This window comes from Sphaeramia orbicularis, chromosome 24, assembly GCF_902148855.1.
Source record: "Sphaeramia orbicularis chromosome 24, fSphaOr1.1, whole genome shotgun sequence".
In the NCBI taxonomy this organism is placed as follows: Eukaryota; Metazoa; Chordata; class Actinopteri; order Kurtiformes; family Apogonidae; genus Sphaeramia; species Sphaeramia orbicularis.
Genome location: NC_043979.1, coordinates 34,078,319 through 34,150,407, shown reverse-complemented (window position 1 = coordinate 34,150,407; position 72,089 = coordinate 34,078,319). Strand labels below are relative to the sequence as shown.

The 72,089-nt window shown below is 35.4% G+C and overlaps 3 protein-coding genes across 5 annotated transcripts; 2 read left to right on the top strand and 1 right to left on the bottom strand.

Moving 5' to 3' along the window:
* Positions 1-34,084: 34,084 nt before the first annotated feature.
* Positions 34,085-44,967, top strand: rhag (Rh associated glycoprotein). 3 transcript variants are annotated; one of them, XM_030128181.1, is made up of 10 exons: positions 34,085-34,358; positions 37,669-37,852; positions 38,689-38,839; positions 38,937-39,084; positions 40,020-40,186; positions 40,285-40,422; positions 40,702-40,828; positions 41,647-41,718; positions 41,867-41,940; positions 43,569-44,967. In XM_030128181.1, the coding sequence occupies exons 1-10, from the start codon at positions 34,166-34,168 to the stop codon at positions 43,641-43,643; spliced, it is 1,329 nt and encodes a 442-aa protein (XP_029984041.1). In that variant the 5' UTR covers positions 34,085-34,165; the 3' UTR covers positions 43,644-44,967. The 3 variants fall into 3 exon arrangements, 2 of the variants coding, with proteins under 2 accessions (XP_029984041.1, XP_029984042.1); XM_030128182.1 differs by having other exon boundaries at positions 34,166-34,358; positions 40,702-40,820; positions 41,645-41,718; XR_003934723.1 differs by lacking the exon at positions 43,569-44,967 and having other exon boundaries at positions 34,166-34,358; positions 40,702-40,821; positions 41,645-41,718; positions 41,867-41,930.
* An 890-nt stretch (positions 44,968-45,857) lies between these two features.
* On the top strand, positions 45,858-52,016 carry LOC115414836 (protein FAM133). The gene is made up of 7 exons (XM_030128185.1): positions 45,858-46,017; positions 46,334-46,406; positions 49,672-49,833; positions 49,958-50,019; positions 50,102-50,188; positions 50,804-50,896; positions 51,003-52,016. The coding sequence occupies exons 1-7, from the start codon at positions 46,015-46,017 to the stop codon at positions 51,051-51,053; spliced, it is 531 nt and encodes a 176-aa protein (XP_029984045.1). The 5' UTR covers positions 45,858-46,014; the 3' UTR covers positions 51,054-52,016.
* Positions 52,017-54,063: 2,047 nt separating this feature from the next.
* rd3 (retinal degeneration 3, GUCY2D regulator) lies at positions 54,064-70,963 on the bottom strand. The gene is made up of 3 exons (XM_030128184.1): positions 70,647-70,963; positions 63,254-63,548; positions 54,064-54,784 (listed from the first exon to the last, which is right to left on the bottom strand). The coding sequence occupies exons 2-3, from the start codon at positions 63,541-63,543 to the stop codon at positions 54,418-54,420; spliced, it is 657 nt and encodes a 218-aa protein (XP_029984044.1). The 5' UTR covers positions 63,544-63,548; positions 70,647-70,963; the 3' UTR covers positions 54,064-54,417.
* Positions 70,964-72,089: the final 1,126 nt, after the last annotated feature.

Here is a 72,089-nt window from a genome sequence, read left to right as displayed (position 1 = left end):
ACAAAGCTGGTGTTCAAAAAAATATAAAGACAGATGGATACGCCCGGATCCTGGAACAGCTTCTAAACAAACTAAAGAAGGACTACAGGGACCAGAAAAGACATCTTGGACACAGCGGATGGCCGAAAAGAACCCAGTATTTGGGCCTGCTGGACTGGGTTTTAGGGGACCGGTGAATCCGACTACTGGTGCACTGAACTCAGACACAGCAGACACAGACTGGTGGCTTTCGATTGTGGACGAGGCTGTTGTTCAAACAGTGGAACATGATACTGGTAAGTTTTGTTACTCAAATACATGGTTAATAGCCCACAAAAAGTTGACTTTAGAGATTAAAGCAAGCTACAAACATTAGACGTTAAAATGCTAGCCACTGGTATGCTAACAACAAGCTAACAATAATATTTCTGTGTTGTCAGCAATGTTTTCTTGGTGGGGTTCATGAAAGGCAGAACTGAACCGAGTAGTTAACTGAACTGTGTTCCAGTAGACAGGGTTTTTGTCCACATTGGGGAGAACATGTCAAATTACAGCATGGTTTCTTTGTTTTGTTCTTTACAGTTGTTGTCCATGGACGAGGAGGCAGATTCACAGCAACAGCACCTGGATTTTTCTTCCCTTTTTTGTAAAGTTTTTAAAGCATTTTTTATTTGAGCCTTTTTTTTTTTGTTTTTTTTGTTTTTTTACTTTAGTGTGAATAAACCCATTTGAAATGCATAAAATTCATTTTGTCCGTGTTTTCGTATGCCTCACAGAAACTTGGGTAACAATACTGTTTTGCTGACCTCATTATCTGTGAACAGACTGTCCATGCATAATGTATGTATGTATGTAATGTAGAAACCCACATTTATGTTTATCACAAATGCCACAGAGTGAATATGTTTTTCACCTGTGGATTGCAATATAGGTTTGTAAACACAAGAGCAGCACTTGCTTCTGGGCGAGTGTCTCCCTCACCCGAGTCAGTCACGTGATCATGTTTTACGATGATGTAATGATGTGGCTCTGCTTGGCTCTTGGCCTATGGAAAAGCAGACCGATTGTTTGGAGGCACCAGGTTGGAACCAGTTAAGCATTGGCTCTAGCACCGGCACTGAACTAGCACCAGGTTCTTTTTGGTGGAAAATGGGTATATGTGAAGCGGTCGCTGAGTTTTTGACCTCGCCAACCCCGAGCATCGACTGAGACCTGCGCTGTTTTTTTGGGGTTACGTACAGTGTACAGTGTTGTTTTTGAGTATTGAATGTTGTGTTTGCTAAAGATACTGTGGATGTTACTGGAAAAATCTGTGAATATTATGAATCAGTTATAACAGTTATAAGTGGGTCTATTGCCTTTAATAAATGATACTCATCATTTAAAGTTAATACACTGAATATATTTTTAATGTACTGTGTCTGAGTGGTAATTAGAATTCATTATGAATATTAATTGGTTTAAAATAACAATCATTACTAACTCAGATTTAAAATATATTGAGTGAAACAAAGAAAGGGACCAGCCCACATCAAACTATTTAAATTCGTAATTATTCTTAGTAGGATTCATCATGTTTTGTTTCATGTTCTACTAAGTGGAGGCACTAAACAATTATTTAACTTGCCTTGTTTATGAAGGCTAAAAGTATATCATCTGTTGCAACTGTTATTTTAAGTTGATACGGCACCACAAAACAAAACTAAAGAACCCAAAGCCCGCCCAGAGTGATAAATTGACATAAATCATTGTAACTATTCGTAGTCACATGGGTAGGGTGCTACATATACACCATATTGTCCTAACCTAAAAATCTATAGGAGGAGGATCTTAACTTTTTTCTATGGAGCTGTCCAACTACCATAACCAAAAAGTAGCATTTGAGCAGTGTTGTTGCGAGTTGTAAGACCTGAAATATACATCTTGGCAAGTATTTTGCAGGTCGTATTCATGTTATAGGCCCTTGACTCTATGTATAAACCACTGTTTATTCAGACTATAGAACAAAACACTCATTTTAATAAGTGCAGCAACTGACAGACTTGACAAAAGCCCATCTGTAATGACAAAAACAGCTCAGTTGTGTGTGACATCATGCAACCTGTGCTCAGTGAGCTCGCAACTACAATGTGCTGCATAAACATTTAGAAAAGCCTTTTTTTAAAGCAGCTTCCTTCCTTTCACTGATTGAGCTACAGGACACCATGAACGCGCTAACGGTCTCCTCAGCTCGCCTCTGAAGCTTTCATCACGCACATGCGGACATCGTAAAAACACATTGAAAGCGGTGCCCACTGAAAGCAGAGCTCCTGTGTCACATGCCAAGCAACTGACGGATCATTTTCATTGATAAAAGCTTCAAGGAAGGACGGCTGTAGCCACGGGGAACACTTTATTTAATCTGTAGGTGGTAGCTGCTTCTATAGAAACTTCCCCATATTGTCCTGACTGAGTTTACCTACACACAGTCAGGGGCTTTTGTATGTCCACTGCTTCCTAAAGTGCAGGTTAATGTGACCGTGGTTATTGTTTTATGAGTGAGCGTGATGGCTATGAGTTCAACCGGTGGCCAAACACTGATCTCTCCCAGCGTATCCAAGTAAAACAGGTCTGTTTCACGTCAAACGGGTGGTGTTCTTTTTCTAAGCCCGGTGCCTGTTTGATAGCTATTCTCACCCAATGGTCCTCCAGTAAATGCTCATAAAACAAACATTTGTAGAGGGGTCCCGGTCTAAAGCGCAGGAAATGGTTAATGTGGGTTGTAGGCGTATCCCAAACAATGTATGGAAACAACATTCATTCACACAGAATCACAACTGTGAAGAAAATAAAAAGAAATGTCAACTCTGACAGCAGGGCCATTTAGTTTTAGTTAACAGAATCAGGATAACAATGTAATAAAAATGAATTAATACCTAAATAGTACCTTAAAAGATAGTGGTACTGTGAATTTATCTGGCTTAACCCGTAAAGACCCTGTGTTAACTTTTGTAGCACTTCCTAAATTAATTTTTCTCTCTATTTAATCTTTCTTAAGTGATTTATCACCATTAATTATTATATTATCATCTGTATTTTGTGCTTTATCAGTGAAAATCAAGTATTTTCCTGTATTTAATTCACTGATCATGTAGATTAACCCTTTATAGGGCACTCATAGAAATACTCTGAAATTCAAAATGTCAACCTTAGTGTGTTATTGGAGGACATAACAAGAATTTATTACTTTTGTGAAATTTTCCAAAATGTTTTATTATGTGGAAAATCAAGGTAAATGAAGTTACGATATTTGGTTCCTTACCTGTAAGTGGCAAAAAAAAATCCGAGAAGAAAATATAGTAAAAACACATGAAAAACACATGTAAAATGAAAGGAACATGTATTTTAGAACATTAGACCAACATAAGTGCTGATGCAGACATCTGTCCACATCCACATTATCCCTTTGAACATCATTCCTTCCATTAGTACCATTACTTCATGGTACCTAACAAAGCAGGTACACTCACTGTTCATGCAGAGGTGGACCTGTAGACCACATTGGACCTGAGATTGTTGACTCACTGTCCTCACTGTAACTGTTGATGTCACTGTCTTGTAATCTGTGTGGAAATTACCAAAAATAGTCACATGCCTGATATAGTGTTAAAGCTCAGATTTCAAAGTTCGGGCTTATTATGTCAAGAATGGAGAAAACTGAAGAAAAAGTGACTTTTTTCAGTTAAATCTATCATTAACTGAACATAAACCAAGTGTCTCCATCCACTGTCATTAATCCAACTCCATGGGTTTTACTGGTGAATCAATGTTGTAGAAGATGACAGTGTTTCCATGTTCACTATGGAGTCTCTGAACATCCAAATGGGTCATATCTGATGACCATGAAAAGATGACAAACTGTACTTTACGTCAATTATTTACATGGATTGATGGGATTAGTGGATCAACAGGTGTTAAACAGTTTACATCAGTAGATAGTTTCGGTCGACGATAGATGTTTGGGTCTTTATGGGTTAATAACAACCCTCATAGCCTGTAACAACAAACTGATATGATAAAGTGAAGCAGCAGTTTTACAAGCAGATCCGTATCTACACAAACCAAACTTTAGATAAAATTGTCTAAACAAGAATTGCTAATGAAATATTATCCAAACACAGTGACCTCTGACAGCGAACACTGCAAAATATGTAGTTGCCCTTTGGAGGGTGAAGCGTAATGAACTCACGCTGTGCAGCCAAACAATACTTATAACCATAAAACTTTATTTAAAGTCTGGGAACTAAAGGTAGGCACGACATGTGCAGTAATTAAATATAATGGAAGACTAGACAATAGAAAACATTATGTATTGAAGTGAACTCAGAAGTCAAGTTTTCATCCAAATGTATACTCTGTTTATATGGGTTTTTTTTTTTTTTACCCATTTTGTCTTTTATACCATTTTTATTTTGTTCCATCCTTCATGTCATTTCATCTTATTTTATCTTTTGCGTCGCTGATCATCATCTTGTTTCACCTTGAACATAATTTTCATCTTTGATGCAGTTTTCATCTTGTTTTTTCTGTTTTCATGTAATTTTCATCTTTTATATTCTTTTCCTCTTGTTGCATCTTTTATATTCATTTCATGGTATTTTGACTTGGTTTATCTTTTATTCTCATCTTGTCTAGTCTTGTCTTTTTACATAATTAATAGTTTCCACATAGTTGTTTCACTTTATCTTTAACATTTTTTTTTTACTCTACTCATCTTAAATAGTTTTGACCCTGGAACTGCTGCTCTTGTACTGTACTCTTGTAATGCTGCAATTTCCCCATTGTGGCACAAAAAAAGATTTTCTTACCTTATCTTATACATGAGAATTTTAACAACATTTAACTGTCCATCAACTTTTTCTTTTGCAGAGTTGATGGCTATTCAATTTAAAAAGATTAATAAAGTTCCTTTGTATCTGTATCTGGAATATGTACCCTTCAAGCAACTCAGGAAACCAGAATAAAAGTGTTTGTTGGTATTATTGTTGGCTCTCAAAGAAAATGATCATTTTGTTCATGCACTGCTGAACTGTTTTGTAGAGCTTTTATTCCGTGCAACAATATATTGAAGTATCACTGCCCACTTTGAAGCACCATTATCTGTCACTATATCATATTTCTTCTAATTTCAGAGGCATTTTCATTTTTCCAAAGGACTGCAAAATGCTTCGATGCCTTATGCAAGTGCACATGTCATCTTTCATAATCTGAGTGCCCTGAAATTTATTTCCTGATGAAATTCTTGAAAATTGGTGTCTGGGAAAAATTCATGAACTGTGTATCTGTCCTGGTGCATTATGGCTTGAAGGAGGCCCTTACAAAAATTGCATGAGAGCGTGATATTTTCTCCCGAGTGCTGTTCTCACTGCAGTTCCCCGGCTATTTTCTCCACTCTTTGCCTTAATAATAAATAAGCCCCACGGGTCTTTACATCTGCTTATCGCTGCTGCCACAGTAATCTGACACAGACGTTTGCCGTGCCTGACATTTACGCAGAAGGAGGGGAGCACATTCCTTTTTCTCATCCTGGTAAATCTGTTAGCCATTAGCCGGTGTCAGACAGATGCAGGGACCAAATCCATAAGCTTCACTCAGGAATGGCTTGGTCATGCAAGGGTCAATCACTCACGGTCCATTATTTCAGCGGCGGCAGATGCATTCCTGCTACAGTGGTCAAATGACGTGAGAGGAGATGGTTTGAAAGGTCAAGTCTTCCTGAGAAGAAGCTTGAGGAATTCAAAGTGGATTTCACAATTGTTCCTTAGTAACAATTGAGGTGTTCTGTCTAATTTCATTGTTCTACAGTTGAACTTATGTAACATATGGTGCCACTGTAGCAATAAAAATGAAACATAACTGAGATTTAATGTACATTCATTCATTCATTCATAACCTTCATTTAAACTCAGAGATATATTGAGGACCCAACCTCATTTACAGTTTAGCCGAGACAAAACAAAACATTTGAAACATACAATGGACATATCAGAAATACCGAAAAGTAAAAGTGACAGACGATTTAAAAACACAGAAGTTAACTTAAAAACAGGAACAGCTGGAGGTGAAATAAGATGGAGTTATGGCTTTAAAACACAAAATATTTTAAACATACAATGCCTTATCTGAAGTGCCAAAAAGTAAAAGTGATAAAGATGAACTAAAAGCAAAGACATGTTCTTAAAAACAGGAGCAGCTGGAGGTAAAATAAGAAGTGATTAAGGATTTAAATTGCCCTAATGATAAAAGTGTGGTAAATTTCAGATGGTTTTGGAGATTGTTTCAGGTGCACAGTAGCAAAAACTGGAACTGAAGGAACCTGCAGTGTGAGCCAATCTTTTGATCGAGTGTGATATTGACTTGCATTAAAAGACACTAAAAAATAATTATATAAGATGGTAAAAGACCAGTGTGGGCTTTAAAAACAAATCAAATCCAATGTCTATAATGCCTGTTGGATAGAGAGGGCCATTCAACTTTAGAATAAAGGTTGCAGTGGTGAGTGTTGTAACTGTCATTTGAAATATCTCAAGTATTTAAATTAACTGCAAATGCATTTCTCTAAATGAGAAAATGCATTCACTTCTCAAAGCCGCAAATGTTTTGCATAACGTACTGTGAGATACAGTAGATTTATATAGAAAATTGACTGTAAATTTTCTTACACAATGACAGGCCAAACTTTCCAAGGGAACATAAATGACAATGGTAAAGAAAGATTTGTAGTTGTTGAAGATGACATTCTTGGTTTCCTAATTATAGGTTTCAGCTCATCATGGAATGTGGAATGTGTGAGGATTGAGTTTGGTAAACAACTTTTATGTATATGTTTTAATTTATGGTTTTGGAGCAGCTATATGTTTATATTGCACTGCTGAAATGATGAATTATCACTGTTTTCTGTAGAAGGATATAGGTTAAGTAAGTATAAGTGATTTAAATGTTTGGTACACCCAAATTAAAGATATACATATTTTTATATTTACAGTATATTGTCTTGTTGTCTCCAGTAATACAGACCTGTGGATGCAATTTAAAGGTTATTTTTAACACTGTTGATATTCATTTCCATTATATAGAGCTGCAAAGTGCAACATAGAAACACAGGAGTGTGAAGTAAATGAGGATTACAATAAACATGCTGAACAGAGCCTAAGTCCCACCCCCTTTGGAAAAAATGAGAGTAGAGGTCAATGGTAAAGCATAAGATTTATTTATTTTTTTGATCCTATCTAAACGGTGCCACCCTTTACACATTTGATTTTTGTCAATTTAAAATGTAATTGTACAGTTTTGTGGCAAAGGTAGTAAAGAAATCTAGTTTGGTGTCGCACATAATGCACGATAACAAAATGGCTGCTGCCTTGGCACATTTTTTCACAAGAGGTAAAAATCACTCTAGTCTGGTCATGTTGATGCTGCAGAGACATGTACAGACTGTGGAAAGAGGCAGATGACTGTACCATGACTTTTGGACATGTAGTCATTCCATTTACATCTTTTCACAGTCTGTTGCGTTAACAATTCCACAACAGGTTTGGAACACTTGATGTTGCTCAATATCAGTCATTGAACCTTTAATGGAAAAAATGTGTAGAAATGTTACTTTCTGAACCAGTGATCTCTGAAATAGTCTTCATAGCTTCACATCTCTGTTTGGTTATAAGGATGAACAAACATTTTCTCTCCATGTTTGAGCTTCTCACCTACATTTAAACAAGATTTTAGCTCCATAAAACTGCTTCAACAACTTTTGAGATCTATTGTGTGTAAGTTTAAGAATGAACAAATGACAACAACAATGGCAGATATATTTCTTCGCATGTGGGAATCCCTAAACCTTTTATTTTTTAACTTTCCTCTTCTTTCGGTGTACTTCCTGCAGTAGATCACCATCAGCATAGATACATTTGCAAGTTGCATCTTTGTGTATTTGTGATGATGCAAAATATAATATTTAAAATCCATTTTACGAAAATTTGAGCCAACACTCTTTGGTTAGCTTGAATTTCTAATTTATCTCACTATTGTTGTTCAACTTTAAAAACTGGCACATTAGACCCTTATAGACCCACATGGTGCTATTTCCATGTAAAATGTGAATTGAGTAAATCATATTGTGTTGTTTTGTATTGTAATATGTAGTTTTATCACCTTCTAAGAGACTACAAATGCGCTAGCTAAATTAGCTGCCTGCTAACTTTACTGCATTTACGCTTGTATTTTATGCTAGTGTCGATTAATGTGCATTGTCCATTTCAAATAAACACAAAATACACAAAAGAAGTAAATATCTGAGCTAGGGATGCACCGATACCACTTTTTTTCCAGACAGAGTATGAGTACTTACATTTGAGTACTTGCCAATACCAAGTACCGATACGAGTACTTAATAATCCTATTCCAGTTCTTAGTTCCTTTTGTTAATATGCTTTATTGTTGTTGTCATTAGTCTGACTGGAACAAAGTGCTGCTACTGACATTTAATGTGTTGGAATGAGCGTTTCTCAATTAATCCACCAGGGGGCGCAGCTCTTAATTAACCATACTGGACAAATACCATGAAGAGTAAAGTTTTTTGAGAAGAAGAAGAAAGTTAGTGATAATAAACATGGAGATGACAGAGGCAACACTAATGTGATACTAAGATTGCAGCGTTTTCGCTGGTAAGGCTTAAAAGCTTTGCTTCAGCAGGTAGAGAAAAGATAAATGAGTGATAAGTTTCATTTTTACTTGCACTGGCGGCGGTCCACACTGCTCTGAACTCCCGGTGGTATTCGCTATCTGGGTACTCATCCACCAGCACCTGGAAAACAGATAGAATGTACGCAGAGGACGGACAGAACGCTGCGTCCGTATCTGTCTGTGTCTTTAACGTTACTTGCAGTCAGCATTACTTTTGTCACCGTCATTTATTTTGAAAAATCTCCACACTCCCCACACATTGTTCCTCCTACTCGTACCTGCTGCACTGAACTGTGAATGTCACGCATCCGTAAGTGGTATCAGCGCATTTGTATCGGATATCTTTTACGAGTACGAGTACGAATACCAGTACACACACTGCTCGATACTCGTATCAGTATCTGTGCACCCCTAATCTGAGCAATTTTAGTCCTTTTTCTGTCTTATGTGTCCAGATATTTTGCAAGATGACACTCATGTTGGCATATTTCTCTCAAAAACAGAAGGGGAAGACATCCATCCTACTATATAATGCACATTCTGTGTCCATCCGTCTGACCGATGTCCGATCGATGTTGCAGCACAGGAGGGCGTTTGTATGGATTTTCCTCAGCCTTCACATGCCCGATCGCCACCAAATGAATAGAAACATTACCTGACTATCTACTAGGCACAATTTTATGTCCATATTCAAATGTTGTGAGGTATGCTGGGCGATTTTAACTGGGTCCCAGCTCACCTCGGACCGGGTCCCAGCTCATCACAGACCTGCACAGACCCAATCGCTGCCAAATGAGTAGAAACATTACCTGACTATCTACTAGGCCCAATTTTATGTTGGTATTCAAATGTTGTGAGGTATACTGGGCAATTTTAGCCTCTCATTTGATCGTACAATGGCACCACAGGTACAATTCTGCTAGTTAAGAAAAATACATATTTTAGGCTACGTTCAGACAGCAGCTTTTAATGCACAATTTGGATTTTTTGGTGAAATCTGATTTTTTTTTGCGTGCTTGTTCATATTCAACATTAACTGCGACTTCTTTCAGTTTTCTCTTTTCCCACTGGGTTTCTGGAGTTTTTTGTTGCCGAGAAGGAGGGTCTAAGGACGGGGGATGCCTGGGACATTAATCGATTTCCTTCATCTACTGTTTGACGATTGTTTGTTTTCATATCCATCTAATTCTCTAAAGCCCTGTGAGGCAACCTTGTTGTGATATAGAACTCTATAAAATTGAACTGAATTGAATATGAACTGAATGCAACCCTGAAGTGACCCACATGCGCAAAAGAGGTCCTGACGTACTACGTGACATCAGGCACGCACTGTGTTTACAGAATTAAGTATGTTTTTCCTGCTGCTTCTTCTCCTGAGACGCAGAATTTTGATATTTGTCGCATTTCATTGACATTAGGCTCGGATAAATGTGACCTGGCCATTCAAACTGACGGCGCATTGCAAAATATCAGATACGTGTCAGATTTAGGACCACATATGAAAGTGGCCTGGGTCTGATTTAAATAAAAAAAAAAAAATCATATTTGTGCTGTTCAATCTGTCTAACAGATCAGATACAGGTCACATATGGGCAAAAAATCTGATTTGGGCCACATTTGCCTGCAGTCTGAACGTTGCCTAAGAATCCAGAAAGTAGAAAAAGTAAGCTAAATTTAACTTAATGGAAACAAAACAACACAAATAAAATCCTGCCTTCTTTGTGCTCTATGTAAACTGACCTTTTAATCCCTTTAATAAGGCTATCGCTAACATCAAAGGATCACATTCTGCAACAGAAATTGTGCAGCTAAAAGTTTCAGCATGTCTAATCACTGACCATACATCACTGCTGCACACACACACACACACACATATACATTTACATACACGTATACATACCAGCCATTTAAGGAAATTGCTAATATTATTACAGCAAATTGTTTGTGGAGCTCAACAGGGGCTTGTCACTTTTGAAATGAACCATGTCTTCTCAAATTTATGACGCTTCTCCACGAGATTTACCTTAAGGTATAAACTTGTCATGAGAAAAGCTTTAAGAGGAGAATAAACATATGGTCATCCCTATACTGTATTTCCAAACAGTATCACTCTACATCTGGCCGGTCCTTATGTAATTACATTCCTCTTAATAACTAACACATGGGGAAACATTTAAACAGCTGGATCATCCTAAAAATGAAATATTGAGCATATATTCTGTTTCACGTGGCTGCTGAAAATGCCTTAAATTGCCTTTTTTCTGAGCTTTCTACCGGACGCCAAAACCACCCTGCTTTGTGTAAATGTTTAAATCCAATAGTCGTTAATTATATCATATGTAAAAACTCCTCCCAGTTCTGCTGCGCTGTTTGCGTGACAAGTCATTTTCTCCTTTTTTTTTTCTCCCCCTCCCTTGCTTTTCTACTTTGCCGACTTGCCTCAAACCACCAATCTTTCAACATCCTGTGCGTTCAAAGTCCACTCCCCATGTTGTTTAAGTCAGGATGTTTTTGGTTGCTTTTTAACCCCCCCCCCCCACCCCACTCCTCCTCCTCCTCCCCCTCCCCTCCACTCTCTCCATGGCTTTCCTATTTCCATGGGAAGTGCTGGGTAGTGGCCCAATCATTTTAGTTTTTATTAAGATGCGGTGATAACGTGGCAGGTTGATTGCCGCGTGGAGCCGCATGAGGAAAGGGTGCGGTGAAGGCCTTCAATTAGGCGTCATTTAAAGAGGCCAGCGCTGGATAAAGCAATTACACATCACTGCAGGGCAGCTCTGTGTTTGAAAGGCAACATGACATCAGAGGAAACTGCAGTGCCGGCTATCAACGACTTTTATCCAACAATAATATGACAGCAGCGTCTTTCAGGTTGGGCGGACTTGAAAGAGGAAAGCAAACGGATAAGAACTACAGTAAATCAAAAACAACAAAGGTGGTATTATGTGTCCTTTTGCGCATCTTCACTCGTGCTGTAACGGCGCTAGATCCACACAATTAGTCTGACATTTAAAGGTGAACAGAATAATGTGCCTTAGCGTTGACATTACGAGCTCAAATCTAGCTCTTGACCGGCCTTTTTTTGCATCACTTGTGTCAGATCAAACAGCGAAGAAATGTCAGAATTCAAATTGAATGCTGCGTAATCACACATTTAGTTCTCGCAAAAGCCTGGGACCAGAGACTCGCTCACGTTATCTTTGTAATTGAGGAAACTAGAAAGTAAAGCAAAGACTTATCTCTGCGTGTGAGCAAATAGAAGAAGTCCCACGACGCTGCAAAGTAACCAAACTGCTCCCCACCACCCGCCTCTACAGCTGGTCTGTTACACATACTCTCAAATAGACCGCACACTGGAGCTGTAAACACTAAGCATGGCTTGAAATGTATTTGTAGACATAATAGATGTTCATGGAGCCGGACTTAAGAAAGAAAACAGCGGATGCAATCAGAGTACTGTGTAATCCTAATTACTATACAATCCCTTTGTAAGGTGAACGCTCTTCTTTTTCTGCATCCAGTTAAAAACCCAAACCCCAGTGGTATTCATTTTCAGATTCAGATATTTTTCATTCATGCACAGAGAAAGAAATATATATATACATGAGCAGTTTACAACAGATGTAAATGAAAGGGAACCCCAAGGAGACAAGAGTGCTTATACAGGGTGTATCAAAAGAAAAAACCTATACATTTTGAAAAATTACCCCCAGTTCTGCATTTGATAATTTTTTGGAATTTTCTTTTATGGACGTCGGTAGGTAGGGAATTGGTGGATATTTGTCCAAATTTACAGACCCATGTTTTCGTGCATGAGTGAGCAGTGGCAAATTGCGCAATCCAAGTTAGGGTTGACCCTAACCCTAACTTGTCCTGTCCTTAGTGACATTTTCAGGCCTAAACAAGTTGAATTAACTTTGAAAGGCAGGAACAGCTGCCATGGGTAAATAAATGAAATTGGCATGGTGGCCAAAATGTTAATGCTGTAACCTGGCAATTTTGTGGAAAACAAGATGGGTGCCCATTGTCCCCTCCCATGACCGTTGATTGGATTTAAATCCCACCGCTACTTTGTGCAAACCAGTTTTATCTTGGATTGTGCAATTTGCCCCTGCTCACTCGTGCATGAAAACCTGGGTCTGTATATTTGGACAAATATCCACCAATCCCCTACCTACCGACGTCCATGAACGGAAATTCCAAAAATTATCAAATGTGGAACTGGGGATAATTTTTCAATATGTATAGTTTTTTTTGATACACCCTTTAGATAGGAGATCCAAGCAACCAACAACCAACTTTATATTGACATAAGGCTGAGAGGCTGCAGTGGGAAAAGTGTAGCACCTTTTGACACCTTTGGAACAACCCGAACAGACAAGGAGCATAGAACCAGTAACGTCCTGTAAATCCCTTCTTTTTTTCCTGTTCAAAGGGTTTTTATTACATATTGAGTCATCCACAAAAGCATAATACAGTCATCATTTTTTTTATACCCAAACCCATAAACACTCCCACCCTGTTGCACCATGAAAAGAAAATAATTAATTAAAAATAACAATTATAATAAATAAAATTTAAAAAATAAGAGACTCAGATATTAGTCACAGATAAGTATTAATAAGACTCCTCTGGAGTAAGTGAGGGATCAACCTTTTATGTGATTCAGAACAGGTTCTTCTTAACACCCATTTTTATAAAACTTACATGAGTATGATATCATTGCTTTTTATTTGCTTATTTATGCAATGCCGTCTTCTGTTGCTTATGTGATATCGTCTTTTTCTTGCTCTCATAATCTTGTTTTGCATTCTTGTACTTATGTTGTTCTGTTTTAACATTTTTCTTTGTTCATTCATGCATCTTTCATATGAACTGAGCTTTGAGCTTGTTTGGTCTCAGTATTTGGTTTTACATTATTACATTACCTTGTGAATTTTATGTTTTTAGACTTAAATCTTAAATTCATACCTTTTCCTCTTCTTCTGCCTCTTCTTCCTATTTTGCTTCTTCCACTTCTACTTCTTCCTCCTCTTCTTCTTCATCTTCCTATTTTTCTTCTTCCACTTCTACTTTCTCATTTTCATCTTCCTATTTTTCTTCCACTCCTGCTTCTACTTCCTCATCTTCTTCTTCCTCCTCTTCTTCGTATTTTTCTTCTTCCACTTCTACTTCCTCTTCTTTTTCCTCATCTTCTTCCTTTTTTCTTCTTCCACTTACTCTTCTTCCTATTTTCCTTCTTCCACTTTTGCTTCTACTTCATCTTCTTCCTATTTTTCTTCTTCCACTTCTGCTGCTTCTTCTTTTTCACCATCATCATCTTCCTCTTCTTCTCGTTATTATTCTTCTAACTAAATTATGACTAAAGTTTTGTTTTTACATGTCCTTTATATTCTTTTTTTCTTATCATGGCATCTTAATTATTTGGCCCATAAATACATTTGCACTCGTACTATTTTGTTATTGAAGTGTGCTCAAGTACCAGTACAAAGCAGCATAAATTAGAAAAACACAAGTCAAGTACAAATCGCTTTTAGAACATGATCCAAAAAAAACCCTGTAACTGTTTCCAGAGCCTCATATGCAGATAAGAGGGTCGGTTACTCTACAGGTTCCTGCTGTCATGGAAAACCGCATAACTGCAATTCTTTCTGTATCACGTTTTGCACATGTGGTTCTGGTCCCACAGCTTTCATACTGTGCACACGCTCCTCTGTGTTGACTGATGCCTGCTGCACATCCCACGGTAACACGATAGACACGGCACTGCTCTAAATCCTCACGCCACACACCTGTTAAACATTGGAGTGCTCTCAGCCGTCTTCAAACAGCGCTGCCTATCTGCATCTGCACTTATGTGCCTTTAAAGCACATACAGTAGGTGTAGGAGGAGGCCACGGTCTGTGATGAAGACAGTATGGAATTACTCCTGTCAAGGTCTTATCTCACTTTTTTTTTTCCAGGCTAAACTCCCTATTTTTTGCTACCTTGTAATTTAACCAGTCATTTCATTTAAAGCACAGGTGTCAAACATAATGCCCACAGGCCAAAACCAGTCCACCAAAGGGTCCAATACTAAAAATTACACTGAAGATATTAACAATCAATGATTTTAAAGGGGTCATATTTTGCTAAACCCACTTTTATTAGTCTTTGGTACATTTATTTGTGTATTTGGATCCTAATAGTTTATAAAATTTGAATTTGAACCCTCCATGTGCTGCAAAGCTATCTTTATATTCATTCCGGCAAAAATCGAGTGGATTTCCACAACCTGTTTTAATTCCTGCATGATTTGTTGTGTCTATAACTTGTTACGTCACGACATTTGCACATATAAGGTCAAGATTTCCGACGAACTTTTCTCCGAGTACGCCACAAGTGTTTATCATCAGCAGCGGTTGGAATAAAAACTGAAAATATGTCCAAACTTCAGGCCGATTACCTAAAATGTTCAGTTATTGGTTGTATTAACGAACACAAGTGGCTGAACGGGACAGAGCAGCACAGTCAACAACCTGGAGGGAGTGGGGTGTGAAGTGGCTCATTTGCATTTAAAGGGACAGTGCTCAAAACGACCTTTCTGGTGTCATTACTCAGAAATAGGGTTGAAGATGGACCTGTGGAGTTGAATTAATGAAGAATTCAGACCCAAGTATAGCGTTTACTGTTTATGTAGACCACAGGGAAATGTTTTAAAATGCATAATTCTGTTTAAAAAGGCAAACTCCTTTCATTTCCTTTCTTATTTTAGTTCAATAGCCACGTATGATTTCAAGTGGGTCAGAGCAGTAAAATAGCATCATAATAACCTATAAATAACAACTACAAATTTTTGTCTTTGGTTTAGTGCAAAAAAATTAAATCTCCATGAAAGCACTTACATTTACAAACTATCCTTTCATAAAAAATGTGAATAACCTGAACAAAATATAAACAACCTGAAATGTCTTAAGAGAAGTAACTGTCATTTAACAATATTCTGCCTGTTATTAAATGTTTTGTGTATTTTTTGATCCACTATGATCTGTAAGTTGTAATACACATGTAAATGATAAGCATATGAAAATTTAAGTTATTTTTCTGAAGACATTTGAGGCTTTTCATGTTATTCACATTTTTAAGGAAACTTTGTAGATGTAAACATTTTCATAATGTAATTGTACTTTTTTTTACTGCTATTATATTACTGGTTATTACTGATTATTATTTTACTGGGCTGAATGTAGCCCCTGAACTAAAATGAGTTTGACGCCCCTGATTTAAACCATCAATAAACTATGAAATATGCAGCATTTCTCACTTGATGCATAAAAATTTGTATGTTTCTCATAGAATCCTGGGCACTGAAATTTCTAGATATTGATTTTTATGAAGAGAAGGGAGTTATAATTTAAGATGGTTGTTTGTCTTTGAAATATGTAGAACAAATATAAAATATAGATGAGTTTCTGATTTTGGAGTCAAACTATGGTATGAACTTTGATGTGATTAAATTGTGTAGCTCTAAAAATATGTAAAAATACTTACGGATTATAATATAAAATGTCTTAAATGTAGCATAAGTGAGGACTAAAATTTTATTTATATTTTATTTATTTTGCATTGCTGGCATGCTGTGTATTTCAAGGGAGTGAAAAAGAATAAACTTCAGTTTTTGCTTCAGCTTATTCATTTTTTGGTAACTGATTGTGAGGAAATGTCTGCTAAAATAATCTTTTTTCTGTATATGTATTTAACTGAAACAAATTCAATGCAAAAAATGGTTGTTTCACAGTAGTTATGTTCTAAAACACACATACACACCGTCATGCACTTATAAGGAAAGGTTCTAAATGAATACCGCCAAAGAACCACCTGTCTGCAGTGGCTGAAAGATTTATGTGTTAAGAGGCCCACAGGTTTTGTAACTGTCAGTGCTTTACCCCTTTCAGATAAATGTGCAGCATAAATAAACTCATGTAGAAGAAAGAGGAGAAAGCGATGCTGGAGTCACTGCAGTTTTATACAGAGGTAAAGTTCTGTCTCATGTGGTGTATTTAATGGGACCTAACTTTGGAAAAAATATCTTCTGAATTGCGTCACTATTCACACTTACGATGTTTGTCTATTTAAAGAATAATTTTGACAAAAGTACAGTCGTAGTTTGTGGTGAAGATGGTTAATTAACATCTAGTTTTGTGTTAACATCTCAGTGACTGCATCACACCAAAACCACTGTTCCGTCGGCATATTTGTTACTCCTCAAAGAACAAGGTGAGAAAATATTTCTAAAGACGTGAAAAACAGTCTGGTTATGTTAAACCTGTAGCGATGTCTTCAGTGTCTCTAATCAGACTATGGAAAGAGACGGTTACGATGACGTCATCTTCACAACTGTCAGGTGTCTATATTATATATTTTCACAGTTGGATACTTCGTCATTTATGTAAATAATGGCATAATTCAAACAATCTGATTCAGCACTGTTTCTAATGCAATTTTTTCTGGGACATAAGACCCCATGGGTTACATCCGGAACCAGGGGGACTTCACTGCTCTATACTGTAGCAGTACAGCAATGTGATTGGCTGGTGATACAAGCTCAAAGGTCCACACCCAGAAACGTCCAGAGCGCAACAAAATGGAAAAGTAGGAAATGCAGGCAGAAAGCAGACCACCAAGTGTCTAATGGGACATTGATTGAAACAGATTTGTATCATCTGTATGTTTATGGTGTGTATATGCAGGGTGCAATTTGTCGGGGAGGATGGGTGGGATCAACCCCCCCTCTGGTTTTTTACATCCCTACTTCTGCTCAATAAATTTCACCCTTGGGGGGGCAACCAACCAACCAACTAATTTAAATAACAGCCAGGTTGTGACAGTTTTCTTACACCTATATCCTACATTACTAGCACTAACGTTCACCTGAACCGAACTGTCAGCAGAATTCGTGATTGTCCCCATCCACTGGGGTGCCATGGGGGGGTTGTAAACGTGACAAATTCATGGGGCCTAGCATTTGTGTCTCCAGTGGATACAGGTTAGAAGTTGTGAAAATTTCGTGTAAGATCCACTGTATAATAGAGGAATAGAACCTGGGAGCTGGAGTCTCCAACAAACAAACCGACAAATCGATAAGATACTGAATTGTACAAAAGGGCCCACATCGTTTAGCTTTCATGGGGCCCACAACTGCTAGTGCCACCCCAGTGTATATTAATATGTTTTGATGTACATGTCTGCCTATGAATAACTTTCTGCCTTTAACCCTATGATGCCGAACGTATCATATTTGATACATGAGTTTTGAAGCCATCTACATGATCAGTGTGATATTTTTTGTCTTGAAAAACCTGATGTATACAATTAGATACATGCAATACACAGATAATCCACCAGGGGGGAGGAATTCATTCACCAGAGGCCTTTCCAGTGACACAACAAGAGTCAAGGAGTCACAGCTTTGCCAATTTTGGCAGGGAACTACCAATTTGTTAGACATATTTGTTATATTATGATTTTGTTTATTAAAAAAAATTATTTGAGCATTGAGACCCGATGTATCAAATATGAAACAAAATTGAAACTCATACATGGAAATTGAGATTTGAAAAAAAAAAAAAATTTGGTGGTCGTTCAGAAGGACCAATGAAGGCTCCAGTTTCAAAGAACTGGAATTTTCTGTCAGTGATTTAATGGTCCAGGCTTTGCAGGGTTAAAGATGTGTATGTAGGTGGATGCTGTCAAACTAGAATTCCCTACAATCTTATGTTGAAGGTTGTTTAAAGACATTTCAATAAAAAAAAAAAAAAACAAATATAGAAAACCTTGCATATATGAACATTATAGTCAATGTAGTTTTTCATGCTACTTGATGTTTTAGCTGTTATTCAACTGGAGTTTACATATCTTTCATGTATATCCTCCTGAGACGCCGGAAAGTAAAAGTTTTTTTTACATTAAATACTTGTCTCAATTGGAAACGGAATATTGCAACAGTTTTTTAGATATTTTTTTTTAATGCTTTATCCCCTGGAAATCATTTCAGCATCTGTTGCAGTGTCATAAAAGCTGCTGAGAGTATGTGCTTGTGTTCTTTTTCTTAAGTGGTTTTGTTTTTCTGTCTATTTTAGGGTCAAAACAGGTGGAATAACAGAAGAAGACAAAGAGAGGAATTGAAGTTTGACAGGTTTACTAAATAAAGCACTCAGAATGCACATCAATACGAGATTTATGATGTTTAAAAGAACTGTGAACTGGAACACACTGAACAACAACAAGTATTTGAATTTTGGCCCAATAGTTTTTATTTTGGGGCTCTTTTTTTTTTCTCTAAATCATTCCAGCTGCTTTTTGGCACCTGGTTGAACTCCAAAAAGTAATTATGCAGTCAAAACTCAGTAAAAACACAATTTAAAAAAAAAAAAAAGGAAGATCACGACAACACTGCAAACAATGGGAAAAACAGAAAACAACAAGAAAAACAGTGAAAAAAAAAAAGCCCAAACCGTCTATTTTTATAGCGAGTCGGTCTTACTCACTGCGTTGTGTTTCACCCCCTATTACACAGACAGTGGGGGGGTGCACTGAGCATGCTCAACTAGGTATTTTTATTTGTGTATTGAGTGAAGTCAGGTAAAATTGGATTTTTCTTCTCTGTGCTGCTTCGCTGTCATGAGATGTTGCTGAATGAGTGGTTTTATTATGATTCACTTCCTGATTCTTCTTCATTTTCTTCCTCGGACTGTGCATTACCATGAGCAGAATAAATGGAAATTAAATTGCATTCCGGGATTCAACCAGATGTGTGTTGTCTTAAGAGGACTGAAACACTATGGGCTGCTATATAAGGAAATAATTGCTCTTCACTTAAATAGCTTAAAGGGCCACCACAACATAAACATGATGAGAGCTTGTGATTGTTCTTGATTGCCAGCATCTAACATGCTGATTACGCGCCTCCATAGGCTTTCCTCTGAGCGGGCTTATCAGGGTGTACAACAGTTCCCCTCAGTTCCAGCCACAGGAAACAAGGGGTGGGGTACGGCGGGGGGGGGGGGGGTGTGAGTGTTCAGCCACTGGATTGAAAAGAGTGTCTTTGGACTATCATCTCTGCATTCCCGTTCACACCCCAACGATGCATCAGGGTTGTTGGGAACGAAACCCAGAAGCCAGGGTGTCACAGCAAAACAATGTCTGTATTAATGATGAAAAATGTTGTGTTCATGGTGTTAGCGAAAGGAGATATATCAGTCGTTGGGTTAGTCAGCCAGTTATTTAGGGTCAGAGTGTGGTATTTTGGAATCCACAGGTTTCACAGCTGTAAAACTTTGTATGAAACAGGTCCCTTTAACCCAGTGGTTCCCAACCTTTTTTGGCTCGTGACCCCATTTTTTAATTAATTTATTTTTTTTAACATTCTTTTTATTGAACATTTTCAAAGTTATACAGTCCAGCACAGCGCACACAGGTTGCACGAAACACGCAGCAAATCCAAAATATGTCGACAGCAATGATCTCAAAAGTCCCCACCAAGTCTATCTCAGGTAGTTGCAGTCGTAGCTCCCAGATACTCCAACACCACGACAGACTCTGCTGCAAAGACGTCCCTACAATCGCCAATACAAAATCTTAGTCCTTCCATAGAAACACAGTCTGATATCAAAGATTTCCGTAGATGCAGTAAAGGGGGTTCTTCTACTCATTTGGTCATAACAGCCTTTCAGCCAAGCATAAGCCAAGAATTTCGTGTTTTAACATCACAAATTTCTGGCGATCCCAGACATTCAAAACTGAGTGGGGGGTGTACTGAGCATGTTCAGCTGTTTGTGGAAAGAACAAGGTCTATTCTATAAGCTTGTTTGGAAATTTTTCCTATTTAGCAAACAGTTGATGTTTAATGAATATTTAAAATAAATCATAATTCAGAACGTGTCAGCAGTGACATGTCAGGACTCAAAGGGAAACACTTGATAAAATTTGCAACGAACATAGACTACGTATAAATATTCCATTCTTCTGTGGTATTCAGAGACTTTTTATCTAGAATTCAGGAGACAGATTATGTATAAATGGTCATCTCTCTTATAAGTTTGTTTTAATGAAGTTATTTGATTGTATGAAATCAGATCTCTCAGACTGCGGCTCAGCGCTAACTTCCATATTCAGCCTCTGATAATAAACAACGCAACACAAACTAAAGAGAAACCAAATCACAGGCCAAGGCCATTAGGATTTTGTGTCCTCTGCTGCGCCTCTTTCCTGTGGCGTGCCACAGGGGTTAATACTCACCCCTTTCTTTTTTTCACTGTACCTGCCTGCTTGGGTTCTGTCTTTAGGAAATACACCATTTCATTCCACTGTTATATGGATGATTGTCAACTTTATGTACCTTTGATGAAGAATGAGGCATACTCTGTCCAACCACTGCTCCAGTGTCTTGGTAATATCAAAGTGTGGATGTTGTTTTAATGATAATAAATAAGTAAATAATTGTTTTGTACATGAAACATGCTAAATAAATAAACCTGCCTAAACTGGATTTGTAATGTACAATCAAGTGATATTGAAGAATTTTAATTTTATATTAAAAAAAAGTTAAACAATTAAAAAAGTAATCAATCCTGAGTACTCATGTATCATCTAGTTTAAATATATATTTTTAGGACCTAAGACATCTAGTTGAGGAATAGGTGTCAGTGTTACTTGCACACTTGTAAAAGTCACCTACTGCATGCTTGCTAATTTATCATTATTATTGCTATTTTTTGTCACTTTAGCCACTTTAACAAACTTTTTATTGTTTATATTTTATATCTTTATTTTTCTATTGTATTGACGCATACTGTCTTAAAGTATATCTTATCTTAATTTAACAGTAAATTGTTGATAAATGTAATATGCTATGTTGAAAGCAAAAAAAAACTATTAATGCATAGCACATTACATTAAAATTAACCTTTTCAGCACTGTATATAATGTAAATATACATTGTAAAGCCTAATGCCTGTGAATCTAATATCTTATGCCTTGTGTCTGACATTAGTTCAGCCCATTATCTATTATTTCCTCAGTGCAGATGGGTCCAAATGTTTTGCGTTGTGGACAGTTACAGTATGCGCTCCTATTTCTACATCTTCCTCAGGGTCGGCACTTTGAAATAAGAGCAGAGCAGATCTTTTCTCCTCTGAGCGGAGTGTTTCATCATCGGCTTCAACAAGTCACCCGCTGAGGGTCTGCTTGTTTGACCCACCCTTAATATACATCCCTCTGCTCCTGCTGCCACTTTACACGGGGATTAAAAGGCTTCAGTTGCACATAGAGGTAACAATATATGAACAGGAAGAGGATCAAAAGTCACAGCAAACAGCACAGAAAAAAATTCCCTAGCTTCTAGTGAATATTAACTCTATTTTTTTTTTCCTCTGCATGATTTTCAACACCAGCTGCTTCAAAGCTGGAAACAATGTGGAACATGAAGCGCACATATGAACGCCATTTTTTCTGGAAATATTCCTGGTATTCGTTTTCATTTCACTGCAGATCCCTCCATCATTTCTCATGTGGAATACTTATCAGAAAGCCTGTGACTCACCGCTTTGGAGGCAGACGTTGCTTCATGACGGCCATATCTAGGTTTGATCCCTGTGCAGGCTGGTATTTCCACACCTGTCAAAGTGTCCTTGAGTAAAACATAAAACCTCTAGCAGCTATGGGCGCTGATCTGAACTCACCATGACCTCCAGCCTCTGTTATTTCCATGCAGATTTTTTTTATTCTGCTAAAATACCTTCATATAGTAGAGTACAGGCTTTTAAGTGGAAGTCAGCGTTTAAAAAAAGGTTAAAAAAAGTCATGGGTAATTTGCCAAAAAAGACCATATGGGCATCTTTTGAGGCACAGTCATAATTTTAGATTACATTACATTAGAGTAGAGTAGATTACATTACACTAAAATAGATTAGATCAAAATACATAAAAATTGCATTACATTAAATTACATTACATGAAATTGATTACATTACGTTAATTATATTACATTAAATTACAATAGATTAGATTAAATTACATTACATTAGAGTAGATTACATTACATAAAATCAGATTACGTTACATTAAATTATATTAGATGATATATATTACCCTTGATGAACTGGCGACATGTCCAGGTTGTGCCCCACCTTCATCCATAAGTAGCTGGGATAGGCTCCAGTGACCACCGTGACCCTAGTGAGAATAAAGCGGGTTCAGAAAATGAATGAATGAAAAGATTACATTACATTAAATTAGATTACATTACACTAAATTAGATCAGATTAGATGAGATTAGATAGAACTTTATTGATCTCCAGGCCAGAGCTGTCAGGGAAATTAAGTAAATAAAGAAAAAAAACATAGTTGCATTGGCCAGGAACAGAATCCCAGTCACCTACTATCTAAGTTTTTTTTCTCACCTCTTTTAAAATGTTGGTGACTTACAACCAAATTCTAAATTATCCTGTATTTCTCTCTGGTTTCTGGAAGTTTAATCTGTGTATGATGCCTTTTCGGTGTCGTTTTCTACCTAGAAACTCTGCATTTTACTAATATTACAGTATTTTGACAATATCTCAATCAAATATGAGTCCACATTGTCAGTACATACATCTGTGACAGCTGCAGAGCTTCTATTCATTACCTAGATTGTTATGGTCTATTTTATCCAGACTGAGATTTATAATGATTCAACAATGCATTCACACCAGCTCAACTCTAAAACAGCAATGTCTGCATGAGTTCTCTCCAGGTACTCCAGCTCCTGATAACATATGCATCTTAATGGGTTAAATGGTTACTCTGGCTCCTGATAACATGCATCTTAATGGGTTAACTGGTCACTCTAAAATTGCCCATGAGAGTGAAATCATCTGTATACATCAGTCTTGTGATGAACTGGTGACAGATACAGGTGGTACCCCACCCTTTGCCTGATGGTAGCTGTGATAGACTCCAGCACCCCCATGACCCTCCAGAGCATTAGGCAGGTCAGAAAATGAATGAATAACTCTAAAGTATCTGTGTAAATCAGCCTTACTGCATGTCAGAGTTCAGAAGATAGATCCTCAGCTAACAGACTTATGGCCATATTGACTTATTATTTCTACAGCAGCAGAAAAACATGTTGCAAAAACTCTGCAAATTCACATGGACTAAAAAAGTCTGATGCTTAAGTATCAATATACACAGACTGAAATAAATTCACAAGACCAGCAACCTGTGGTGGTGCAGTAATGTTACAAAACCCATGGATTAGTGCAAAAACCATCCACTGACTAAAACCTTCTACTGATCTCTAATGTCTAATAACTTGAACCATTAATCCTATTAATACATTGAAATAATTCAGGTAAAATGCAGCGTCTCAGCTTTTCAGCGGCATCAGATATGATCCATTTGGACGTTCAGAGGCTCCGTAGTAAACATGGTAACGCTAACATTTTCTGCCACAGTAAAACTGATGTAGTTTGATAAAAGACGATTGTAGATGCTTGTTTTTATGTTCAGTTAATGATAAATCTTGCTGTAAAGGTATTTTTTTCCTCACTTTTATAATAATCTTTGAATCAATTCAGAGCTTTAATGAACATCTACATAATTAGTAAATTAAATATATAAAAACACCTGAAAAACCTATTGTTACTGTTTAATAAATGCTGATAAATCCTTGAGGAAATATTAGATATTAAGGAAAAAATCATTTGGGAATGAAAATCCAATCCATCTTTATTTGTAAAGCACTTTAAAACAACCACAGTGGACCAAAGTGCTGTACAGAAGAATAAATAAATAACCAAAATAAAAGAATAAAATACAAGAATATTAAATCAAAACAGAATTTAAATTGTTTTTTAATAGTTTGAAAATTAATATTAGCTGAACAGTAGATCATACGCCAAATTAATACTGATCACAATCTAAGATCAGCATACTGACTATAACATAAACACTACAACACAGCATGAATCTCCCTGTTCCCCAACCCACAAAAGCCTACATGACGTACATTAAGGATTTTTATTGCATCTTTAAAAATCTATGATCATAAATGTAAAGGTCCTATTCAGCAGAACACATTGGATGTGATACGTATATAGATACAGTTACATCCATTCCGACATGCACTTATTTTAACTCTCTGCTCAACAGTCAGGAAAACCCTGCAGTGGTGTTCTGATTGAATACAAAATGTGTCCCAGAGGAGACACTGGTTCCATTGAAAACTTCAAAGTATCTCTGTTAGTTCACTTAGAGGTGAGGCTGCTGCTGCTTAGACTTGACATACACTCCAATATCTATTTATCAATCCTTATAAGTCATGAGGGAATTTTTAAACAAATTGCACTGACTTTTCTCCCGCTCACGCACATTTCTGAGAAAGTTGCGTGTGATGTTACATAAACACGCCCACCTTCCTGATTGCTCTATAGTTCTGATTAATGACCAGAAAAGACCTGGATTTTGTCTGTCACACCAACAGGCCTGTTTCTGATCAGCTACATGCATACATAGTATATCTCTATATGAAGGCATCCTCCAAACGAAGGAATGTGGGTTGATTCCCTGAGGATTGTTTACGAATGAGGCTTCACACGAGGGTAGAGGTCTGTATCATGCAGTGTGGAGGGAGGAGACCTAGGCTGGACTTCATTAGGGGTGATAAGCTAATACTTTAGGGGTGAGCACCTAACATAATGAAGTGCATGCAGATTATCATTGCATGGGAAAAAGCCGAAGAAACACAGCCACCTGGAGAAATATCAGAACAAAAACATTAGTAGCAAAGTGGTTCACCCACAAGATAAAGGTGTCAAAACACTACATAAATTTACTGAATGAAGTATTTTGTGGTGATTGAACACATAGCATGAAGTATTTGCTGCTAGGAGAAATAAATGATACAGCAGATGCTATTATAAAAAGCACTGGATCATGGGAGTTGTTGTTTTGACCAGCAGTTTTACTCTACATGACTCAGTACTCATCTTTAACTCTTTAAAACCTGATGTGTCATCGCTGACACAACCTGCACATATACGGTTTGGATGGCTGTAACTCTTTCACTGTTTGTGCAATTGGAAAAATTGCAACAGTTTCAGAAACCTGAGACATTGCGCTTTATGGATTTTATTGGGCCATTACAGTAATTTCACTCATGCCTGTATTAGAAGCTGGAGAAGAAGCCATTTTAGCAGTATTATAACATGCAGTAAATTGTAAATTGCTGGATTTTGAAAGATCTGGAGAAAAAAAAGTGCTGTGGAAAAATAGGCAAACAAACTCACTCACAGCATATTTTCTAACTTTTTTATTGTCAAAATAAGAAAAAAAAAAAAGTCCAGATGGACCATTTTAGGCTCATGGTTTAAAGGGTTAAAGTCAAAATAATGATAATATATAACAATCTTTTACTCACATTTTATTTCATGATGTATATTTACATCATTGTAATGAAATAGTGACAAATAACTTTAAATATTAGCCATGAGTTGTTGGATACATTTGATACAATTCAAGATATTTTAAGACACTCTTAGGTATTCTTATGTAAAATGGAACATAGATTTAAAGCAGACCTGGGCATTGTACTTTGCAAGATTTCATTGACAAATTAAAAGTCAGTGCAAATACATAATCATAATAGATGCAACCAATACAACAGCACTGCATTTTATTTTGAAGGATCTGCCAAATTATACTTCTTTTTTTTTTTGCACATATTTTCTGTACTTAGCATAAGGCTTATGCACTGATTGGTTTGTTGGTCAGTTTCAGCCATTGAAGATGTCAGCTAACACCAAAAAAAAGAAAGATTGATTCAGAATGCAAAGTTTTTAACAAGTATTTTTTCACTGAAGTCAGAGGTAAAGATAAAACAAAGAACTGAGATATGCAAACAAACAAAGCTGGATGCATTTATTGTTTTTCGTGTAAAGTTAATGTGGAGCTGGTTTTTTGCACATTTTCGAAAATGTTTTTGTCAGTATCCATTAAATAGTTGTACTCCGTGATACACATTTTTTTTTGTTGTTGTAGTTACTGTTTTTACAGAGGTATACAAGTGTATTGGTCCAGCCCTTAACAACTGTCAAAGTTTCTTATGCAGACCCACCCCTGAGTTAAAGGTTCAGTTTGTGATATTTAGTGGCCTCTAGTGGTGATGCTGCACATTGGAACCAAATGTACACCCATCACCTTCACCTATGGTGGCCACAAATAAGTACATGTTGACCCATGACTTTTTAGTTAAGATGATAATATCTGTGGTTCACACTCAAATATACTGTAGTAGGATGTAGTGATGTTAATGAGATTTAATGATGGATCCCAGTTGCAAAAAGAAGAGGAGGAAATCTACTGTAGAAAGTCTGTGGAGGCGTTTGTGGGGCCGTTCCAATCCCGTAGATATAAACAGCTCATTCTAAGATAATGGAATTATATTATTAGGCACTAATGAAAGCATAACTCTGAATATTATATTCCATTTCTGTAATTAGATCATACTAAGTCATAAATATTGAACTGTTACACAGATGTTAATTTTCTAACAGGATAACTTTGATTTAATAAGTTTATATTGCCTCCATGAAAACCTGGTTTCATAAAAATCTCAGTGCCAAAATCACAGAAAAACCTTTACTATGTTTGGGAAGTTTTACCAAAAAAAAACCTTCGGACTTAGATGAATGATGAAACTCTTAACCTCAGTTTGACCTGGACATCTGGCTGACTAAGGCCTATCCAGGAATGTCCTGACACAAAAAGTACAGGAGACTAAAGCGGTCATCTATCATCCAACTACTACACCCTTTGATCCCTTACACTCACCAAAAGGTCTTAGCATTACAGCGCTAGACATGTCCTCGACAGATGGACCAAGTGGGTTAGGGTTTCAACCACGGTTTCAAAGCAGCTCTGAGTCGTCTTGTATGTTGCATAATGGCACGAGGGGAACTGAGACAAAGGATGGAGCACATTTCAGCCTGATGACTTGTTTATTTAAGGCAAATCTCCGCTTTACGGTGGGTTGTGAGTGAGCAGAGATAAATCGCTTAATGGTTTTCCTGGAATGTGAAGTTCACAGGGAGGCTAGATTAAAACTGATTCAAACTGATAAAATACTTTTTCTCTGCTTTGCCGCTTTTAATGTTCATACTTTCTCTGATTCTATGAGTCTAAACACAGGCCAACACATTTATTTCCAGTAGCAATAGTGGATTTTGTTTGGTGTAATTATCTAATTATGCAAAGAAAGACTGACAGAGCCGATTACAGTGAGAAAAGCAAGTAAGGGTTTGATGTAATGCAGCAGCAACATACTAGACTTCAGTTTTGAAGCCAAGAGTTTGTGTTTTTGTAGTTGCTATATTGGCTTTTTGGGACCAGAAGTGACTAATATTAACTTACTGCCACGACAAAACTGTAAACTTCATCCAACATTTGCAAAAATATCATTTAAAATTCTTGATAACGTAACTTGCTACAGCTGATTTGAGTGTTAGGAAAAAAATGTTGCATTCAGTGACCAGAAGTCGATCACACTTCAGACATCATCACCTTCCATTAGAACTAAAATCATAATAAGTGGAATAATTTAAAGGGGTCATATTTTGTTAAATCCACTTTTATTAGTCTTTGGTACATTTATTTATGTATTTGGACCCTAATAGTTCATAAAGTTTGAATTTGAACCCTCCAGGTGCTGCAAAGCTATCTTTATATTCATGCCGGCAAAAATCGAGTGGATTTCTACAACCTGTTTTAATTCCTGCTTAATTTGTTACGTCTGTAACTTGTTACATCACCACATTTGCACATATAAGGTTAAGACTTCTGACTTCAAGCTGATTACCTAAAATGTTCAGTTGTTGGTTGAATTAACAAACACAAGTTGCTGAATGGGACAGAAAGCACGGAGGGGGTGGGGCATGAAGTGGCTCATTTGCATTTAAAGGGCCAGCGCTCAAAACGACCTTTCTGGTGTCGATACTCAGAAATAGGGTTGAAGATGGACCTGTGGAGTTGAATTAATGAAGAATTCAGACCCAAGCATAGCATTTACAGTTTATGTAGCCCACAGGGAGGTGTTTTAAAATGCATAATTCCATTTTAAAAGGCAAAATATTACTCCTTTTATTTCCTTTCTCATTTTAGTTCAAGGGCCACATATGATTTCAAGTGGGTCAGAGCAGTAAAATAGTATCATAATAACCTATAAATAACTACAAATTTTTCTCTTTGTTTTAGTGCAAAAAAAAGTAGATCTCCATGAAAGCACTTACATTTACAAACTATCCTTTCATAAAGAATGTGAATAACCTGAACAAAATATAAACAACCTGAAATGTCTTAAGAGAAGTAACTGTAATATAACAATATTCTACCTGTTACTAAATGTTTTGTATATTTTTAGATCCACTATGATCTGTAAGTTGTAATACACATGTGTAAATGATAAACATATGAAAATTGCCGTTATTTTTCTGAAGACTTTTTCTGAAGACTTTTTCTGAAGGCTTTTCATGTTATTCACATTTTTAAGGAAATTTTGCAGATGTAAACATTTTCATAATGTAATTGTACTTTTTTTTACTGTTATTATTTTACTGGTTATTACTTGTTATTACTTTACTAGGCTGAATGTAGCCCCTGAACTAAAATGAGTTTGACGCCCCTAATTTAAACCTTCAATAAACTATGAAATATGCGGCATTTTTCACTTGATGCATATAAATTTTTATGTTTTTCATAGAGGGCCAACACTCAAAACAACCTTTCTGGTGTCATTACTCAGAAATAGGGTTGAAGATGGACCTGTGGCGTTGAATTAATGAAGAATTCAGACCCAAATATAGCATTTACAGTTTATGTAGCCCACAGGGAAATGTTTTAAAATGCATAATTGCATTTTAAAAAGCAAACTATCACTCCTTTAAAGCTCTACAGCACAAATAACACCTTCATTTGTACATATAATTACCAAGCAGTAGAAAAAAATCCTTGTTTTTCCAACGTGATGTGGGCAACACATACTAGCTAAACGCTGACGCCAAGAAAACAGCAAAGTAAGACAGGAAGAGGGCAGTGTTTCTAGAGATAATTACACAGCCTCAAACTTCCACAGGGTCAGAAGTGATGAGTGAGAGGAAATATTATTCTATAAGTCTACACATTGTGTTTTTAAGGATAATCTTACATATTTCACCTTCAGCACAGTACAAAAGAAGTTAAGGTAGTACAGTTTTATCGCTGTTACTCAGCTGGAGATGAATAAACACACACTTCATTAAAAAAAACTATTTGTGCCATTGATCTGTTAAGTAGTCCAATGCAAAGCTAATGCAAAAAAAACTGCATAGACTTATTGTTTTAACATCAGGAAATGTTACCGTAAGCCAAGTTCTTGTCATCGTTCTAATTAAAGATCTGGTTCTGGATTATGCTTCAGAAAAGTCAAAGGAAATGTTTACAAAAGAAAGAACTTAAAGCACTGGTACCTCTGGGATACTCTGCTGTGAAACGTGAAACTACGAGTATTTTAGTGTTATTGAACAGCTTCGACTACATAAACAGTTCTCATGCTCTTCATCTGGAGACTGACACGTTACAGTTGAGCGGAGAAATGTTGATCCTCAGATATCAAAATCACACAAGACAAAATAATGGGTTAAATTATAGTAGGTTGAAGTTTCAGTGTTACACAAACACTGTGCAGAGTCACAATTCCTCTGGAGACCAAAATAATATCAACAAAATCTAAACGGCAGAGTCAAAAAGTCTGTTTGTTCTGTAATTAATATATTAAAAGACAAAGACGTTGATAAGAGGAGTTTCTGTTTTTGTCATGAATGAATGAGCATGGCTGTTAGACCTCAAATCCTCCGTGTGTAAAACTTCAGTCCCACCCACTAAAAATGCCACCCCTGCCAAAAAATACTACAAAGCTGCGTAGTGTACGTTGATTGAGTAATAAGTCATTGTGAGCAGATTAAAAGTGCTGCAGAGTTTCTGATATCTCTCAACATTTGGAAGTAATTTCCCAAAGGGTCTGGTACTGCGGCTCCAAGACAAACAGAAATGTGTTGCTGGCAGTGATTAACTACTTTGCTCATTCATAAAGCTCTTGGCTCCCATCGAAGCACCCCTGGTCTGGGTAATTTGAGCGGCCTCAGATTGTCACTACACACACTGTGGGAGCCGCACACCGGATCAGAACCTGCCGGCCAATCAGAGGTGACCGCTTGGACGGCCTCCGGTGGGAAAGGAGTAAAGGCATGTGCAGTATGTAATGATGAGTCAAAGCAAAGGACTTGAACTCTGAAGTGTGTAACTGTTACATACACAGTGGAGGGGTCGCGCTATAGATGGAATGACACTGTCCAGAGTTTGTCAAGCAACATGAGATGGCGAACAGAGCTCCGAGAGGCCCGAACCCCATTCTCTAGAGTGGACACATAAGAAAACAACTACACAGATTATTGATACTTTCTAGTTTCATCTGATTTTATGCGTCAACTCCAAGTATTTTTATTAATTATCCAAATTGTTTTTGATTCATTTTGTTTGTTTCTTTGTTTGTTTAACACTCTAGCAGCAAAACTATTGATTGAATTCATACCAAATTTAGTTTATAGATAGCCAGTGACTCAGAATAGGTCTCATGACATATTGGGAAAAGTAGGTCAAAGTTCATATTTTTTATGAATTTTTAAAATCTTTTTTTTCCCATTTATTTAGAATAAGTGAAATTTCAAATTTCTATAGCAGCAAAACTATTGGTTGAATTCATACCAAACTGGGTTTATAGATTGCCAGTGACCCAGAATAGATGTGTTTACATTTTGGGAGAAGTAGGTTAAAGTTAAAATTTTTTATGAATTTAAAAAAAAAAAAAATTTCCTATTTACTTAAAATGTGCAAAATTTCAAATGTCTATAAATTCATCAATTTTGTTTCAGTTTACTTCAGACTTGGCACATATATAGAGGCAACTGATATGCTGACATCGGTACCCACATAAACATGATGACATCAGCTGGATCAATGCCAAAATAAGCTACAATATGTGTGAGGGTTTGCTGCTACAGACATGAAATTTCGCCCATTATAAGTAAGTGGGGGAAAAAAAAAAAAAGATTTTAAAAATTCATAAAAAAAATTGAAACTTTAGCCTCCTGTCCCCAAAATGTAATGACATCTATTCTGGCTCTCTGGCAATCGATAAACCCAATTTGGTATGAATTCAACCAATAGTTTTGATGCTACAGACATTTGAAATTTTGCCCATTATAAGTAAATGGGGAAAAACAAAAAAGATTTCAAAAAATTCATAAAAAATTTGAACTTCAACCTACTGTTCCCAAAATGTAATCAGATCTATTCCGGGTCACTGGCAATGTATATACCTAATTTGATATAAATTCAACCAATAGTTTTGCTGCTAGAATGTTAACAAACAAACAAACAAACTGAACCAAAAACAATACCCCATGCCTCCCCTTTGGGGGGCGGGGTACTGAATTTTTGCAGTAAGGGGTTAAGCATTGAGCTAGTTTGCAAATCCAACACATCACAGTAGAAACAGACAATATAAAAGCCTATTCACATCTACCACACACATTCACACTTTTTAGAAGTGGGTACATTCTCGTTTTGTTTTCAACCAGCTCTTAATCTTTGCTGTGAACACTAAGGTTAAGTGTGTGATTCAGGAAATGCAGAAGTGCCATCTAAAACAAAACAGCAGAGTAAAGGAGGGATGGCTGTAACTGAGGAAGAATGGTCAATGATAACACAACAGTATATATATGTGGGGGAGGCTCAGTGGTGCACCTGGCAGACTGTATATCATTTAAACCAAGGCCTCAGGCATTTACTGAACGTCATTCACATACTCTCTCTCCCTGCGTTTCCTGTCTTTGTCTACAATAATCTGTCCAATAAAGGCACCAAAAAACCCCAAAATAGAAGCAATGAAAAAGAAATGGAGAGTTCACTCTAGAAAAATGTTCATGATAGTCTAATGCATCCTCTGAAAACACATTATGACAGGAGGAAATGCAGAAATTCATTGATAATTAAGTTTTCAGTCCATCATGTAATGCTGCTGTGTTTCTACAGAGACACATAGGCTTTGTATTCTTCTACTTACCAGTTTATTGCAGTCTTTGCAGTGTTTTTTCTTGATTTTTATTATTTTCTACATTGCACATTAATATTGAATGATGTCAGAACTATCAAGGAAAACCATGGGAGTATGTAGCAAACAAAGTAGAAATGAAAGTAAAAGGAAAACAGAAAAAATAAATAAATAAAAGGGTGTGTGCAAATTTTTGACTGGTATTGAACATTATTGCACCTATTGAGTGAAACCAAAAAGCACTCACTGTGAAATTTTGTCTGTTGGGTTTTTGGTGGCATTGTATGGGAGGGTAGGGCGGGGGACTATTCAGGTGCTTACAATCTCAAATTCACTATTAGATGCTACTAAACATTACATGGTGGACATTTGAGCACTGCACTGAAGTACGTATTCAAGGCATTTCTGTGTTATGTAAATTCATACTTTTACCAACATATTATTATCTTACGGAATATGATGCTTTTGCTGCAGATTAAACAATGCATACATATAAAGTCGGTAAAATACAATGCAACAGTAAAAACAATCAAAAACATCATAAATAATCATAAAACACAGTCAAGGACCATTTTACTGCCTTTTACTTTTCCCTGATATTACAAAATTTTCCTGCAGATCTTTTAGTTTAGAGTATTTTAGCAAAGTGGCATTGGTACTTAAATCTCAGTACTTGCAAAGAATTACATTTACATGTTTTAAAGCACAAAAAATACTTTTCATTGCATTTAGCAGATCGATGATAATAGAAGTATGCAAAAGACAATGTATGTGTAATTAATGCTTCTTGTTAAACAGTTAAAAACAAGACAAGGGAACAGTCCTAAAGTCATTAATATTTAAAAAAAAATAAATAAATAAATTTTTTAGTAGTGGATAAAAGAGATATAACACTACTGTATTTGTACAAAAATACAGTATCGGTGAATTTTTTTTCTGCTGCTCTTGAAGCCATGAAAAAAAGTTTTGATTCCAATCAGGACATGTACTCCTGCAGATCAACAAACATAACTTTGACAGTGAAAAATTAGTGGGAAGGAGCAGTCATTAGGTATTTCTCTCATGTCATTACACTATGTTTTGCTTTGTCCTCTGTTTAGAGGGTGAGCGAAGTCCACGAGGGGGGTGTTCACCTCCCAGACCCGGGCCTTCTGCGATGTCATTGGCCACCACGAAACCTGCATCTCTTTAAAACCAGACACAAATTTCCTCCCTCCCTTCACACACCACAACCACCAAAAAAAGATAGACAGGGAGGGACAGACAGAGTGTGTGTGAGAGATAGACTCAGGAGTTGAACTCAGGATGCCAGCGTACGCCACCAACATGAGGCTCAAGTTCCCCATCGTGGCCTTGGTTTTGGAGATTATCACCATTATTTTGTTTGGAATGTTTGTTGTCTACGACGATGGAAAACATCATGGACATGGACATGATGACCATGATGACCACTCCAATAAAACTGAACATAAGAAGGAACCTATGGACCTCTACCCTAGTAAGTCTACATGGGGGGTGGTGGTGGTGGGGTACACTGCCACAGGATGTCTGAATATGTGGTCACTAACTGGGTCTAGCATATGTCAGATATTCTTTTAAAGTAGTGTAAAACTGTTAAAATTAAAATATTCATGCAAGTTTTTTAGACTGCTGATGTAAGCATGGTAGTACCCTGCAAAGATGGCTTTTTTTTTTTTTTTTTTTTTTCAAGCACAATGCAGCCAAATTGCTGCAAATAAAATGATCAAATTCAACTTTATTTATTTATTTCGAAAGAAACATATGTCTGCTTCGTATTTGTCTTTCAATGTAGACACTTTGTATGATACACTTACAAATAATCAAGTTGTGAATGGCCCAAAAAGAAAAGCTGCTTTTTTTGGAATAGTAGTGAAAAACTGTTAAAATTATTATTATTTTTAAGCACAATGAGGCCAAATACCTACAAATAAAATGAGCAAATTCAACATATTTCTGATTCATATTTCTCTTTCAGTTTAGACACTCTTACGATAACTTTGCAAATAATCAGGTGGTGAATGGCCCAAAAATGCCGCTTTCATTGGAAGAGTAGTGAAAAACTGTTAAAATTAAAATGTTCACACAAGTTTTTTATACTGTTGCTGTAATCATGGTAGTGTCCTGCAAAGATGGCTTTAATTAGGCCAAATTACTACAAATAAAATGATCAAATTCAATATATTTCAGCTTTGTATTTGTCTTTCAATTCAGACACTCTTATGATAAATTTGCAAATAATCAGGTGGTGAATGGCCCGAAAAAAGCTGCTTTCATTGGAATAATAAGGATCCTATTTAAGCCTTTAATTTTCCAATTAGGTTCCAAAGCAGAAATAGAAGGAACTGGAGGCTGTAATCATAGCAGGTCTGGTGAATGCAATAACAGGAGTCATGGGGTCACATTCTCCTCCATCACAAGTCTATTCATGAGCTTGCAGCTGAAGATCCAGCAGGTTTAGTGTCAGGACTCAAACAGTGCAGGTCACATGTGGTTCATATAAATGTGTCTCCTACAAACAGGTAAAAAGAGATGCAACCAAGACAGATAGTAATCAAAGCGGAAAAACAGACTACTGGATACGGTCTGGAACATTTAAAAGTATCAAAGTCAAACACGTGCATCTTGTTAATTTTATCAGTGGATTCACAGAATTAAGATAGCTGCAACTGTGAACTGTAGTTTTACCGCCTGAGCATCTGCACGTGACTGGGTGGGGCAGGTGTGATGCCAGAGATTAGGTCAACAGGGTTTTTAAGTGTGTTTTGATCATAAGTGTAGTCTACCGTGACAGTCTTCCGTAGAGAAACTATCATGGTTTGGATTTCTTTGAAAAAAAAAAAAAAAAACAATAGATGCCACTGTCAGACGCTAATGTAAAAACTGCTCGCTCAAAAACATGCAAACACCCTCGTTATGGTGAATGAACCGAAGCCGTGACCAGTCGGATAACATCAGAAGGCGCGAGGCTATTGCGCGCACACACAGCAGACATCTGTAGTTACTCGTCAAAAGTGGAATTGCAGAATAAAACACATCAGAGCAATAACATGTTTCGCCTCAGCATCTGCATCTGAAATAATAATCTATCCTGTTTTTTTGTTTTTTTTTTGACTGGTTGTACTGCTCCTTTTGCAGACTGCTCTACAGTAGATCCTGAGGGAATTCTCTCTCATCTTGTCTCATCCAGTACTTCAGAAGATTACTAAGCGTTACCCAACATCTGGGCGTGGTGCCAGTCACTGTGGCTGCTTTCCAACTTTACCTCCTATCCATTTTTACATTACACTGCTCAGTAGTGGCCTCTGTTATAAAGAAGGCTTGTCTCAATCACCCAGATAAAGATGGTGAAGTTGAAAGAAAAGCTGTTTTGTTTTGTTTTTTGTTCCAAGTAGTTTTACAGATTTGAGCCAAGTCGGATATTCATTACTGATGTTCTGATTATTACTCCAGTTAAAATCCAATCAGACATCTGCTTGTGTTACACTTTCACCAAGCAATTTACAGAAACAAAATAAAATGTGACGGCAGATGCATGAGCGAGGTGAACAGCATAGTGGGACAACAAACCACAAACAAACAAACCACGCTCAAAATCAATACATTTGTAGAAAGTTGGATAATTATTAAAGACGTGTGTTACTGTTTAACGAGCCTGTTTTTCACCTTGAAAAGAGCTTCATATTTCTTTACATTTCAGTGAATGTAGGTCCCATGTTCTTCCAAAGGGTCTTAACTATGTGCTGACGTTATATTTATGTAAATGTAGTTTACAAAAATAGATCTGGGTGAGTGTAATCCCCTTTATTTGTCTCTCATACAGCTGCTGTATGTTGAACAGACAAGCATCTGATGCCATAAACTAAAAAAAAATGACACCAAATGCAGCTTAAAGTGTTGCTTTTTCTTATATCTGAGGACGTCATAGCTACATTTTTTCCCTATATGCTATAGGTATTACAAAATAAAGAAGAAAAAAACTAAAATATATTTGCAGTTGGTAAAAGTGTGTCCAAAGATTAGTGTTTTTGTTATTTAGGTTTAACATATCACGTACCATCAGCCTTAACAATGAGACTGTGTCCCTTCTGGAGAATGCTGGCTACCGTCATGCTTATTATTAAGCGGAGGAAATTAGTCCTATTGTTTCTCCGCTTCGTATCTCCACCTAGACTTGTTTTCCACATGAGGAGCTCATCATATGAACCTTACATGCTTTTAGAAACTTCCTGCCCCTGTGTGACTCCAGTTGTGCACAAATGTCCAGTAAAGAATGTTGCCTACGTGATTTCTCCTCTTAAAAAACCCTGCAGTCTGATATAAACCAAGTGCCAAAAGAAGCCAAAGTTGCAGTCTTTATTTGCCAAACTAGATCAGACTGTACGTTCCCTCCCCTCTGACCTCTTAGTTTAAAGTTATTAAGATCACATGCACTACAGGGGCATTTTCCCAGAATCCCATTCATAGTATGATTAAATTGCTTTTGCAACTAATAGGTCACATCTAAGAATGCAGCCCCTGTGGATATAAAGGACTCCTGTGAAGTCCAGCAGGGACTCAATAAAACATTTAAACTACAAAGTCACTGGAATATCAACACAACAGCAAAGTCCTAGAAAAATGGGTCATTTCTAATGCACTGTGGCATTTTATAAAAGCGTTTCATCTGATTCTATTTAATGTCGACACTCAACTGAGGCAAAAGTGGGACATTCTTAACAAACCGGGGGTCGCTGTCCTTAAACCAGCAGTAGATCTGACCCCTTTTGTCCTTCTGTCCTCGCCTGCAGTGTTCCAGGACGTCCATGTCATGATCTTCATTGGTTTCGGGTTCCTGATGACTTTCCTCAAGAGATACGGCTTCAGCAGCGTTGGCATCAACCTCCTCCTGGCCGCCTTCGGCCTGCAGTGGGGCCTCCTCATGCAGGGCATCTGGCATCTGGAGGACGGAAAGATTAAAGTCGACATCTTCAAGTATGACAAAGCCTCTGCACACACATTTACATACATAGATAGATAGATAGTTTTCAGGAAAATAAGGATCACCTATTATTTTTTTCTAAGTATTGTCATAGTATAGCTCCAAAGTAAAGCAAACCTGTATAGTATAGTATAGTATAGCATGATATAGTATAATTTAGTATAGTATAATATAGCATGATATAGTATAGTATGACAGTATAATTTAGTATAGTATAATATAGTATAGTATGATATAGTATAATATAGTCTAGTATAATATGATATAGAATAATTTAGTATAGTATAATATAGCATGATATAGTATAGTATGATATAGTATAATTTAGTATAGTATGTTATAGTATAATTTAGTGTAGTATAGTATAATATAGTATAATATAGTCTAGTATGATATAGTATAATTTAGTATAGTAGAGTATAATATAGTATAGTAGAGTATAATGTAGCATGATATAGTACAGTATGATATTGTATAATTTAGTATAGTATAAAATAGTATAGTATAGTATGATATAGTATAATATAGTCTAGTAGAGTATGATATAGTATAATTTAGTATAGTACGATATAGTATAATATAGTCTAGTATAGTATAATATAGTATGATATTGTATATAATATAGTACAGTATAGTATGATATAGTATGATATTGTATAGTATAATATAGTATAGTTGTTCCTCATTTTCAATTAAATAACTGAAAAGCTTCAAAGTGCTCAGTTCAGATTAAACATCAGATAATAAAGGTTCAGGTTTAAGTGCTTCTTTTCTCAGATTCTGTAGATTTTTTGGGTTCCTAATGGCTCATTTTTATTTCCTCTCCTAGAATAATCAACGCAGACTTCAGCACAGCCACAGTCCTGATCTCGTTCGGTGCTGTTCTGGGTAAAACCAGCCCTGTGCAGCTCCTGATCATGACCATCCTGGAGATCACCATCTTCTCTATCAATGAGCACCTGGTGGCTACGGTCCTGGAGGTGAGTAGAGTACACTCATGACAAACGCACAAACAACGGCTTTAAACCCAAACATTCAATGGATTTTAATGAGCCTATGTCATCATTCCTCTCACAGGCTAATGATGTTGGAGCCTCTATGATCATCCACGCCTATGGAGCCTACTTTGGCCTCGCAGTGGCTCGGGTTCTCTACAGACCAGGTTTAAGAAACGGACATGAGAATGACGGATCTGTTTATCACTCTGATCTGTTCGCTATGATCGGTAAGAGTCAGTTACAACTGGTGAATAATAAGAGTCTTTAATATTTAAAACCCATATTCTGTTTGTTTATCTGGTTATTGAGGCTTACAGCATATGTGACTCATGCCACCTAGTGGCCACAAGTGAAAATGCAGCATCATGTCCTAAATGATGTGATGTGGAGCAGTAAAATAATAACATAATAATCTATAAATGAAGTCAATGACAAACTTATCTCTATGTTTTGGAGTGTAAATAATACATTTAATAAAGGAAAATGTTTACATCTACAAACTATCATATAAAGAATGTGAATAACATGAGCAACTCCGACTACTTCTCACTCCTTTTTGATTATGTATTTTATGTCTTATGTTTAAATGTTTTGTTTGTTTATTTTCTCTCTTTTTTTTTTTACATCCCTATTCATAATAAATACTTCAATCAATCAAACCATGAACAACATGAAATATCTTAAGAAAAATAAGTACAATTTTAATAATACTATTCATAGGTTATTATAATAGTATTTTACTGGTCGGACACACTTGGGATTGAATTGGTCTGCATGTGGCCCCTCAACTAAAATGATTTTGACACCTTTGATTGTTAATATCTTTAGTATAAATTTCGTATTTCACATATTTATCTCACAGGCCAGATTGCTGAATGTTTGACACCCCTGATCCAAACTTTTTGCTGTGCATCATTACTGCACAGGATACAATTATAAAATCCATATTAATAGATAATGATGATAGATTATAGATTATCAACTGTATGTAAAGGCGATGTGTTCCAGTTTTAATTTTTTCTTTGGCTCATGTTTCATTTGTGTTGCTTTCTTACTTTCTCTAATATATTGTATTTTTGGAGCTATTTCTTGCATGTTCACAAATAAACCCAACTCAGATCCTGAACTGATCCACAAATTGTTTCATCATCCTCCTCTACAGGAACTGTCTTCCTGTGGATGTTCTGGCCCAGTTTTAACTCTGCCATCGCTGACCCGGGCTACACTCAGCTCACTGCAGTCATCAACACCTACTTGTCCCTGGCCTCCTGTGTGCTCTCTGCCTACGCCATCTCCAGTCTCGTGGAGCACAAAGGGAAGCTGGACATGGTCAGTAAACCAGCCTCTGATGCTCACAGACCCAGTGTGTTTAGTGTTATGGTCATGGTAGACACTCTCATTTCTATGTCTTGATTTATTTACTTCAGGTGCACATTCAGAACGCCACCCTGGCTGGTGGTGTTGCCGTGGGCACGTGTGCTGACATGAACATTGGACCATTTGGCGCTATGCTGATTGGATTAGTAGCTGGCATCATTTCTACCCTGGGCTTCAAGTTCCTGACTGTGAGTGCAAAGCCAATTAAAAAATCTAGACAAGTAGTTTCACGTGGCAGCCTGAGTTTATTTGTTTTTTTTTGCTTATTGATGTATCCACTTTAAAAACCACATATTTTTCCTCTTAAATTATTTAACAAATATAAACTCTAATTACCATGATTTCTTTAGCATAATCATTTCGTTCAGTTTAAAGCAGAAATACTACAAATAACTCTTTTAATTTATGCATTTTGTTTTAATTACAATACATACTGTTGAATTAAGGTGCATTTTCTTCCTTTTTAGCCCATTCTGGCATCCAACCTGGGCATTCAGGATACATGTGGAGTCCACAATCTGCACGGCATGCCTGGCATCTTGGGTGGGCTGGCTGGTATTGTGGCTGTAGCTTTGGGGAAAAAAAAAGTAAGTGGTCGTTTTAGAATAGAATACAATAAATCTTTATCGTCACTGTTATAGGAACAATGAAAATCAGTTTAGCAGCTCTGTTCTGTCAGTTCTGTACAGAAAAATACTGAAAATATACACTAAAAAATAATGAAAATATGCAAATTTATTCCACAGAGTAGAAGATATACATACAAAATATAAAGGTTATATAGAAGAATATATAGAAGGCGAAATATAAAGGATAGGAAGTGCAAAAAGAAAGCCTGTATCACAAAAACATACTGAAAATATATAAATCTATATCAAAGAGTAGAAGAAATATGAAGTAAAATATAAAGGATATATAGATACAACCAATACAAAGGTGCTATGACATGTTATTCATCGTTATCTATTTTAATGTGATAAATGGCCGATAAAGGAAATTTATTTGGTTCTGAATCTGACACTGAACATAAGGAAGGGGCAGGACTGGATAAGCCTTTGCTTCTTTCTGTCCCTCCTCAAACTGTGTTTATGAGTTGATTCATATATACATTTATGTTAAATTTCTTGTATTTCATTACTTTTTCTGTGATTAATGACCATTGATGGGTGCATATTTAATTGATTTCTTGCTTTTATTGTTTTTTTTTTAGTTCTTTTTTTTTTTTTACTTCCAAGTTTGAGACAAATAAACTATACTAAACTAAACTAAACTAAGAAGTTAAAATTAAAAAATAAGTGTACTTGTATGTGTTTGTGTTTATAAGTATAATAACATATCCACACTAATAACAGCATTGTTTCAGCTAAATGTCACATTGTAGCTCTTACATTTCTCCTTCCTACTCTTCAGAGGTAAAGCTGAAATGCAAGCTGCTGCTTTGGCTTCATCCCTCGGGTTCGCTGTGGTCGGAGGTGCCGTAACAGGTGAGCGGGAATGAAAATGAGACCATAAACGCAACACGGTGTGGCAGTTATTCCAGTTAAACACAGGGTCTGCCGCTTGATTGAAAGATTCATGACACTGAAGGGCTGAGGATCACATGTAACTGAATAAGTCATTTTCTTTCTTAAGGTTTCATAATGAAGTTGCCGTTCTGGGGACAGCCTCCAGACCAGAACTGCTTTGATGATTCTATTTACTGGGAGGTGAGAAATCCCACTCCTCATAACTATTACATCTAGTTTCTGAGTGCTGAGCATCACAAGTGACAGATGTAACCCAGTGGTTTGTTTTTTTTATTAAGTCAGTTATTCTCAGTGATGCTTGTATTTTACTTGAATATTTCCATTTTATGCTTCTTCATATGCTTTTTACTCCAATACATTTGTGTGACAGCTTTAGTTAATTCTCTGATCGTCATGTTTTATCCCCTTCCTGTCGAGTGAAAACCATAAATCTCCAAATGTGTTAATTTTTACCATGTTTTTTTCTGACGGATTAAGTCAATACTTTACGCCACTACATTTTAAGCTTAAATACACTCTTTAAAATATTCTGGAATATTTTGGAAAATGTCATAACACTGGAAACAAGGCTCATAAAAAACATTCTAGAGATACATATGATGATTTTATACAACATGATGCAGTATTTTGGTTTAAGCTACTAAAGAGTATATGAGGTAAATCAAATGTGCTCAACTTAAACAACATAAATAATAATTAATGAATTAATAACTGAAATACTCTGAAATTCAAAATTTCAACCTTTGTGTGTTATTGGACATTGTCATCTACCTCCTCGTCAGTTGCCGTGACAACAGTCTCCCTTCTCTTGCCATAAAACATGTGAACAGCGCTTGCTAAAAAGTAAACACATGCAATAAAACAACTGTTATCAGGTTATAAACTAACTAAAATCACTCATATTGACTATTTGCAGCTTCAAAATGTCTATAATATCTCTCTGAATCATTGTATAGTGTTATAAAAAAAATAAAAAAAAATAAATCAGCATGCTTCTTGACCTCACTGAGGCACAGGATTGGCCCCATATTTAATGTTTGTAAGGGGTTAATACATTTTTGCCTCTAAAATTTGCATACTTGATTAGGCTTTAAAAAATTTTAACCCACAAAGACCCAATGCTACTTTCGTGGCACTTCCAAAATTATTTTTTCTCTTTATTTGACTTTTCTTAAGTGATTTATCCCCATTTATTATAATATTATCTTTTGTATTTTGTGTTTTTTCAGTTTAAATCATGCATGTACCTATATTTAATTTAATGATAATGCAGATGTTCATAAAAGCTCAGATTAAAGTTGAGAATTATTATATAAGAAACAGAGAAAACCTAAGAAAAAGTGACTTTTTTGTAGTAAAATCTATCATTAATTGAGCATAAAACAAGTGTCCATCGATTGTCATTGATCCAACTCCATGGGTTTTACTGGTGAATCAATGTTGTAGAAGATGACAGTGTTTCCATGGTAACTACAGAGCCTCTGAACATCCAAATAGGTCATATCTGATAGCAATGAAAAGATGACGAACTGATTTTACACCAGTTATTTACATGAATTGATAAGATTGGTGGATCAACAGATATTAAACAGTTTAGATCAGTAGATGGTTTAGGTCGACGGTGGATGTCTGAGACTTTATGGGTTAATTACATTACATGGATGTACAGAATAAACAGGAAACATCCTGTGATTGTCTAAACAGTCTGCGACTGTTTATTTTTACACTCTCCATCCAGGTGGTACTGCATATTAAATTCCTCATTCATTATAGCCCAGACGTATGACTCATATATGCATGTTTTTCAGGTTCCTGCGGAGGAGGATGAGAACGAGGAGAGCTTGGCTCATGCCGATCACTCAAAGAACAAGGCGGAGGTTTAAGGATCTGTTCACTGAGTCCACTGACCAACCAATAAAGAATAAGTGGATAATAGAAACCAGCTACACAATGACCGCAGATGAAGACTTACCAGCCAAGATCATTTTACTCTGTTTTGCAGTTTTGAAGCTTTACGAGTAATGACGTCTAATATCTATACGCACATCTGATCTCCACTACACTTATCAGGGTATTTTTCCATTATAGTCCCTTATAAACAACATGAGTAATCTGACTGTGGCGACTGATGTGAGAGCGAGTAAATTAATTCCATGTAATCACAAAAAATTCATTTCAAAGGAGAGCAGCAACCTTCAGGGATCTTTTTAACATCAATCAGTATTTTTCCACAGCGCACATATCATAGATTCACTGCTGATACACACGTACTTCTATAAGCTTTTCCTTATTTCATTTTTATATCTTGAGAAGCATTAAAGCATGTTTTGACATTTTAATTTAGTGTATTTTTTTTTCATACCTTCTTTTGTATTTCCATGACATACATTATGTAGTATCTATGCTGAGGCTCAGGTCACAGACAGGAATCACACTTAGTTTTACCTGCTGCTGCTGCTTCATGTTACCTCACAGGAGCCCAGTCCTTTTGCAGGGAGCCCGAGTGGACCGTGTGAAGTCTGAAGCAGCTCTGACACGGGCAGGGATAGTCGCAAAAAGCTCTTGTAACTAATGGACCTTCATGTGGTTTAACTTCCGCTGCTTCTGAGCATCGTCTACCTACCTGAGGGCAGCTGTACACGATTTTAAAGCAATGACGACTTAGCACTTAGTATTAAATCACCTGTCACAGAGCAAGCTGCGGTTTAGTTTTTTTCAGTTTTTCTATATACATCCAATGTATTCTTACATGTACATACAGATTAGTTTTTAGATGGAGTGACATCGTCGGTTTTATCACGGCCCTGTACGGTCAAAGAAAACTGGTACTGATTACTTTTCAAGTATCTTTACAGAGAAAACAGAAATTAAATACTTCTTTTTCTATTTAGTCTGCATATTGAATCATCATCATCATCATCATCACCATCATGTAGTTACAGAACCGTCATTTCTTTATTCGGCCTTCTCATCGTTGAAGTTGTATGAAGGAAAGGTTTTTATCGTGTGAAACATCCAAACATGAGACTACAGAGGCAGATTAAACTGACTACACTTTCTTATCAATGGTATTTTGGTTTTGTCAAACAATTTGCAATGCCAAGAACACTGAAACGCATCAAGATTTTGTATTTTTATACAGTGGGTGTGTGCTCTTATTTGTATAATATACTAATACTTTCATAATAAATATGTTTTTGTACAATAGCCACAGTTGTGTGTCTCTTTTTCCGTGTGGTGGAATGTACACATAGTTTCCCTTAAGTACAAATTTGAGTTTTCTCTTTTGCACCAATTTCTATTGTATTTTTTCTCTGCTACATTTGTCTGACAACGTTAGATTCTAGTTACTGTTTGTTTGTGTTGATATTGAATGTTTCTAATAACCTAAAGGATTCAGTGTCACTTTGTGGAATTAGGAAATTTTCTTTCTTAAGATAAATCATTTAAAACCCTTTTGGTTTTAGCTGGAAAATGCAGTGTCGCAAAGTTATTAACATTGTGAAAAGCAGTAAAATGTTGCGTATACATTAATGCAGTGGTACAAATGAATCAAAAACACTATATATATATAAAAGGAAAACAAGCAGGGATTATCATTGCTGATGAATTGAATTTTACTTAAATGTAATTTTTAATTTGTAGCGGAATATTTTTGCAATGATGTTCAAAGGTTTTGCAAAGATATTCACCTTAAACTAAAATAAAAGTGAAAAAGTGCAGACTGATTTATTTCAGTTCCAGTATAAAACTAAAAAGTAGCCCTTTAGGTTTAATTGACATCAGTTTTCATCTCATATAATAGGAAATCAGGGTTTTGTTTTGTTTTGTTTTGTTTTGTTTTATCACATCAAACTAATCATCGAATTGTATCAGTCTCATTTCAACTTTTATTTTGTTTTCATTTTGTTTCTTCGATATGTCTTTCATGCCGTTTTAGCCTTGTTTTAACTTTTTACGCAGTTTTTTTTTTTTTTTGTAAGATTCCAAGTTGTAAGTCTTTTATTCCATCTTTACTTCTCAGTACTAACCTGTTGTAATTCCCTATTTCCACCGCTAGAGGCGCTGTGCTCAGTCTGTTTGACTGTTGTGAACGTAGCAGAGCCGCGGTGCATAGTGGGATACAAAATGTCTCCCAATATTACCTTTCGCAGCCAATTTATCCAAAATAACTGCGATTAAATATATTATTTGTATTGTTCTTCGGTAGTGCTGTTGCTGTATTTCTGATATTAATTGTATATAGCGGCTAATATGGTGAGTACAGATTATTTTTCTCTGTTAGCATCAATAACCGAGACATTTTATTAGCGGTTTGTAGCCGACTAGCACAGTTAGCATTAGCATAAAACCATAACTTAACGTAGAACATCATAACAGGACAGTTACTGCTAATATGCGTTGTCTGTACACTATGCGGGTTAAACGCTAGACCCGAGGATGTCTGTTTGAAACTACTAAGTTAAACATTTGGTCTCTTTTCGCTTCTTCAGTGAACGCACTATATATTGAATGAGACACACTTAATCAGAATCCAAACATAATTGGAACGCAAACATTTCTCTGTTTCCAGTCTACAAAAGCGGAGTGCAGAGTATCCAGCTCCACCTCCAGAACAGAAGAAAGGAGAAGATCGACAAGCAGAGGCAAGACTATACGCATTAACACAGAATTATTTAACTTCATCATACATAAGACGAATGGATGAAAACATTCATTGATGACTGATCCTCCAGTCTGTTTAATACAGGGGCGTCAAACTCATGTTAGTTCAGGGGCCACATACAACTCAATATGACCTGCAGTGGGCAGGATCATTAAAATAATAACACAACAATACAAAAATAATATGAATTCCAAAATTTGTATGTCAAATTTCTGTGTTTAAGAGTGAAAAAACTAAAATTTTATTATCAAAATTTTTACATCCTTTAACCCTTTCATGTACGAATTATGAGAAACTTAGTCAAGATTTTTTTCCTGAGTGTGTTTATTCCTTTATAGGCACGAAATAACAATGCAATTAAATTTTTTTAATGAACCTATTTTTCATGGAGTTCCAAAAATGTCCACTCAGCTGGACACCATGTGTTTGATTTTTGAAGCAAAGAAACATGTATTTAAAACGCAAGATCAGAAAGTGATATACTGTGTGAAAACTATGAAATAAAAACATTTTTAATGCAGCTAATCTGATGTTTTCTCACATTTTATCATATTTCCAATTTTTATAGCAATTTAATTACACATAAACATGTTACTGCAGATCAGGTTTATCTAGAACAGCAAAGTGACAGTAATGGTATAAATGTCAGTGTATTAAGGGATGGTGCATAGGCGTCCACTGTGTTGGTTGATATGGAACTAAAACAACAAAACCCATGAATATATAAGAGAATGGCTGTAGAATAACTGTCCACTGTGGTGACCACTGTGCATGAAAGGGTTAAAAAAAAATGTGGAAAAACATGAACAACCATGACCAAAATGAAATTTATTAAGAAACAAAAGTGCAATTTTAACAATTTATGCCATTATCTGGCCTCAGCTTCTCATTTTCACATGTTCATTACAACTTACAGATCACAGTGGATCTACAAATACACAAAGCATTTAATAATAGACAGAATATTGGTACAGTTACTCTTAATTCTCTTAAGACATTTCAGGTTGTTCATATTTGTTCAGGTTTTTCACATTTTTTGTAAAAGGCTAGTCTGTAAATGTTAACATTTTTGTGTAATTTTACTTTTTTTTTTACACTAAAACAAAGAGAAAAAATTGTGGTTTTCATTATTTATAGGTTATTATGATAGTATTTTACTGGTCTGACCCACTTTAGCTGGAACTGACCTAAAATTATTTTGGCATCCTTGATTGTTAATATCTTCAGTGGAGTTTTTGTGTTTCACTAATTCATCCCGCTGGCTGGACTGGACCCATTGGCGGGCCAGTTTTGACACCCCTGGTTTAATACATGTGCACACTCTGTCAGCCTTAGTGCTCTTCCCTTTATTTTAAATTGTCAGATATCGGATTCCAGTATGAACTACTCATTGTCCTGAACTGAACCAAATGCAAAAAGCAAGTGGTACTAGAAGTGTTCAGATCATTCCCATCAGTAAAAGTAGTCAGACATGCATTGAAAATACTCCACTACAAGTAAACATTGTGCGTTTAAACCAGTTTTTATGCTATTATATTTAAATATCATTAATATTTATTGCAGTTTTCCTAATTGCAAAATTTCATATCACGGTTATTGTGATCCAAAATTATCACAGTTATCATTATTATTGCGGTATTGTTGAAATTGTGCTCAAAATGTTCCAAAAGTACTGATACACACACTGAAATAATTTAACCAAGTTGTGTTTTGAACAAAAACAACAAAAAAAACAAATAAAATAACTGGTACAATGTATCTTCTGTTGCAGAAACATTCAAATATTAACTCTTAGTGGTCTGAGCCTATTTTGTCCGTTTTTCAGTCCTTTTGATTTTGCCTTTATATACTATATAAACAAATGTTTACTATACCCATGTTAGGAATCTTTTTTTTTCAGCACAACTTAATCTATATCATCTGTCTATTATTTTTTCATTTTAACCTACTGTAAAAACATAAAAGGACAAAAAACACAAATTATATAAAATCTGATTTGAAAAATGAATATAATTTATTGCATAAATAACACAAAGATGCTTAACAGACCTTTTCAAAAACTTTAAAAGTGAATATTGGTTTCAAATATTATGTATAGAAAATTAAAATTGTAATAAAATAAAACTATACTCAAATATTTGACATAAAAGCAGATCTTTACATAGGCGTTTTTTTCCCCCAAAAGTGTGGTAATCAAACATGGTTATCATGATAATTACAATTTAAACGGTAATACTAACCTTCTGCAATTTTACCGCAGTTTATCGTTATACCGGTAGTCGTTACATCCCTAGATACATATATGTTGTGTTTGATCTGCTTCATAACATGTGGATGAATATTGTCAGTGCACAGTTCCACATAAAATCTGATCTTACTGTTCAGAATGAGATCACAGTGGAAAAGATAAAATTGTAATCTGATTTTTTTTATCAGATATAGAGGTAACAAATCAGATTTCATGTGATTTGTTCTGTTTACATTGTCATGAGCAAAACAGTTCTCATGGTTCAAGTTATCTTTATTATCCTCGAAGGGCAATTTGTTTTGCAGCCAGCAGAACAATCATCAAGCAGACAAAAGACAAAACCAAATACAACAATACTAATTAAATAGTCTCATTAACCAGCCTGATGGCAGATGGAATAAAGGATTTTTTGAACCTATTGGTTCTGCACAGTGGCTGGCTGGACCTACAACCTGATGGGAGCAATCTGAATTCACCAGATAATGGATGGCTCAAGTCAGTAATAATGCATCTAGCCTTTTCAAGGACCTGCTGTTGTACAGGGCAAGAAGAGTGTTGAGGGGAGTGCCAGCAATTTTAATACAAATTTTCACAATTCCCTGAAGATGATTTCTCTGCTGAGCAGAAAGTGACCCGTGCCAATAGAAAAAAGAAAAGGTTAAAATAGATTCAATAAAACAGGAGTAAAACATTCTCATATAAGTTGTGTCGACATTAAACCTGCAGAGTTCTAAGTCACATTTGAAGGAAAAGCTCAGATTTGGTCTTTTTTTTTTTTTTTACCTGCAGTGTGCACTTAGCCTATGTATTATCTGTGATCCATATGAATTTTTGTAATACACCACAATAAGTTCTCAAGCTGTAGAATTTCAACTGTTATATTACTGAGAAGTTCACCAGTTTTATTTTCGGCCTTATAAAAGAGTTACTTCATATCCTGTGTCTGCTGGAAATGATTGCTGTAAAACCTGACTTGCTGGGTGTTCCGTTTCATCAGGGCGGGAAAAAAGGAAACGGAAACGCAGCCGGAGTAGATCTTCCTCTTCATCCTCCTCAAGTTCATCATCATCCTCTTCCTCTTCCTCATCCTCATCGCACTCCTCTTCATCAGGTTCATCAAATTCGTCGAGTCGCAGTCGGAGTAGCTCTAGTAGTAGCGGTAAGTTTAAGTAAAGACAGGTGTTTGCATTTTAATTACGAGTATTGTTTTATACTACTGTGTAAGATCAAATATTACATGTGTTTTATAAATATTACAATATGTTTTTTTTTTTTCTTTAAAGATTCACGGAGTAAATCCAGAAAGCAGTCGAAGAAAAGGAAAAAAGAGAAACAACACAAAAAAGTAACCTTATGCATATAGTTGCCCTCATTAGCGATTTGAAATGATGATTTCACTAAATGTATATGTTTATTTTCTGGACCAGAAAGGGAAGAAAGAGAAGCGACATAAACGTAAGAAGGACAAGAAAACAAAAGGAGAAGACAATTCTGGGCCTGTCCAGATCTCCAAGGTAGTATCTGATCTTCTCTGCCCTTAAAGTTAATGTTACGTGAACTCATGCTTTAAGTAAACGATGTGACTCTTCTCAGGCTATAACTTCAACTATGCATCTACAGTCGTGGAAAAATTATTAGACCCGCCTTGTTTTCTTCAATTTCTTGTTCATTTTAATGCCTGGTACAACTAAAGGTACATTTGTTTGGACAAATATAATAACAACAAAAATAGCTCATAACAGTTTAATTTCAGAGCTGATATCTATCCATTTTCCGTGGTTTTCTTGATAATAACCAAAATCACTGAAGTTCTTATATCAATAGCTATGACATTGTACTGACAAAAACAGTGCTTTTAGACATTCTGTGTTTTCTTTTCTGTCTGTTTTAGTCACATGATACAAACAGGAGTTAGTACTTGATTGCATAATCATTGTTTTTGATGACTTTTGATGATCTAATAATTTTTTCCACGACTGTATGATAGCTGTTTATTGTTTTATTTTCATCTCGACATTTAGGAATTCATTAGGTGTTATTGATCTAGAAAACTACATTTGTGCTAATACACACAGTACAATTTTAAATATTGTTTCTTAGAAGTAACTTTTACCTTTTTTTTCTTTCAGTACTTGAAAGAGAGAAAGAAGGGTGGCAAGTACAGCATGATCTCAGGGAAGAAGATCAAGATGAAAGTAAAGAAGTCAAAGAAAGACAAACAGGTACTCTCATCTTTATTAAAAAAAAAAAAAAGAATTGGTCAAGGTTTGCTTTTCTACCCGGTAAATGATTCTAATGTGCTTTGTATTCCATACGTTTCTGTTACAGAGGGATAAAAATCGAGCAGAGCTTCTTGAGTTCTTGAACTCTACCCTGTGACTCCACATGGAGGTCGTCAGTAAAATGGATAGATCAGCAGAACTCAGGAAACAACATGCAGCTTTTCAGGAGAATCAATACAGATGTTTTTCTGAGATAAGTAGAACTTGCAACGATAAGCTGGGAGTGTGTCTTAAAGCAAAGTGCAATGCTTTAAGACCAGTATCTGCGTATTCACCGTGCAGGCCTGGTGCTGCTGTCAAATGTCAACAGTTAATGATGAGTATTTTCATCTCATATTTCATCTCTGACCAGAGTTGCTCTAAGGGGAGTTTAAACTGTAGTTGATAAGGTTTTTTCTCTTATTTTAGTCCTTTTTTTTATCTGTCAACAATATTGATTCGCGGAATCCTTTAGGACTGCCCATACATGTATGTTTTGTAGAATTCCGACGGCTAAGTTTCCACAGTAATATCTGACTGTGGGAATCTGTGTGATCAGTGTGTACTGATATAAAAGTGTAAATGTTGTTCGAAATGATGTGAGAATCAGCCTGCAATGTGTGTGTCTCAGTCACAACATTCCTCCAAATGTGTAATATCCGTCATTTTATTCAATTAAAATATAAAACACAATCAACGTTAGTCAAACCAGTTGAAAGCTTTACTGTATTTGGATGATGGAGTAAATCTGTTGTGTACCGTTGCATTTTGCTGTGTGACAAACAGAAGAGAAACAGCAATAAAAAGCTGAAAAGATTTACTTTGAAATGTTTCCCTCAGACACATCTCTATTCTTTGAATCCATCTGAAGAGCTCAGATTTTTCTATTCAGTTTGGTGACCTTGAAGAATGAATGTTGTGCTTCCGTTTTGTGCTGATAACAGAAAAACTGTCACAACTTAATCTTAGGGTTTCTGTGGGTCTTTAGAAAGTGTGGAATAAAACATCTGAATATTGCAGCCTTGAAATATACATTACACTCAGCATGTGAGGTCAGAAAAATATAAATCCACTGCAAAAATTAAAAAAAACATAGAAATGTCAGCCATTACCCAATATTCCTTTATAGTTACATGAGGAAAAATACAATGTGAAATAGGTTTTTATTGCGTTCATTAAAAAGGCTTTAAAATCGTGTATATCAGGGGTATCAAACTCATGTTAGTCCAGGGGCCCCATACAGCTTAACATGATCTAAAGTGGGTCGGACTAGTAAAATAATACCGTAAATAATGGCAACTCTAAAATTTTCCTCTATGTTCAACAGACATTTTTGTCCAAAAATTTTTATTTTAGGAAGGTAATGATATCACAGATAAGTGCATCTCAGATTAAACAGGATGAAAAAGCATGAAAACAAACATACCTTCATTAAATGATTTTAACTGATTGACTTTTAACCTGTTTTTACCTGTTAAAAACTTTTAACCTGTGTGTTGAGCCGCATTATGTACCGTAATAAATTCCCATTATGTAATAAAAGTTCAAAATGGAATAAGAATTTCACGTCATCTTGTAATAAAGCCGCATTATGTAATAAACTGACGCATTTTGTAATAAACTACGTCAACGCATTATATGTATAGTAAATTTTTTCGCATTATGTAGTAAGTTATTAGAATTTGAGAAATTTATTACAAAATGCACATGACACATTTTTATTTTCATCTTTAAACTGTGTGGTTAAAGTTCTGATTACATTACCTGTAGCTCCTGTGACTAATTTCTTCTAACTTGCTCTGAAATTATATTAATTTGGATTGTTATTACATAATGAACCATGTTATTACATTTTTTTTTAAAATAAAAATGTAGTTTATTACAAAATGCGTCAGTTTATTACATAATGCGGCTTTATTACAAGATGACGTGACATTCTTATTACATTTTGAATTTTTATTACATAATGGGAATTTATTACATAATGCGGCTCAACAGGGGGTCATGCTGAGGAAAATATTGCTAACTAGCGCTGGCCACCTCTGGAACCTGACTGGACACGTCAGGTGCCAGTGCCACCCCAGTTGATTGACAGGTCACTGCACGTCTTGTTGAAAGATGTGTGATTATTGGAAATGCAGAATAAATGTATTTCAAGTGAGTGACACATATCAAAAGAACCTACTTTCATGGAATACATCATTCTTGTGTGACCAGTAAAACCTACCAACTGCTCCTGATCATTTTATAATACTGAGCAAATACTACTGAGGAATTTTTGGGTAAGCTAAATGGAGTAGTTTCTAAAACAGCATTTTTCTGGACTACTTAAAAAAAAAAAAAAAAAAAAAAAAGCCAAAAATTGTGAGTATACCCACTTCTCCAGGGACCACTACAACACTGATCAGTGTAATTTCTGCATTTCACAAATTTATCCCACAGGCCGGACTGGACCCATTGGCCCCTGGACCGTATGTTTGACCCCTGTGGTGTACGGGGTGGGGAAGCAAAATTTACAATGAACATTTAGTTGTTTTTTCTCAGCAGGCACTACGTCAATTGTTTTGAAACCGAACATATACTGATGTCATAATCATACCTAACACTATTATCCATACCTTTTCAGAAACTTTTGCCCATATGAGTAATCAGGAAAGCAAACGTCAAAGAGTGTGTGATTCGCTGAATGCACTCGTCACACCAAAGGAGATTTCAAAAATAGTTGAAGTGTCCATAAAGACTGTTTATAATGGAAAGAAGAGAATGACTATGAGCAAAACTATTAGGAGAAAGTCTGGAAGATACTATTAAAGAAGAATGGGAGAAGTTGTCACCCCAATATTTGAGGAACACTTGCGCAAGTTTCAGGAAGCGTGTGAAGGCAGTTATTGAGAAAGAAGGAGGACACATAGAATAAAAACATTTTCTATTATGTCAATTTTCTTGTGGCAAAGAAATTCTCATGACTTTCAATAAACTAATTGGTCATACACTGTCTTTCAATCCCTGCCTCAAAATATTGTAAATTTTGCTTCCCCACCCTGTATATTTAACTTATTGAAACCCTGCATTAAGTTGTTTTTACAGAAATTTTATACCACAAAGATCATTCAATTCTTAGGCCATTCTGTGCATTGTGCGTTTTATTTATTGATTTTTTTTTTTTTTGACATTATATACTGTGAACATCTCTATCAGGCTACAGTAACAGCCCTCATTACTTAAGTGCCATTACAGAATAAAACGTCTGCAAATTTCTAAGAGGCATCACAGCAGGAGGTGATCATCTCATGCAAAGAAAAAGCTGATCCTCAAATACGAGTGTTCAAGGGACGACCTGACGCTGCGGTTCACCTTCTCACGTGGAAAGGTGAAGCAGTGACTTGGATCAAATGCTGAGCGGTGTCATACTGAAAAGAGGAGGGTCCTGTGAGACCAGCAGGACACCCGTCTGTCCCACCATCAGAAGTCCTCTTAATACTTCAGACCACTTTACTGCTGTTAGCACCTTTATATCTGAAGTCGGGCATACTCCAGACCCTCTGAGACCTCTCGTCCCGGTCCATCCCTCTCTCCACGTCCTCGGACACCGTCTTGAGGTCACTCAGCCCCGCCCCCTCGGCAGCAGTGGAGGTCAGGCCCACCGTGCTCCCAAAGGGGTTGATCCTAATCCTGGACCTGAAGTTCATGAGGGACATGCTCATGGCCCGTTTGTTGTTCCACTGGCGGGCGAGTCTCTGCGCCTCCTGCTCCTCCTTCAGGTGGTCCAGAGCCTCCAGGAGGACGGAGCGAAACAGACCCGACACCTCGTGCACCTCAGGCTCGTTGGCCTGCATGACCTCCCTGAACCTGGAGCACAAAACACACACAATGAACTCATGACAAATTAAGTTATTAGACCCAGTGGTGCTTGTGTGGCAGTTCCCAAATACATTTTTCTCTATTTTTAACCATCCTTAAGCGGTTTATCACCGTTTATTGCAGTGTTTTTCAACCTTGGGGTCGGGAGCCCACGTGGGGTCGCCTGGAATTCAAATGGGGTCGCCTGAAATTTCTAGTAATTGATAAAAAATTAAAACTTACTAATAAAAATTTACATTACATAGCTGTGGTTTCCAACCTTTTTTTTTTTTTACTCCTGACCTCATTTTAACATCGCAAATTTCAGGTGACCCCAGACATTCAAAATGGAGACTTTTTTTTGCTAAAACTAATTTGTTTTTGATCATGTACAGGGTGGGGAAGCAAAATTTACAATATTTTGAGGCAGGGATTGAAAGACAGTGTATGACCAATTAGTTTATTGAAAGTCATGAGAATTTACTTGCCACAAGAAAATGTACATAATAGAAAATGTTTTTATTCTATGTGTCCTCCTCCTTTCTCAATAACTGCCTTCACACGCTCCTGAAACTTGTGCAAGTGTTCCTCAAATATTGGGGTGACAACTTCTCCCATTCTTCTTTAATAGTATCTTCCAGACTTTCTCCTAATAGTTTTGCTCATAGTCATTCTCTTCTTTCCATTATAAACAGTCTTTATGGACACTCCTTTGGAATCTCCTTTGGTGTGACGAGTGCATTCAGCAAATCACACACTCTTTGACGTTTGCTTTCCTGATTACTCATATGGGCAAAAGTTTCTGAAAAGGTATGGATAATAGTGTTAGGTATGATTATGACATCAATATATGTTTGGTTTCAAAACAATTGACGTAGTGCCTGCTGAGAAAAAACTAAATGTTCATTGTAAATTTTGCTTCCCCACCCTGTAATACAGGGGTTGGACAAAATAATGGAAACACCTTAAAACATCAACAAAATATAATTTAATATGGTGTAGGTCCGCCTTTTGTGGCAATTACAGCCTCAATTCTCCGAGGTATTGATTCATACAACTTGTGAATTGTTTCCAAAGGAATTTTAAGCCATTCTTCAGTTAGAATACCCTCCAACTCTTTTAGAGACGATGGCAGTGGAAATCGACGTCTTACTTGAATCTCTAAAACTGACCATAAATGCTCAATAATGTTGAGGTCTGGGGACTGTGCCGGCCATACGAGATGCTCAGCTTCATTAGAATGTTCCTCATGCCATTCTTTAACAATTCTAGCTGTATGGATTGGGGCATTATCATCTTGAGGTGAAGGTGTTTCCATTATTTTGTCCAACCCCTGTAGTTTGCTATACTATGTTCCAAATAAACGTTAATTTTAGACGACATTTAGACTAGGTAAGGTAAAGATCTAAAACTATTATAACCTTGCAACAAACCTATCACAGCTGATGTGTCCGTCTGTCTGACAAACCCATTCATGTTTTCTATCCATCACAGACTGCAGTTGTAAGTCTGTCTACTGTATCTAATGGCACATGTTGTAACAAGCCAATCTGGATCATCAGCTCTGAACCAGTGTCACCAGCCCCCTGCAGACCCTCCAATTACACCTCCCTCTACAACAGAGGGCTTTGGACATAACAAGCCTTAAAATAGACATCTTACAGGCAACCTGTTCTCACAAACTGCCTCTAATTCAAACACAGTCTCAGAGCATCAGATAAGAACTCAGCTCTGCAAACACAATGCACTGTTTAAGAAGAAAGGTTCAAATCTAATGTAGAATGTATCACATCAGCTTTGTACATATGGATTTTCTCTAAGTGTGGATTTGTATTTTTCTGCCAGGACTGAAGTAATGTTATTTTTATTTATTTGCTAAAGAAAAATAAAGGGAAAAAAAAAACTTGTACATTTAGTGACAGATTTAGGTTAAAATATGCCACATAAATGAAAATTCAAAGTTATTTACTGTAAATCAGGGGTGTCAAACTCATTTTGGTTCAGTTCCATATTTAGCCCAATTTGATCTGCAGGAGGCCAGTCCAGTAAAATAATGACTTAATAACTTATAAATAATGACAAATCCAAGTTTTTCTTTTTGTTTTGGTGCAAAAAAAAACCTGAATTAAATTATGATGATATTTACATTTTACAAAAAAGTTGTGAATAACCTGAAAACTTTGTGCAATTTTAACAATATTTTGCCTCGACTTATTATTTATACATGTACATTTACACACAATGTTCCATAAACATTTGGTAACAGGCAGAATATTGTTAAAATTTTGGAGTTTAGAACTAAAATTTTAACAGTCTCTACAATATTCCATCTCTTATTATTAACACAACTAAAGATCATAGTGGATCCATAAATGCACCAAACATGTAGTAACAGGCAGAATATTGTTAAAATCGCATATTTCAGGTTGTTCATCTTTGTTTTTATTTCTGTATTTATTTGCATTTTAACGTCAAAGAATAGTTTCGTAAATGTAAATATTTGCACAGTGTCATGTTATTTTTTTCACATTTTTTTCCCCACATAATTTTTCCCAAAGAAAATTTGTCGTTGTCATTATTTATGGGTTATTGTATTGTTATTTTTTTTACTGTAGATCACATTAGTCTGTATGTGGAACCTGAACACACCGTTCAGGGTGCTTGCCGGAGGTTTGCGTTCTCTGAACACTTGGTTTTTTTTGTTTTTCACCATGATTTCTTACTATCTGTTTATTTCTAAGGAATACATAAGATTACTTTTTGTTGCATATTCAAAATAAACTAAACAAAATAAATAATAAATAATCAAAAATAATATTTATAAGTGAGATGCATATATTAAAATCAATTTTGTGGCTTAAACAGATTTTTAATTATAAATGTGTTTTATAACATAGCATCCAAAAGCCTCTAGATATGATTTAACCTGTTTAACCCTGACCATATTTTCAGGGGAAAAACACCTATAAAGACATACCCAAAGTAAATGAAGAATTACTTCACAATAATAAGGTTCATATGGATGTTCTTGGTGTCTATGGACATTTAGAGACCTCACAGAATCTATTCCCATTGTCTAAAATATTGTATCTATTACTATGTCTGAGTAAACTGTAACAAACTAAAAGAGAAATTAGAATTTTTTTATCCTCGCCTGTTTTTTTTTCCGGCTGGATTGACGATGATATGCATAAATTAGTTGTTTGTGTCGGAGATTTTTAATAGTGTATATTTCACCCCACAAAGATTAAAAATCATGTTTGAACATTAAAGTTTGCACTAAAATACACTTTTGATGTACTTTTATTAACATTAGGGTCTAAACTTTGAGCAAAAGTTGAAAAAACATCCATTGTCCTGTTTTATTATATTTTTATAGTAGTATAGTATATTAATATAATTTTTTATATTAATAGGGCTAAAGAGGTTTTAAAAAGAAACAGTCGATCCACACATGCACACTGTTCAGGGTGCTTGGCGGAGGTTTTTTGTTTTTGTTTTTTTTTCTCCATGATTTCTTACTATCTGTTTATTTCTAAGGACTAAGTAAGATTACTTTTTGTTGCATATTCAAAATAAACTAAACAAAATAAATAATAAATAATCAAAAATAATATTTATAAGTGAGATGCATATATTAAAATCCATTTTGTGGCTTAAACAGATTTTTAATCATAAATGTGTTTTTTAATATAGCATCCAAAAGCCTTTAGATATGATTCAGGAAAACTTTATGAAAAATGTAACTGTAGTGGATATATATTAACCCTTTCATGCACGAATTATGAGAACCTTAATCAAAATTTTTTCCAGAGTGTTTTTATTCCTCTTTAGGCATGAAAAAAACAATGCAATTGAAAATTTTCTTCTGAGAAAAAAAAAAAAAATTAAAAATGTAAAAAAAAATACATAAAAAATAATATTAATGAAAAAAAAAAAAAAAAATCTTATGAACCTATTTTTCATGAAATTGCAAAAATGTCCACTTAGCTGGACACCACACATTTAATTTTTGACGCACAGAAACATGTATTTTCTGATAAATGGTGTGAAAACTATGGGGAGGGCTTGTGATTCTGGGGGTTTATGCTCAGGAGAGATCTACATAATGTTACCAATTCATGTCAGAAAAGATATGTAGTGTCTTAAAACTTTAATAAAGATATGTGTAAAAAAAAAAAAAAAAAAAAACAATGAAAAGAACAACAAACCCCATGAATATACAAGAGAACAGCTGTAGAATAGCTGTCCACTGTAGTGACCAGTGCACATGAAAGGGTTAATAACACTGGGTTACAAAAAAATGTTTTTTGCAAGTTGTCTAGGTTTTTTCAACTGAATTAGGGCCATTTTGCACCGCTAAATCCAAAAATGACATCTGTTTTTCTCAATCAGGTCAGGTTTTTTTGCTAATTTGATTTTGAAAAATTTGATCTTCTCACAAAATTGATTACATTTTTGTGACTTTATCAGTTGATTTTTTATATAGTTCTCACCCAAAATAGGTTTTAAGAGGGAAAAAAATCATTTTCTAATAGGATGCATTTTTTAAGTGTTACAAACTGTGGCAGAATATGTCAGGCTTATTTTTGCAAGATCTTCTAGTGGAAGCCATTTCATTCACCTGTAATATTAAAAAAAAAACATTAATCATAAATTGGCAAAAGTAAAATCTTCAGAACTTGTTTATTGCAAGAAATATGAAAGAATTTTCTATCATATGATGTGAAAATGCCCATAAATGTAAGCAAAAATGTTAAAAAGCCAATATGTAGCATAGTTCAGAAAGTTGACCTGATTGAGCAAAATTAATATGATTTTTGGATTCAGCACACCAAAATTATCCTAAATCAGCTCAAAAAACTTAAACAATAAATTTGTTGTTGACCAGTGTAATTAATCAGAGCAGCAATTTAGGAATTTTGGTTTTGTAATACTGTATCCAGACCAAAAATGACTAATTGGGAGTAATTATTCCAAATATTGTGGTTTTCAGTGAAATTTAAGTGACATCATGTATGAAAGGGTTAAATATCAGGGTCACTTGTTGGAATATGATGAATATGAGTTTGTTTTCTACGAGAAAATCTGAATGTTCCTCCCTCTAGAGACGATAATCAGTCAGTTCCACTTCACAGGTAATCCGACAACTGAGTGCTCCATCTCTTTGCAGCCAATTAAAATAAAAACACGCCGTTGTCAGGTGATTTGGTGATGCTGAGCTTTTAGCGCCTTGCTGTACTCTTGGATTTACACCTCGAAAACTTCCTCCACAAACCTGTCAATTTCTAACAAGACACCTGAGCCCCGGGCAGCTGTGTGTGAACAGACGCTCCATGGAGTCCAGGACGTCCCCGCTGCAGATTAGAGAGGATGGGAAACTGGAGGCATTACAGACTCGTGTGTGTGATGACAGAGAAGTTCGTCAACACAGCGCTCTGCCAAAGACGCCCAGCAGCTGCCAAACCACGGTGTTTACTTTGTCTAAAGCCAAAGACGGCTAATTAAGTTTAGCTGTGATCTGCATCAGATATTTCTACCAATAGTTTGTTATATTTGGCCGGAAAACGAAATTAACAGCAATGACTGTTTGTATGATTAATGGTTTTAACTTCATTAACAGGGTCTGGACGTGCACAAATGTGATATTTTACTGTTTTTTATTTATGTGGAATTTAAGAGAAAAAATGAAACAGAAAAACTGTCATTTAATATTTTACTGTAACTGGCAGAAAAAACTGCACAAAAGAGCACAGATTTACATACAGTCATGGAAAAAAATTTATTAGACCACCCTTGTTTTCTTCAATTTCTTGTTCATTTTAATGTCTGCTACAACTAAAGGTACATTTTTTTGGACAAATATAATGATAACAACAAAAATATCTCATAAGAGTTGAATTTCAGAGCTGATATCTATCCATTTTCCATGTTTTCTTGATAATAACCAAAATCCCTTCAGTTCTTACATCAGTATCTATGTCATTGTACTGTCAAAAACAGTGCTTTTAGGCATTCCGTGTTTTCTTTTCTGTCTGTTTTAGTCACATGATACACACAGGAGTTAGTACTGGATTGCATAACCATTGTTTCTGATGACTTTTGATGGTCTAATAATTTTTTCCGTGACTGTAGGTTGACCCGTCTTAAAAAGTCTTAAAAGTCTTGAATATACAAATCTGCATTTAATACCTTAAGAAGTCTTTAAAACGTATTAAATTTGGTATTGTAAAAAAAAAAAAAAAAACTGCACAAAAGAGCATACATTTACATACAGTTGCAGAATAAATTATTAGACCACCCTTGTTTTCTTCAGTTTCTTGTTCATTTTAATGCCTGGTACAACTAAAGGTACATTTGTTTGGACAAATATAATATTAACAACAAAAATATCTCATAGTAGTTTAATTTCAGAGCTGATATCTATCCATTTTCCATGTTTTCTTGATAATAATCAAAATCACTTCAGTTCTTACATCAATATCTATGGCATTGTACTGACAAAAACAGTGCTTTTAGACATTCCATGTTATTTTATCCATAATTTTTTTTACATTTTAGTTAGTCTTGTAAATACACAATACAGTTTCAATTAGTTATCTTTTTTTTTCTTTTAATTATAGTTTTTATTTATTTCAGTTAACGAAAATGTTTTTACAATTCTAGTTTTCGTCATTTCATTAGTTTGTGTTAACAATAATAACCTTGGTTTGTTGTGAGTATTTTAAAGCTGGTTGTTTGTCTTTCTTTAATATCGTCTTTCCTTACTGTTCATCTATAGATCTTAATTCATTGCTGTCAGAACCGTTCATGACTGTTGCATGTATGATATTGAAATCCTCAAAAAATATACAGTCGTGGAAAAAAATATTAGACCACTCCTTGTTTTCTTCAATTTCTTGCCCATTTTATTGCCTGGTACAACTAAAGGTACATTTTTTTGGACAAATATAATGATAACAACAAAAATATCTCATAAGAGTTGAATTTCAGAGCTGATATCTATCCATTTTCCATGTTTTCTTGATAATAACCAAAATCCCTTCAGTTCTTACATCAGTAGCTATGGCATTGTACTGACAAAAACAGTGCTTTTAGGCATTCCATGTTTTCTTTTCTGTCTGTTTTAGTCACATGATACACACAGGAGTTAGTACTTGATTGTATAACCATTGTTTCTGATGACTTTTGATGGTCTAATAATTTTTTCCATGACTGCATGTTGACCCATTTTAAAAAGTCTTAAAAGTCTTGAATTTACAAATCTGCATTTAATACTTTAAAAAGTCTTTAAAACGTATTAAATTTGGTATTGTAAAAAAAAAAAAAAAAAAAAAAAAAACTGCGCAAAAGAGCATACATTTACATACAGTTGCAGAGTAAATTATTAGACCACTCCTTGTTTTCTTCAATTTCTTGCCCATTTTATTGCCTGGTACAACTAAAGGTACATTTGTTTGGACAAATATATTGATAACAACAAAAATAGCTCATAAGAGTTTAATTTCAGAGCTGATATCGAGACATTTTCCTTGATTTTCTTGATAATAACCAAAATCACATCAAAAGTCCTCAAATACAATGGTTGTGCAATCCAGTACTAACTCCTGTGTGTGTCATGTGACTAAAACAGACAGAAAAGAAAACACAGAATTTCTAAAAGCACTGTTTTTGTCAGTACAATGCCATAGATATTGATGTAAGAACTGTAAGAAGTGATTTTGGTTGTTATCAAAAAAAAAAAAAACATGGAAAATGGATAGATATCAGCTCTGAAATTAAACTGTTATGAGATATTTTTGTTGTTATCATTATTTTTGTCCAAATAAATGTACCTTTAATTGTGCCACTCTAAAAAAATCAAAATCTTACCAAGTGTATTTATTTTATTTCTAGTCCCAGTATCTCATCACACTTAAAATAAGACCGAATCACCTAAAGAGTAACTTTTCAGTGAGATATAAGAACTTATTTTTTGACAATAAATCTTAAAAATCTTATTTCGAGAAATCTTACCAAGATAATTTTCACTTGTTCCATTGGCAGATTTTTTTTGCTTAATTCAAGATTTTTTTTTCCGCTTAATTCAAGCAAAAAAATTTCATGCCTAAAGAGGAATAAAAACACTCAGGAAATAAATGTTGATTAAGGTTCTCATAATTCCTGCATGAAAGGGTTAAAGACAAAAGGCAGAATAGACAAATAATGGTATATTTAAAACAAAACAAAACAATATATCAAACACAAATAAATAAATGCATCAGATGGTTCAGTCTATTTTAAAGAATTCTTTACAAATTGTCAAGGTGCTAGTGCTTTTTAGTTAAAGATAAATTCTAAAGATTTAATGTATTTTTCAAATTCCATCAGGAAGACTTTAAAATGTGGGTGTGTTTGGTGTATTTATTTTTGTGTATATGAAATTTTCCCAGTAACATGATCAAATGTCCCCCTGCTGTTGCGTTTCATGGTCCTTACTTGAGTATGATGAGGCCACAGGCGGACGGGGGCACCTTGGCGCACAGCTCCTCCAGGCCCAGCCTCTCTCCGGTGCTGATGCTGTAGGAGGATCGAGGCGTGCTGGCCAACCAGCTGTAGTCCACGCCGGTCTTGAGGCGGCGGTACTCGTTCTCCCTCTCCTTGTGCTGCCTCTCGGCCTCCTTCAGCTGCCAGCTGAACTCCAGCATCAGCGTGTCGGTGACCACGTCGGCAGGGTCCCTGCGGGGGCTCCGGTAATAAGGCTCATTCCAGCTGAACCAGGAGGCCATGGACCCTGAGGAGGGATGGAGATCAGACTGGTCAGAGGAAGACCTGGATGGGACCCCAGTTCAACCACAGCACAGATGATTACCGCTCATGGAATTAGTTCTGAAGAGGCACGGCCATGTGGGACTGATGAACACGAGCTCACACATCCTGCACTTTTATTTACTGGACACACTGGTCACAGCTCGTACTCTGTGACAAGATTCATGTGGGGTTTTATTTTTATTTGTCCAGGATTTCTGTGTGACAGCTGTGAGGATTTATTTATATGATTTTACCAATACTTCTGTTAACAAATTGTAAGTTATAACATAATAAATGAAATGAATCTAAATGATGATGATGTAAATATGCAAATAATATTTCATTTTTAATTCAAATTCTTTATTTATATAAATATTTATATAAATACCACATTTCTTATTTTTGTCTTTGTACTTTCATTTTCACTTGTTTGTGGGTTTTTTCTCCTTGTGGGTTGGATGAAAAAAAGTCTTATCTCATCGCATCTCATCTCATCACTTTGCTTCGCATCTCGTCGCATCTCATTTCAGCTCATTGCATCGCATCTCATCTCATTGTATCTCATCGAATCTCGTCTCATCTCATTGCATCTCATCACATCTTATCGCATCTCATCTCATCTCATCTCATCAAATCTCATCGCATCTCATCACATCGCATCTCATCACATCTCATTGAATCTCATGTCATTGCATCTCATCGCATCTCATCGCATCTCATCGCATCTCATCGCATCTCATCGCGTCTCAACTCATCGCATTGCATCGCATTGCATCACATCTCATTGCATCTCATCTCATTGCATCGTGTCTCATCTCATCGCATTGTATCTCATCGCATCTCATCCCATCTCATCGCATCACATTGCATCACATCTCATCTCATTGCATCTCATCACATCGCATCTCATCTCATCGCATTTTATCTAATCTTATCTAATCTTATCTGGAATCCTTCCCTTGGCCTCAGAAACTGGGAGACTCCCCCAAACCCCAGAAGCAAACAGACTTTGTGGACTGTGTGATTTGGGGGAAGTGGAAAATGAATCACATTTTCTTTGGTATTGTCCTCTATATGATAAACTGAGAGCCTCTTGGTTTAATGAGATCTGTTCTGGAGCACTGATGATGACGAGATGAAGTGGTTGTTTAGTTCAAATGTATATAAATTAGCATTATTTGTTTGTAAAGCCTGGAAAAAACAGTAGACGTGTTTGTTTCAATAGGTCAGTACATTGTCTTGTTTACATCTATTGTGCCTTTTGTCTGGTCTTTGGTCTTTGGTTTATATTTTTGGTGTCTTATAAGCCCATGGAAGTGCTGGGCATATTCTAATGTAGGACAAAATAATAAAAATTCATTCATTCATTCATTCATTCATTTATATCTTAACTTATCTTAAATCTGGGAGAATGTTCATAAATGAATCTTCTCTGTCTAATAAATCCCTAAATTCTCTCTATACTCTATATTTATTTTTCCATCATGCATAACGTGTACCATAAAGAAGCTCTAAATCTTACTGTAGGTGTCTGTGCTTTAAAGTTTTTTTTAGTGTAAATCTAGGTTTTAATTATTACTAGTTTTGAAACACGAGCCTAAATAAACAAACTAAATGTCATTTTCACAAAAAGTTGTTGACTTGATGACTTTCCTAGCTTTTTGAATATTTATTTCTGTTTTTTAAGCATCATTTAAATATGTAAAGCAATGTTTTTACTGCATAATTTTGTCTGGTTTCACATAATTCTAGTTTTTGGTTGATTTTATTCTGTTTGTGGGTTTTATATTTATGTGGATCATTTTTTAAATGTTCCTTGTATGTTTGTTCCTTTAGGACAGATGAACACCAAAACAGATTTTTAATGTGTCACTAGAAAAGAACTTGTATGCATTTACTAGTATTTTTTTTTTATTATTAATAAACCCTCCACTTCAATGGGAACATTTAAATATTGTTGCAATATTACTGAATCATACTTCCTTAGCTTAAAGTTATTTCTACAGAGGTGAATTTTGGAGTTGCTCTAACAGTTGATTCATTTTACTGTAAATGAATGTATATATCACTAAAATCAGACATTAATCCAATTCATCAATAATAATCATTAAATAGTCCTATAATATGTGTGTCTCAGGGACATTTAGTGCTTTGTTGGTATTTCTGCAACTCACCAAATTATTCTTCGTATTTTAACACATATACCACGTATCACTTTTAATTAATGGATTATAATCTTCAGTGTCTGACCTTAGTAATCAGTAAAAATCATCATATTATCATTTCCAGGGTTTTTTCTCCCATTATTTATTATATGTCTATCTTAAACAGCACCTAAGACAAAGGAAAAACTATGTTTCCTTACTATGTTTTCCTTTTAAGGTCACACTAAATCCCATTTCTGATGCCTTCCCTATTTTTTTTTTTTTTTTTTTGGACTAATATATTTACTTTTTTCTTTTCACTACATAAACATTTAACAATTACTTCATTATATTTACTTTTTCCACATAAATTTGCTTTTTAGACTTTTTTCTTGCCAGTATCTGTGGTAATGTGGGTAAAAGCTGCAATCTTTATATATATTTAAATAAATACAGTAATGATAATAGTCAAATGTTACATGAAAATGCAGTTTTTAGTTAAATCAGATTAAACCAATTACAACGGCAGAACCCTTATTTATTCTCCAGATTTATACCCAACAAAAAAAACAAACAAACTTGAAATTCTTTTAAAATGTGTTAATATGTTTGTTTGTTTGTTTTTTGTATTGTGTCTGTGTGGTTCTTTATGTCTAAGTACATGTTTAAAAAAAAAAAAAGAAAAGAAAAAAAATAAGAAATAAGAAATGCACATGTGTAAATAATAAACTGAGGATAAATACTGATAACATTTCATTTACTTTCTAAAGACATTTCAGGTTGTGCATGTTATTCACATTTCTCCTGAAAGGATAGTTGATAGATATGAACATATTCATAATGTAATTTTACTCTTTTGCATTAAAACAAAGAAAAAAAAACAAAACTTGAAATTCTTTTAACCTCCTCAGACCCAGCTATGGGTTTTCTGTCCACATTTGTGGACAAGAGTTTCACAACTTTATACAAAAAAAAAAAAGAAAGAAAGAAAGAAAGAAAGAAAGAAAGAAAGAAAGAAAGAAAGAAAGAAAGAAAGAAAGAAAGAAAGAAAAAGAAAACGGTCCACCATAAAGGACATTCCATAAACATTTTAAAAACTGCATCTGAAAAAAACTGTCATCATCATGATTTTGATGATGATGATGATTTTGATGATGTTTCCAATATAGGCACTTATTTAATAAAAAACAAAAACAAAATTGTACTTTGCTGACATTTCCTGGGTCTCAGGAGGTTAAACTGAAAAACTTCTGAGTATAATTCATATTATCCTGATTTTAAATATCGATTCTCAGTCTCCTTAATTACCATAAAAATCATTTACTGCCCTGTTTTATGTATATATCAGTTCTGTGTGGATTATCTGTTATAGCTTTTCCAGATTTATATAGTAAGTATGATGATAATAATAATTATCTGAAATTATGTGAAACTGCATATTTTTATAGGAAAATTTAACATATTCTTGCAGGGGGACCCCAAAGCATTGCAGCTACTGTATGTTTCTATGTCTTCTGCAAACTGAGGGTATAATTATCTAAAAATACATTTACATGTCAAATAACAAGTTTTGTTCAGAGATTACCCTGAAATCCCACGACCCTTGAACTGGAACCAAAGCTAATATCTAATCCCTGTATTTGTTTTTGTTTGCTTTTAACTGCTTTTGTATAGGTGACACACAAATATTAGTATAGAATCATGTTTTTACAGGCTGTTTCATGAATCTGGACGTATTCCCATAAGCGAGCTGCTTCATCTCCTGCTCTGTTGGTTCTTTGTTCTACAGGTGTCATCTCTTCTTCCACAGCTGCTGCCTGCAGTTTAATGCTCTGTCTTTTGTTTGCAGCTTTCTGTGATCAAGGCCACTGATCTGTGAGATGCATAACGTTTGAGGACAGACCATTTTACATATTACTGCAGTTACAGATAAGGATGCACTGATATGGTGCTGATATTGGCTAAGATAGATAGATAGATAGATAGATAGATAGATAGATAGATAGATAGATAGATAGATAGATAGATAGATAGATAGATAGATAGATAGATAGATAGATAGATAGATAGATAGATAGATAGATAGATAGATAGATAGATAGATAGATAGATAGATAGATAGATAGATAGATTGTTTTCAGGAAAATAAGGATCACCTATTATTTTTTTCTAAGTATTGTCATAGTATAGCTCCAAAGTAAAGCAAACCTGTATAGTATAGTATAGTATAGTATAGTATAGTATAGTATAGTATAGTATAGTATAGTATAGTATAGTATAGTATAGTATAGCATGATATAGTATAGTATAGTATAGTATAGTATAGTATAGTATAGTATAGTATAGTATAGTATAGTATAGTACAGTATAGTATAGTATAGTATGATATAGTATAGCACGGTATAGCACGATATAGTATAATTTAGTATAGTATAGTACAGTATGATATAGTATAGTATAGTATAGTATAGTATAGTATGATATAGTATAATTTAGTATAGTATAGTATAATATAGTATAGTATAATATAGCATGATATAGTATAATTTAGTATAGTATAGTATAGTATAGCATGATATAGTATAATTTAGTATAGTATAGTATAGTATAGTATAGCATGATATAGTATAGCACGATATAGTATAATTTAGTATAGTATAGTACAGTATGATATAGTATAGTATAGTATAGTATAGTATGATATAGTATAATTTAGTATAGTATAGTATAATATAGTATAGTATAATATAGCATGATATAGTATAATTTAGTATAGTATAGTATAGCATGATATAGTATAATTTAGTATAGTATAGTATAGTATAGTGTAGTATGATATAGTATGATATAGTATAGTATAGTATAGTATAGTATGATATAGTATGATATAGTACGATATTGTATGATATGATGATGATAGATTCCTTTTCTTGTCATTGCAAATAAATGCAACAAAATTTTAAAGTACAAGGTAAAAACGGGATCCATAAAAAATATATGAACACAATAAAAACAATATAAGAACAACAATGATATAATAAATATAAAAATTATAAAAACAATAAACAATAGACAATGTAATGAAGGGCTAAAATGGTAGCTATTTTATATTTTTAAAGAAGATTCCTTTGCTAAAGTGTGGGAAAAAATTATCAAATACACAAAATTTAAAAAAAAAAAAAAAAAGAAAGTAACATAACAACCTCAGTTATTGACCAAAATTATCATATTAAATATCAGTGTCAGCTGAGAATTTAGCAACCGGTGCATCCTTACATACATGATCTCTGTTCCTTCTGTTCTATTCTCCTCTAGTTCTGGATCTCAGCCTGTTCACATGTTGCAGGTTGTTTTCTAAGTCCACTCCACTCTGACCTCATGTGTTGCATATGTGCAGGTCAGATTATCAACATGTGCAGAAAAGAGGTTTCACAAACAAACACAGATTAATCCCAGGCTCCTCTTACTTCTGCAGCCAACACTTCAACTCATCTGCCTACACCTACAAAATGGAGCCACGCAGTAAACCAGTACAGTATTGTGAACACTTATGATGCATTTAGGGCTGTTTCTCTATTATTCCAAATACAACACATTTATGAGATTAATCAACTCTTTTGTTTGACTTCAAAAAAGTGGCAGAAATATCAGAAAATTCAGGATTGGATTGTTTAAACACAGCAAATAGGACGGCGTCAAAAGATTTTATTCAATGCTGTGTAACCTGCTAATGATTTGATTAGTTGTTTGGTGAATAAAATGTCAGAAAACATGAAAAAGTATCACTCAAAGCCAAAAATGTCTCCTAAATTGTCTTGTTTTGGCTGCTAAATAGAAAAAATAGTAAGTTTACAGATATTAAAAAAGCAAAGAAAGAAGAAAATCTTAAAATGTACTGATGGTGATTAATCTAATAGTTGGATTTAATTTATCACGGTTTAGTTAAAAGCAATAAAAACAGGACTTATCTTTTTTTTTTCTTTTTTTGTTTGTTTGTTTCATATTTTTATTGATGTGCATACAAAAAAACAAAAGGCACATGCCAACACCATGGCACACTGATGTCGACATTAACCCTTTCATGCACACTGGTCACTCCAGTGGACAGCTATTCTACAGCTGTTCTCTTGTATATTCATAGATTTTGTTGTTCTTTTCATTGTTGTAAAATTTTAAGACACTACATATCTTTTCTGGCATGAATTGGTAACATTATGTAGATCTCTCCTGAGCATAAACCCCCAGAATCACAAGCCCTCCCCATAGTTTTCACACAGTTTATCAGTAAATACATATTTCTGTGCGTCAAAAATTAAACATGTGGTGTCCAGCTGAGTGGACATTTTTGCAACTTCATGAAAAATAGGTTCATTAGAATTTTTTTTTTTTTTTTCATTATTATTTTTTTTAATGTATTTTTACATTTTTTAAAAAAAATTCTTATTGGTTTTTTTTTTAAATTATTATTATTTATTTTTCAGAAGAAAATTTTTAATCGCATTATTTTTTTTTCATGCCTAAAGAGGAATAAAAACACTCAGGAAAAAAAAATTTGATTAAGGTTCTCATAATTCGTGCATGAAAGGGTTAACCAGGTTTGTAAACACCATTACTTTCAGATTTGCTTTTTTTTTTTTTTTGGGGGGGGGGGGGGGGGGGGGGGACAAATAACAATGAAACCAGACAAACAATACAATGCAAAGAATACTAAGACATAGTCTGGATAAAATAATTAAACTGTGACATAAACATAAGAAAATAAATAAGTAATAAAGGAAAAAAAATAAAGGGAGGGGGAAGGGAATTACACTGTCTCAAAAAAATCTGTAAATGGTTGCCATTTATTGTAGAATTTGTTCAAGTTTCCTCACTTTGAATATCTAATTTTCTCTACTTTAAAAAAAAAAAAAAAAAAAAAAAAACAAGACTTTTCTTACCTCTTCTTCTTTTTTTTTTAAGTTTTTCTTCGTCCCCAAGTGAAGTGAAGTGACTGAAAAGCAAAATGTGAAAAGCTCCCACTCATTGGACGGACATGAACAGACTGGAAAGGCTGAAGTAGAAGCCCGAATGGAGAAATGGTTTCTCTCTCTCTCTCCTCTCTTTCTTTCTCTCTCGCTGTCCTTCAGTACTATCCCCTCCTCTTCCTCCTCCTCTTCCTCCTCCTCTTCCTCCTCCCTCCTCCCAGGAGCCACTTGGGCCTGCCTTTACTTGTTGCAGGATGCTGGGGGCACCCTCTCCGACTCCGACAGGAGCCAATGCAGAGCGGTCCCTGATGAAGTGCTTATGTAGCTTTTTACGATTCGCCGTTGCCATAGTGACCCTCCTAAGCCTATTTGTCCACAATAAGCTCCATCAGCTGAAAGGGAGCTAGAGAGCGATGAAGAGGCAGATAAAGAGGACAGAGTGGGTTGAGCAGAGAAGGAAAGAGAGAGAGAGAGAGAGAGAATGAGAAAGATGTTGTTTTTGAGGACAGTGTGGGTTCTACAAGAGGTCAGACTCGGTGAATTAACTTCCCGCTGCTAATGAGTCTCACTGGCCCACAACAGTCACGCATGAATAACACAAGGGTGGAAAAAAAAAAGAGCTAACTGAAGGAAATGTTAAGTAGAGAGACAGATCCAGAAAGAATGAGAGTCCACGGTGAATGTGCAGTAGGTGTAGGTGGATATCAAGGTTTGTTGGTTTATTCAGTGTGTAGGTGTGAGTAGAGCTGCCAACCTCACATGGTTTCCTCTACACATACTGGATATTCACAGCGGCCTTAGAATCCACAGCGGCAGCAGCAGCGGTGGTGGTGGTGGGAGCGGTGGTATCCTCCTCCACATCTGCCACTGTGTTACACTGCTGAATAAATTGATGGTTGAACTATGAACCCTATTAAGTCACAGCAACACCTCCATCCTCGCTCCCTAGCTGGTGCAAGAAATGATTTCTGAAGTGCGTCTGTTCATCTGGGTGTTAAATCTGACTGTTATAAACCTCCTGTGTAATTAAAACCTGCCGCATTTCGCATATTTCCATCGGGATTGCACACATAAACAAAAGCGTCAACTCAACGTGATGCGTCTTTTTCAGTCAAACATAAAATTAACAATAAACACCTACTGATTCCATTGCATTTTTTTTATTATATTTTATTTATTTGCATACTATAAACAGCAAGAGAAAAATAATAAAAAAAAACAACAACATTCGAACAAGTAATATCATTGTGCTGGTGAGGATGGAAGCCAAAAAAGGCTTATGTGAATACCTCCCTGGAAATAGACAATACACAGGAAGAAGAAAAGAGAGAAAAAAAAATAATTAAAATTACACTGTAAGTCTAGAATTTGCATTTACTAAAATGTTTTAATTACAATGTACTTAAATGATTTAAG

What these genes read in the sequence shown, in the direction of transcription:
- rhag (XM_030128181.1), top strand. Translation starts at nt 34,166, where the DNA reads ATGCCAGCGTACGCCACCAACATGAGGCTCAAGTTCCCCATCGTGGCC. An exon ending in ACCTATGGACCTCTACCCTA is followed by an intron (nt 34,359 to 37,668) that starts GTAAGTCTACAT and finishes CCTCGCCTGCAG; the next exon opens with TGTTCCAGGACGTCCATGTC. An exon ending in TGATCTGTTCGCTATGATCG is followed by an intron (nt 39,085 to 40,019) that starts GTAAGAGTCAGT and finishes CCTCCTCTACAG; the next exon opens with GAACTGTCTTCCTGTGGATG.
- LOC115414836 (XM_030128185.1), top strand. An exon ending in GAGTAGCTCTAGTAGTAGCG is followed by an intron (nt 49,834 to 49,957) that starts GTAAGTTTAAGT and finishes TTTTCTTTAAAG; the next exon opens with ATTCACGGAGTAAATCCAGA. An exon ending in AGTCAAAGAAAGACAAACAG is followed by an intron (nt 50,897 to 51,002) that starts GTACTCTCATCT and finishes TTTCTGTTACAG; the next exon opens with AGGGATAAAAATCGAGCAGA.
- rd3 (XM_030128184.1), bottom strand. Translation starts at nt 63,543, where the DNA reads ATGGCCTCCTGGTTCAGCTGGAATGAGCCTTATTACCGGAGCCCCCGC. An exon ending in TGTGGCCTCATCATACTCAA is followed by an intron (nt 54,785 to 63,253) that starts GTAAGGACCATG and finishes TTTGTGCTCCAG; the next exon opens with GTTCAGGGAGGTCATGCAGG.